Below are 72,089 nucleotides of genomic sequence, written 5' to 3'. Positions count from 1 at the left end.
TCATTTCTAATGGAGCAGTAATGAACTGAACCAGCTATACCCAGAAAAAGAACTCTGGGGGATGACTAAAAACCATTACATTGAATTCCCAATCCCTATATTTATGCACACCTGCATTTTTGATTTCCTTCACAAGCTAATTGTACAATAATTCAGAGTCTGATTCTTTTTGCACAGCAAAATAATGTTTTGGTCATGTATACTTATTATGTATCTAAGTTATATTTTAATATATTTAACATCTACTGGTCATCCTGCCATTTAGGGAGGGGTGAGGGTAAGAGGTGAAAAATTGGAACAAGAGGTTTGGCAATTGTTAATGCTGTAAAGTTACCCATGTATATATCCTGTAAATAAAAGGCTATTAAATTTAAAAAAAAAAAAAAAAAAAAAAAAAGGATTCTTATGCAATGCTGACCTTCAGAATTTTGGCCAAGGTGCGAGGAGAATTGGTAATTTTAAAGAGACAAAAAGATAGAGAGATTAATGGACAGACAGACAAACTAACAACTGTTAGGTGCTAGGGGGAAAAAAGTTTAGATAAGGCATACTTCCTGTTCTTATGTAGTAAACACCAAAGATGGATAAGACACAAATAATTATTATATCTCATAAGGGAATTGGAAGGAAATAAACATTTAGTAAGCACCTAATATGTGTGAGGCATGGTGCCAAGCACTTTAAAATATTGTTTTATTTGATTCTCACAATAACCCTGTGATTCAGGTGCTATTATTATTTTACTTTATAGTAGAGGAAACTGAGGCAGAAGATAAATGACTTGCTCAAGATCACATAGCTGTGTTAGAGGTTGTAAGTGAACTCAGGTCTTCCTGATACCAATCTAGTGTTTTGTCCATTGCACCTACAGCCCAGAAATATTCCCAAAGTTCCCAAACCATGGACACATATGAAGTGGGTTTAGTTCTGGAGACTGTTCACAAGAGAGTTCTTATCATTGACATTATTCTTTGCCTCTCATTATCTCCACCCAGAATCACTCTAAGAATATCTCCTTATATACATATCTGAGTATCCTCAAATATGAATAAAAAGCATTCCTAACTCCTATATGATTCTCAAAGTAGCACATGCATATTACATATGGTGTGCTTTTTATTTCATCTTGCAGAAGTTGTCAAAGACAAAAGAGAGTCACAAGAATTAATGAACAGACACAATCAAAACACAAAGTAGCCAGACAATCTATAGACCTCTAGATCTATAGGAAAGAAAATGAATTTAGGATTGCTGTCAGGATAACCCTCTGACAATTCAGTTGGTTTCATCTTTCCCACAGAATCTATAGAGAAAGTATAAAATAAAGGATAATATGCTAGATTCAGAATCAGGAAGACTTAGATTCAAATTTTCCTTCAGGCACTTACTAAATGTTAATCTGAACAAGACATTTGATGTCCCAGAGTTTCTCCTTCTATAAAATAATAATAATGATATTTGTTGTGTTTAGCAAATATATTTGAGAATCAAATGAGATAATTTAAGGAACTTTGTAAAACACAAGGTTTTGGAAATGCCACATATCTGTGTTGAATTTAAGTTAAAAATATTTCACTTTACTAATTTCCATTTTGCTAGAATTTGCCCAATCACTCTGTCTCTTTGAGAACTTTTGAATTCTGACTCTATCATTCGACATTCTAGTTATTTTTCACAACTTTGTGTTATTTCTTATAGTACCTCAGAATAGGATAATGGTGTTTATCTTTAAAATAAATTTGACAGTGTTTCTGAGTCTTTCTGAGACATCTTGAGTATTCCTCTAAAGGCCTGTAATAAATTTGACAGCAATATGATTCTACACAGTTGTTGCTTTGGTCCTTGTGAGAACTCTTCATAAAGATTTATTTGATTGAAGCTAGTGAAGTAGATAATGCAGCAATTATTATGATCATTTCAAAAAAGAGGATGCTAAAGTACAGAGAGATTATGGTGGAAAAAAATTGCTTCCAATTCTAATAATCTCTGTGAGTTCCTTGAGAATAGGGGACATCATTTACCTTTCTTTGTATTCTCAGCACTTAGCCCAGTGGCTGGCACATAGTAGGTGTTTAATACCTGAGTAACATTCAAAAATTGGAGGAAGTAGGTATAGAACTAAGATTAAAATCCAGTTCCTTAAATTTCTACTGAACATACTATGGTCGTGACTCCAATTGCATAACTGAATGTGTGTGTATGTGCGGGGAGGGTCATAAAAAATTTGGCAACAATAAAAGATATCAAATTTTCTGCCAAGATTTAATTCTTTATGTAAAAATAAATAAGCACATCTATCTCACTAGTATGAAGATTTGCTTTTGTCTTTAATAAATGATAAAATTATATGTATTATTTTAAAATAAATTTCTTTATAATTTATTATCAGCTAATGTTTGATTTATATATGTATTTTATATACCCATTTACCTGAGGTTGTGTAATAATTGCTTGGATGAAAAGGGGTTACTAGTGGAAAAATTAAGAAGCCCTGAGATAGAACACTTTTCAGAATCAGAAAGAACTGAATTTTCATCTCACCTGTAACACATACTGGGCAAGAGGGATGATTAAATATGTGCCCTCCTGGTCCTAAGAAGGAAACATGGATAAAAGCTCCATGAGAGAGGAGGAAATCAGAGCCCAAAGGACCTGGAATTCAAATCCCAGCTTTGCCACTCCCTCTTGCCATATCATGTGGCCTGTCTGGGAGTCGTTGTTCTTAAATGTAAAAGGAGGAGATTGGACTAAACATTTTTTAGCTAAATCTAAATGATTCTGTAATTCAATCCGAGTATTTTCCATTGGGAACAAAGACTGATCAAAGTTGTATGGAGTTTGCTGCCATCTAGAGGGGAAAGTGTCACCTCTTCTAGCTATTAACCAGTTTCTCACCTTAGCACACTCCTTCCTTCACTATGTAATACAGAAGTCTGATTCCTATAGGAATATTCATATAGGAATAGCAATATCCAATCTAGGAGATTTGATCCTTGAATATAATCTAGGAAAAAAGTTTCCATGTGAATCTTTATCCCTTAACTGTCATAAAGTTATCTGTAGTCCAGTGGCCAATCCTTTTCTCTTCTCTACCATTTGCCAGATATTTTGAGGAACTTAGGTGCATTCTCTCTGCGACTGTTATTCAGTCATGTCTGATTCTTCATGACCCCATTTGGAGTTTTCTTGGCAGAAATACTTGGATGGTTTGCCATTGCCATCTTCAGCTCATTTTACAGATGATGGACAATGAAGCAGACAGGATTAAGTGATTTTTGTCCAGCGTCATCAAGTTAGTAAGAACCTGAGGCTGGATTTCAATTTAAGAAGATGAATCTTCCAGACTCTAGTCCCACTACTCTATCCACTGTATCACCTTATTGTATTTTCTCTAGGGTTTAGTTAAAAGAAGGGCTAGAAGAAATTAAAGAAATATCACCATGGAGTTACAGCTAATCTAGAGAAATCTATTGGCACATTCCAACCTCATTACCTCTACCTATTACCTCTACCTATTTAAACCCTCTCAAATATATGTTGTGATCAGGTAGTCAGGTAGCAGCATGTAGTGAAAAGAGTATTGAGCAGAACACCCAGATTCATGTTTTGGTGGGCATTCATTACCTGTGCTACCTTGAATAAGTCCCTGAACCTTAGAAGAGATAATAATGCTTTTTATCAGTTACTTCATAATGTTTTTGGTGAGAAAAGTGTCTTGTAAGGTGCCATAACAAAGAAGCTAAGTGGCTGATAAAGTAGAGGCAAAGTGCTCTTATTATCTAAAACAGAATAATATATCCACCAAATTATTCCTTGTTCATTATGGGGAGCAAATCTCAGGATGGAGCATGCAGAAATCCAACTTGCCTCATTTTTTCTAGATAGTGTGATGTAATTAGTGTTACTATATTAAAAAAAATCAGTGCTCTATAATTTTCTTTAAAAATAACTATAGGTTTTCTTTTACCTTATTCCTTTTCCTGAATCCTGATAGCTATATAGCAATCTTTTACATATTTAAAATGGATCTAATCTTTCAGCACTTGCATCTCCTTTCACTAGTGAATTTCCTAAAGTCTAACCCATGTCTGAGGCATGTTGTGGGTCAGTGTCTGATGAAAATCAAAACTTAAGAACTCACACTGATGTATTTCTGTTACCCCTTCTCCTAAAAAGGGATCAAATTAAGTCAAAGAAGAAAACACTTAATTACAACATACAGTTTTAAAAAGTGATAAGAAAGGTTTCCTTCACACACCACTGAGAAAGAGAGAATACAGAGAGAAAAATAATAATACTTAATATTTATATAATATTTACTATGTGGAAAGCATTGTGTCAATCACTTTACAATTTTATTTCATTTGAAGATCATAACAACCCTGGGAGGTAAGTGCCCTTTTTACCCTCACTTCCCAGATTAGGAAATTGAGGTCAACAAAGAATAAATAACTTGCCTTAGGGTAATGCAACTAGAAAGGATTTGAGACCAAATTTAAATTCTGGTCTTTTATTTTATTTTATTCCAGATCCTATCCACCTAGCTGCCTCAATATGTATCACTATGGTAACTCATAATTTTGACACTGTTATTTATTTCACCACAAAGCTATCAGTTTCTTCTGATGATGGCATTGAATAACTATTGGGCTGAGGTCTTTTGTTCATTTTTGTTATACTGCTTTCTGCTAGTATTTATCCTAGGATATTTTATGTTGCTTACTTCTAGTCAACACAGCTGAAGTACTAATCTCTTGCAGTTATCTTCTGGTCTTTAGCTACAATGTGGCCTCTTCTTCTATGAGGATATAGATTTATCAGATCTTTTAGTTCATAGTCCCAGGGGTTATTTCAGTTTATTTAAGACAAAGATGTTACTCTGGACTTCTTTCATAAAAGGGGCATAATAATAGCCTCTGCTCTTAAAGGTTTCTTCTGGCCTCACAGGAGCCCTGAAATGACTTCTTTTAAATTTTTTTTTTTATTTTAAAGCTTTTTATTTTGAAAACATGCATAGTTTTCCACATTCACCCTTTTGTTCCAAAATTTTTTTCTCCCTCTCTTCCCGTCCCCAGATGGCAAGTAAGTTAATGTGTTAAATGTGAGATTCTTCTATACATATTTCCACAATTATCTTGCTGCACAAGAAAAACCAAGTCAAAAAGGAAAAAAGTGAGAAAGAAAATAAAATTCAAGCAAACAACAAAAGAAGTGAAAATGCTATGCTGTGAATCACATTCAGTTCTCACAGTCCTCTCCTTGGATACAGATGGCTCTCTTCATCACAAGTCCTTTGGAACTGGCCTGAATCACTTCACTATTCGAAAAGAGTCACTTCCATTAGAATTGATCATCGTATAATCTTGCTGTTGCTGTATACAATGATCTTCTGGTTCTGTTCATTTCACTCACCATCAGTTCATGTAAGTCTCTCCAGGCCTCTCTGAAATCATCCTGCTGATTGTTTCTTATAAAACTAATATTCCATAACATTCATATTTCATAACTTATTCAGCCATTCCCCAACTGATGGGCATGCACTCAGTTTCCAATTTCTTGCCACTACAAAAAGAGCTGTCACAAACATTTTTGCAGATGTGGGTCCCTTTCCCTCCTTTAAGATCTCTTTGGGATATAAGCCCATTACTTCCTATTATTTAATTGAAAGACTTTGTAATCTGTTGTAAAGAAAGATCATATCACCATAACCTCTCTTTTGATTTCTCTTAAATCTGGGCAAGTTGGGATATGTATAGGATATTAAAACAGTGAAGGATTATTTGGAATTATGGCAACCCAAGGCCAGTTTTTCCATAGGGAGAGAACAGGATAAAAAGTCAGGAGAAAGGAGGTTATTTCTATCATAGGTTGTAAGACAGTTAATGTTCAGGTCCCAATACATACAACTTAACTACACATTTCTTTCTCATGAAAGCAGATAAAAAATTAACAGTGAATAAGAGATTCAAAAATGGAGGATAAAAATTTACCACAACCCATTATGTGGTGAAACCTGTTGACAGGCAGTAGGAGCCAGGACCATTACTACACAAAACTCATCTCATGAGATTTCTTCTTAAGAGCGGAATAAACCTCCTAGCAGAACTGATAAGAAGAGATGTAATGTTAAAAGCATTAATGTCATTTAACCTTTCCAGATGCATTCTTTGTAAAGCTAAAATTCAATCCCTAACAGAAGAGTCTATTCCAGGTATTACCTTGTGGCAGACCATGCTGGTGTTTATTAATATTGACTTCTTTTTGTCCAATGGACAAATGGCTAAAAGATATAAACAAGCAGCTCTCAAAAGAGGAATGGAAAATTCTAAGGACTATATAAAATATAAAAGGCTTTAAATTACTACTAATAAGAGATATATAAACCAAAATAATATTCAAGTTTCATCTTGTGGCCAGGAAATTAGAAAAGGTGACAAAAGATAGAAATAGTTAATGTTGAAGGGATTGTAGAAAGACAGGAATGTTAACATATTATTGGTGGAACTGTGAATTGATTTAATAATTTTGAAAAGCAATTGGGAAAGTGGATAAAATATCCATGCCCTTTGACTCAGAAATCACACTGCTAAGCAAGAACACTAAGGCCAAAGATAGGGAAAAAAATTCCACGCAAGCTTTAAGATATTTATTGTTCTTTTTGTAGTAGCAAAGAATTGTAAACAGTAGATACCCATTGATTAAGGAATGGCTAAACAAATTGTAGTATTACTATGATGTAAGAAATGATGACTATGAAGAATATTGAGAAGCATGGGAAGACATATGCATTGTTGCTTATTTCATGGTTATGCTAATCTTGTTGTAAGGGAGGAATTTTATAAATTTTTTAAAATATAGAAATGGAAGTTGTTATTTTCATTTCATGGCTAACTGGGACTAACTTGTTTAGAAATACTGGATTTGTCTAACACTTATTGAAAGTCAAACCAATGTTTTCTTTGGCTCTGACAAGTTTCAGGCAAATCAAATTTATAGCGTTCTTTCCTCAAGCCTACCTGTCTTAAGAACTCACTAATAATGGGCCCCTGATGCTATTCATTACTCTCAACCTTTTTCTCATCTGAGTGTCCTCTCTTCTCCTGTCATGCTGATAGGTCTTCGTGTCTATCAATTACTACCCCAAAGTTCTCTCCCTATTCAATATGTCCCCCTACTATTCTGTTATCCCAAGTCAATAAAAATCTGGTTAAATGATTTCCCTTGCTGTGTTAAGAAACTGAATATGTGCTCTTTCTGGTGGTGTTTATATTATTGATGACCTTCTAGAGGGGTGTAACATTGACTTAATCATTTTACCTCTCTGGACCTCAATTGTAAAATAAACAGATTGGATTATACAGTTTCTGAGATCTACAATCCTATAATCTAAAGCGGAATTTTAGATTAGAGAGGTTTGGGGGCTAGCCTACCTAGTATTATTCAAATTATGCTGTTCCCAACCAACACGGTTACATCTCCAGGTCAAAGAAATGATCTTTCTTTGCTTCCCATGTTGGTCCACTGAAAATAACTAGATCTTTCTTCTTTGCTGAGGTAGGGAGCTATTAATATAAAACACTACATATGATATAAAGGTCAATCTATTCTTTTTGATATGTTAACTAGTTTTGCTCAACTGAGGACCCCTTCCCCCATTTTTATTCTTTGCTATGAGAGATACCTCTTAGGTATACACAGGTGAGGAATCAGCTGGGAACTGTAGGTGATATTTATAAACTTTGTTTACAAAAAGAAAAAGAAATAAAGAAAGTAACCAGGCCTTAAATGATTCCAACTACATTAAGTTTCAACTAAATTTGATCTTTCTAGTGGTATTACTTTAAGAAACTTTAATTTCCTCATTTGTAAAATTGGGATGATAACTGTGACCACTTCAAAGGGTTATCATGAAGATAAAATGAGAGAATATTTACTAAGTGCTTTGCAAATTCTAAAGCACTATATGTCAGTTATCATCATTATTTTTGAAGTAGGAGTTGCTTTGGGTGATATACTAGCCACCTCCTTATAGAGTTAATAGTCTGCTGGTTACCACAGAAAATTGATGATCAGAAGAGTAATGCTTGGTTTCCAAAGGAAGTCATTTCCTCCAGCTACCTTCCACCTCCGGCTCTACAGTTCTTCATTAAGAAGCCCCTTTTCTAGCCAATTAGGCAGCTCGTCCTATTGCTTAAGTTTCCGGGAGTCTAATTGGGGAGGATTCTAAAGGAAGAAGTGATAATTTGGTTAGCAGAAGTGCTTAATAAGCGGACATAAATCATCTGAGGGTCTGTTAGATGGTTATTTATTAAGACTTCTCTCTTTGAACTTGGCTAGAAGAGGGATAGAAAAATAATACACAGGGCTAAGGAGACTCTATAGGTTGAAGATGCTGTCTTGGCTGAATTTGAAGCAGAAGTAGGCTACTGCTTGAAGGATGATGATGAGCTGTCTTTCACTTCTACTAAGGACAGGATAAGGAGAAATATTTGCAACCAGACCAAATGCACCATCACCAGGAGACTTAATGAGATGACTAATGAGTTGTTTGGGCTCCTTGCTGGTGTGAACCCTGGGGAGTCCCAGTATACTTTAGTGGAAAGAATACTGGGTTTAGAATAGAACAAACAAACCCAAATCAACAAAAATTCAAGTGTCTATTTGACCTTATGGAAGCTTTTCAAATTCCCTGAATCTCACTTTCCTCATTGTACATAATAAGCAAATGCTCAGATCATCGAATATGGAAATACTCTTGTGGGAGACAGCAGGAATCTTCTACTGGGAGAAAACATTCTGCATTCCCCTAAGTGTGGGTGGGAACAGCTGCTTTCCATACAGTCACATTGGGCTGGATCTTTAAAACTACCAGATTGGGACAAATTTATCTTTTCTTTTCAAATGTTATCCTGGAGGAAAGGTCTTGTTCACCTCGGCATTGTCTCCATTCACTCAGCTGAATGGGAAAAAAGACTACTTTCTCTTTCTCCTAATACCTTGAGGCTCCAAGAAATGAGTTTGAGGTTTTGCTTTGCTTCTTTTGCCTTTTCAGTTCTAGACATGGGCAGTGAAATCCAGAGACCCAGGTGCTTGACCCATGATGACCTTGTAACTAGGATCCCAGGCTAGGTGCTGCTGCCAGCCCAGCAGGGAAATTCTGAGAAAGGGATGGGGGTGGAGGTGGGGGTGGAAACTAGACCCAGACTAGACTACATTAAAGTTCAGGAGGATGATTTTGACTTTAAAATTTGGTGAGAATATGCCATGTAGGACTTGAGTTAAATTGTGAGCATTTTCCCCTCTCAAGTAGATATTTAAGGGGTATAGGAGAAATGATGCCCTCCATATTGGAGAGGGAATATTCGTAGATTTGTACTTGGTATATATTTAAAGTAACTATTCCTTTGTAAAGTTTGTAAAAGATAACCTGACTTTCAAAAGGTTAAATAGTACTGGGGTACTGTGGACTCCTAAAATTTGGGAAACATAATAGGTAGAGACTTAAGTCAATGGAAGACCCCTGAAAGATATTAAAGAACCCTGAAAGAGAGAAAAATGTAAGAAGCAATCTTTAAAAAGTTCAGATCAGAGTATTATTATATGTAAAGATAAGCTGATTAGGCTGAAAGAAAGTAAGGTGTAGTAGAAAGCATGCTAAATTTTAAGTCAGAGGATTTATATTTGAATCCTAGTTCTATTATCTACTGCTAATTTGACTGAAGGTAAATTTTCTCATTTATGACCTGAGAGGGATTAAACTAGATCAGGAGAGAGCAAAAGATGACTTGAAATTCAAATCCTTTTTGCTCCCTGTTTTTGAACAGCCCTAAAATTAAAAAGTTTTTATATTTTAAAACACAATAAAGTTTTTCATTTGAAAAATGTAAAAAAAAATTCTTAGTTCCTAGGCTTTACCAAAGAAACCCATAGAACACATTTAACCCATCAGCTATATTGCTGACCTCTAAATTAGATGACCTCTGAAGCCTCTATGAGAACACCTGAATCCAAGGCTCTTGTTAGTATTATTTAGGAGGATGTCTTGAGTCTAACTCCTAACTTGCAAAAAAGTTAAAAAGTGTGTGTGTGAGGATGTGAGTGTGTGTAAGTGTATAAGTGTGAGTGTGTGACTGTGAGACTATGAGTGTGTAAGTGTGATGTGAGAGTGTGTGTGACTGTGTGAGAGTGAGTGTATATATGTAAGTGTGTGTGTGAGTGTGTGAGAGTGGGAATATGTATGAGTGTGTGTGTGAGTTTGTGTGTGTGTGTAAATGTGTGTGAGTGTGAGTGTGTGAGTATTAATGTGTGTATGTTTGAGTGTGTGTATACATGATTTTAAACTGCCATTCTTCACTGGCAACAACATTAGGCCTGGCATCCTTGTCCTGAGTCACCATGGTTTAAACTCCTGGGTCTGTGATCTTTACTGTACTGTGTCTACTGAAAAGGGCAAATGAATCAGATTAAAGCCTCCCATTTCTTGGAGATGCAAAGTCTAAGGGTGAGAGAAAGTAATTTCCCCTATTCCTAGTGCATGATGCCCATACTGTGAGTCAGTAAAATCTTCACCCTTAGAAGCTATTGGAAAGAGAGAGAAAATGAGACTGTTCCATTCTGATAATTTTTAAAGATACAGTCCAGTTTGGCTATGAGACCAATAGAAAGTAGTTGCTCCCATCTACATGGTAGGGTAATGCAAAATATCTTCTACTAGAAGCACTTATATGCTAGGTGATTCTGTTATGTGCTGAAGTTGGGTTACACAAAGGCAAAAATAAAACAAACCCTGGCTTTAAGCAGCTTACATTTTATGGAGAAAACTATGTCCACATATAAGGAAATACTAAAGCACAGGATTTGAGAGTTGGACAGGACTTCAGAGGCCATTTAATCCCACCCATACACAAAAGGAACCTCTCATATAAAAGACCAAATAAATGGTCACCTATGCTTTGTTTGAAGACCATCAATGAGGAGTAACACGTCTTATTTTTAGGAAATCATTCCTACCTCAATCATAATTTTTTAAAAAACTTCTATCCTTTTCTCCTGGTTTTATCTTTTAGGTCCAATCAAAACGAATCTAATCTTTCTTTCTCCTCATATCTTTCCAATTCCTAAACATAGCTATAGTGTCCTAAAATATCATTTTTTCTAACTAAAAAGTTTTTATGACCCCAACTTATCCTTATGCACTCAAGGCCTTTCATGATCTTAATTATCCTTATTTGAATAGTCATTAGTAGTGTGATGTTAGCTATATAGTAGATATCTCTTCCATGCTTGTGTCAGGTGAAAATTTGATGAATATAGGATCTATACCTTTATCTAAGCCATTGATAAAATATGTTATATAGCACAGGGCCAGGCCTGGCGTCCTCCATCAGACACTTCAGGCCACACTGATATTGAACCATTGATATCTACTTTGGCTCCTGCCATTCAACTAGTTCTGAGTCTGTATCTTTCCATCTTCTCTATAAGAGTAATTTAAGATATCTTAACAAAAAAGCTTTGCTAAAACAGTGATCCAAGATAATTCCAATAGACATGGGATGGAAAATGCCATCTGAAATGCTCAAAGTATATGAACAGACAATTCTCAGATGAAGAAATTGAAACTATTTCTAGCCATATGAAAAGATGCTTCAAGTCATTATTAATCAGAGAAATGCAAATTAAGACAACTCTGAGATACTACAACACACCTCTCAGATTGGCTAGAATGACAGGGAAAGGTAATGCTGAATGTTGGAGGAGATGTGGGAAAACAGGGACACTAATACATTGTTGGTGGAATTGTGAATACATCCAGCCATTCTGGAGAGCGATTTGGAACTATGCCCAAAAAGTTATCAAACTGTGCATACCCTTTGACCTAGCAGTGTTACTACTGGGCTTATATCCCAAAGATATTTTTAAACAGGGAAAGGGACCTGTATGTGCAAGAATGTTCTTGGCAGCCCTTTCTGTAGTGGCTAGAAATTGGAAACTGAGTGGATGCCCATCAGTTGGAGAATGGCTGAATAAATTGTGGTATATGAATGTTATGGAATATTATTGTTCTGTAAGAAATAACCAGCAGGAGGATTTCAGAAAGGCCTGGAGAGATTTATATGAACTGATGCTGAGTGAAATGAGCAGTACTAGAAGATCATTATATACGCCAATAACAATACTATATGATGATCAATTCTGATGGACGTGGCCCTCTTCACCAATGAGATGAACCAAATCAGTTCCAAAAGAGTAGTAATGAACTGAACCAGCTACACCCAGGGAAAGAACTCTGGGAGATGACTATGAACCACTACATAGAATTCCCAATCCCTCTATTTTTGTCCTGAATTTTTGATTTCCTTCACAGGCTAATTGTACATTATTTCAAAGTCCGACTCTTTATATAGCAAAATAATTGTTTAGACATGTATACATATATTGTATTTAACTTATACTTTATCATATTTAACATGTATTGGTCAACCTGCCATTTGGGGGAAGGGGTGCGGGGAAGGAGGGAAAAAGTTGGAACAAAAGGATTTGCAACTATCAATGCTAAAAAAATTACCTATACATACATTTGTAAATAAAAAGCTATATAAAAAAAAAAAAGAAAGAAAATGCCATCTATATCCAGAGAAAAAAACTGTGAAGACTGAATGTGAATCAAAGCATACTATTTTCATTTTTTTGGTTTGTTTTTTCTTTCTCATGATTTTTCCCTTTTATTCTGATTTTTCTTTCACAACATGACTAATATGAAAATATGTTTAAAATAATTATATGTATAATCAATAGCAGATTACTTGCTGTTTTAGGGAGGGAGAAGGTAAGGGAGGGAGAAGAATTTGGAACTCAAAATCTTAGAAAAATAAATGTTGAAAACTATCTTTACATGTAATTGGAAAAATGTAATGTTAGTAAGCAAAAAAAAAAAAAAAAAAAAAGGTTTGCTAAAATCTAGGTTAAGTGTGTTTGATGAGGTCCTGAATGGTGTTTTGGACAGGAACTGAAGAGTTGATCCCTGAGGCAACCAGGGAAAAGGCACTGATAGAGATCATAGAGATTAGTTTGCCTTCATGATCCCACCTTCTGGAGGACATCATCAAGTCTGAAAGCCAAGTTATGTCAAACCTCTGAGAACCACCCTCTATAGGGGTCTCGAACAGTCTCACCTTGCCATGTCCTATAAGAAATCCCAGTCAAGTCCCTGAGATTAAATTTTTCCTATAAAATCTACTTATGAACCATCCCAGGCCTGCTGCCTTTCTTTGGGTGAGTCCATCCTGGCATTCTGCCTCATGGTATCTTTCCCTTTTCCTTCCCCCTTACCAAGTGGTCTCTCTCCTAACTCCACTGTACTTCCCAATTCCACTTTTCCTCCTCATGGCTAACTAACTCTTTTAAAGTGCTAAGTCCCTTTCAGGATTTAGCCTGTCAGCTAAGGGCATACCCTAACTTTATGGGGTGCTCCCTTTCTATTGGGTAATTGGGAGTTCCACTGAGGAACTTGTCTTTCTATGCTCTCTCATTCTACTTTATATTTACCATTTCTGGTGTCTATTGTATCTCTTTATTTTTGTCTGTAACCTTTTTCCTAGATAAGTCTATCATTTGTCAAATAAAATAGACATTGTGAATTCTTCACATGACTGAATCCCAACTTTTGGTGCCTACCATCATCTGGTGTCTACACCACCCACATCATTTTGACAGCATTCTCTTCATCTACTTTAATAATCTTGTCCAAAAATGAAACAAGGTTAATCCAACATGTCTTATTTTTGAGGAACAACTATCTTTGTAGTGGCTATTACCCTTTCTAGATATTAACTATCTTTTTAAAGATTCTTTCTGGAGTTTTCTTAGGAATCTAAGTCAAGTGCAGCAAAATAACTATCAATATGTATACATATATTGTATTTAACATATACTTTAACATATTTAACATGCATTGGTCTACCTGCCATCTGAGGGAGCAGGTGAAGGGAAGGAGGGGAAAAATTGGAACAAAAGGTTTTGCAATTGTCAATGCTGAAAAATTACCCATGCATATATCTTGTAAATAAAAAGCTATATAATTAAAAAAAAAAAAAGAATCAAAGTCAAGCTCACTGACCTATAGTTTGCAGACTGTTATTTTCTCTTTTCTAAAATATGAGGAACTTGGTCCTCCTTCCATCTTATTGGCACCTTTCACATTTCCCATAATCTTTTAAATATCACTGACAATGGCTCTGCAATTACATTTGCCAATTCTTTTAGCATCCAAAGATGTAGTTTATTTGGTTCAAGCCAAAACTGTATGCCAAGTAAATACAAGATGATTTGGGGATAGTGGAAAACATTAGCACCGGAGTGGGGAGTGGGGGGGAGAAGGGATGGATTAGGAAAGACTTCATGTAGGTGGAAACAATTTAGTTGAATTTCCATAGAAACTAGGAATTCCAAGAGGTGACAGTGAGGAAGGCAAGCATTTCAGGCTTGGTGGATAGACTATCCCAATATAACAAAAAGCAGCAAGATGGGAGATGGAATTCCAAAAGTGAGTGACAAGAAGTAGATGAATTCCAGTTGCCCATCTTAGAATTTAGAGAGCATGACGGAAATTATTATAGAATAAAGGTAAGTCAGAGCTAGATTGTGAAGGATTTTAAATGTCATAAATAAAAGTCTGTATTTGATCCTAGAAGCAATAAAGAACAGCTGGACATTTTTGATGAGAGGAATGACTTTGTCAGACATTTGCTTTAGGAATGCCACTTTTGTAGTTGAGGAGGACATTCCAGGCATAGGGAACAGAGAAAATACTCAATCCTATTTCATGAATAGAAAAGAGAGCCATGTCCCTGGCTCATAGGGTGTTTGTTGGGGTGTGAGATATAAGAAAACTGGAAAAGTAGGAAGGGCCAGGTTATGAAGGGCTTTGATCATTAGCAAAACTGAAGGTTGGAAGGGATGAATAAGAAGGATCTTGAAATATAAAGAGGGAGAAGCCTCTTCTGGGTAAAGGAAGCATTTCACATCTTAGAGACTCAATCTTGAATGGTCAACGATTTAGATAAGGGCAAAAAAAAAAAAAAACCCAAACAAAAACAATGATTGCCTCAATACACAAATACACAATACACAAAAAGCTAGACTCCCTACCTTTGTCTTAGCCACTCATTTGCAGAAGATTCAACAGGAGTGTAGGAAGTATAATTATGTGTTTATGGTGACCACATCACTAGCAAAGGTGTATAGTTTCTCACTGAGAGAACCTTGATCTGAGACAGAAGGATTGAACAGGAGAGGCTAAACCATCTTCTGGTAGTAGCAAACCTCAGAATAGTCAGAGGAAAGCTTCTGCTAATAAGTATACTAATAAATGTTTAACAATTGGCTCTCCAGAAAAAAATAGTATTCTTGACATACTTTCAAATTTAATTTCCATTATTAAAATTTTTGCCATTACTTTCTTAAGTTTATATCAGTACCAGCAAAAATCAAGCTGTTCATAGCATCCACACTGAAAAAGCTGGCTCTTGTATATCCCTGCTTCTGTTGGCCCTGGGGTAAGAGTCAATGACATTGTCAGAAAGAGCTCTAAAACATCTAGCCAAATCAGAGGCTGGAGTGTTACATCAAAGCTACTCTTCAAAAAACAAGTCCAAGGAGTCTAATCAATGGATCTGTCTAAAAGAGATGCTGAGGACTGTGAAAAGCCCAGTGTCTGAGTGATCTTCCTGGTCCAGCTAAGAAAACCTCCGATCTATGATTGCATGATTTGTTCAGTTCAGTCCACTAACAGTTGCTCCATAGAACAACCTACCCAGCACAGGCCAGCAGCAGATTGCTTTGGCTAACTGAGATCCTCTGCCTACTAAGAGGCAAGCCTGTGCTAACAACAGAGTGTCATTTTTCACTCACACTGACACCTGATCTTTTATTGATCTTCATGAGGATAGATATGTGAGTTGCCTTGACATGTACCCTATACTTAGTGATGAGGTCTTGAATAATATTTTTATTTTTTTAATTAATTAATTTTTTTTTAGTTATGAAGGTCTTTTTTTTTTTTAAATTAAATAACTTTTTATTGCCAGAACCTATGCCAGGGTAATTTTTTACAACATGATCCCTTGCACTCACTTCTGTTCCGATTTTTCCCCTCCCTCCCTCCACCCTCTCCCCAAAGATGACAAGCAGTCCTATACATGTTAAATAGATTACAGTAGATCTTGGATACAATATATGTGTGCAGAACCGAACAGTTTTCTTGTTGCTCAGGGAGAATTGGATTTAGAAGGTATAAATAACCTGGGAAGAAGAACAAAAATGCAAGCAGTTTACACTCATTTCCTAGTGTTCTTTCTTTGGGTGTAGCTGCTTCTGTCCATCCTTGATCAATTGAAACTAAGTTAGATCTTGTCTTTGTTGAAGAAATCCACTTCCATCAGAATACATCCTCATACAGTATCGCTACTGAGGTATATAATGATTTCCTGGTTCTGCTCATTTCGCTCAGCATCAGTTCATGTAAGTCTCGCCAATCCTCTCTGTATTCGTCCTGCTAGTCATTTCTTACAGAACAAAAATATTCCATAACATTGAATAGTATTTTTAACAGGGAGAAAAGAATTGATCTCTGAAACAAACAGGGGGAAGAATCTGTTAGAGATCAGTGTAGCTCCATGGACCCTCACTCTGGGGAGGTCAACCAACCTGAAGTCCAAGTTATGTGAAACTCCTGAGACCCACTCTCTGTAGAAGTCTCCAGCAGTCTCACCTTGCCATGCCCTGTTAGAAATCCCAGTCATGTCTCTGAGGTTAAATTTTCCCTATAAATTCTACTTATGGGCCATCCCATGGCTGCTGCCTTCCTTTGGGTCAGCTGCTATGGCACTCTCCCTTGTGGTGTCTTTCCCCTTCCCTTTCCCCCATGCCATGTGATATCTCTCCTAACTCTACTATACTTCCCAACTCTATTTCTCCTCATAGCTAATTAACTCTTTTGGGATGCTATGTCTCTTTTAGGAACTTGTCTTTCATATGGCTCTCTCAACTATATTTCATATTTATTATAACTGGTGTCTATTGCATCCATTAATTTTGTCTGTAATCTATTCCTCTAAATAAATCTACCTTTTGTCAAAGAGAATGGCCATTGTGAATTCTTCACATGACCAAACCCCAGCTTTTGGTGCCTGCCATCATCTGATATCTATATCACCTACATCATTTTGGGCCTTGAACCACATCATTTGGTGCCAAATCCCACATCATAAACCACATCATTTAGGATTCATTTATAACTCCATTATATGGAGGGGCAGAGCCAAGATGGCAGAGAAGGCACACTCGACTTTCTAAGCTCCTCTCGTGCCCTCACAACCAACATTAAATTCAGTCTCAAAAATAGCACTTGACTGGTAAAACCCATGAAGATTAGAAGCATAACAACTCACCAGCCAAAGATAATCTGGAAGATCACCAGGAAAGGTTTATCCTGAGAGGCCAGGAACAGACCAGCATAGGCAGGGAGAGACTAGCTTCAGGGAGCAGACCAGGGGTGGGGCTGACTTCTGTGGTTAGAGAGGACTCTCCCATAGGCTAACTGCGCTGCCTTAATTATAAAGTAGTAAACCGGCTGAGAAATTAAAGCCAAAGACAGAGGGTACTCTCTAAAAAACGCCAGAAGCTAATAAGATCTGGCTATAACCACCTAAAACTGGAAGTGACTCAGGCAAACCCATAACACAGCCCTTCAGCCACATTCTACAGTTCGACTTCTGCGGGGCAGATACAAATCTGCACAGCAGGAGGGCACAGCCTGGGTCAGCCTCTAATCTGCACAGTGTGGGGCTCGGCCTGGGGCAATAGAACTTTCAAAGCCAATTGTGCTTCCCTGGGCAGGGACACTTTCGGTCCTGCAGGGCTATTCACTGCTCAGCTGCTAATACCCACAGCCCCAGGGCTGGCTTTGGCTTGGGGTAGTGAAACTTTCACTGCTCAGCGTCTAGCCCCAGGGCAGTTGTTAACTTGCACAGTGGGATTCTTTACAGGGCACTTCCACAGCTACGCAGTGCAGGCCTGAGTTACTCCCGGGGAACTCTTTCCCATACCTCGCTGCTCTTTGTAGCCATTTGGCAGGACAGCTACCCCTCCATACACCTACCAGAGGAAGCTGGTAATCTCCTGGCCCTGAAGGCTGACCCTACAGGCTTTAACAAAATGAGTTTAAAAATCAAAAGGAGGATGGATAGCTTCTATACAGAAAGAGAGAAGCTTTTCAACCCCGAGGAGACTAATAGCAGTCTCCAGACAATTGTTGATACCCAACACAAAAGGCTCTCCTAGAAGAGACTATTAAAAACCTTAAAAGAGAACTAAAAGAAAAATGGGGAAAGGAAAGAGAAGATTTGCAAGAGAGCAACAACTTCCTTAACTGTGAATTGAAAAAGGTAAAAAAACTCCCAAGAAATGCAGGGAAACAGAATTTATGAATTGGAAAAAGTTAAGAATTCCCAAGAAAGTAGGATTTGTGAAATGAAAAAAGAAAATAACTCCCTAAAAAAAATTAGTGAAATGGAAAAAAATTCCATAGAGCAAAACAACTCATTTAAAAACTCAATTGGATATAGAAAAAGAAGTAAAAAAAGCTAATGAAGAAAATAACTCACTAAAATCAGAACTGAACAAATAGAAATCTCTGATTCATTGAGACATCAAGAATCAGTCAAGCAAAACCAAAAAAATGAGAGATTAGAAAAAAAAGTCAAATATTTACTTGGAAAAACAACAGACCTGGAAAATAGATCTAGGAGAGATAACCTGAGGATCATTGGACTACCTGAAAATTATGATCAAAAAAGAGCCTTGATACTATTTTACAGGAAATCATCAAAGAGAACTGCCCAGAAGTTATAGAACCAGAAGGTAAAATAGGTGTTGAAAGAATTCGTCGAACACCTTCTAAAAAAGACCTTAAAATAAAAACTCCAAGGAATATTGTGGCCAAATTTCAAAACTATCAGACTAAAGAAAAAATATTATAAGTAGCCAGGAAAAAACAATTCAAATACCGAGGTGCCATAGTAAGATCACTCAAGATCTGGCTGCCTCAACATTAAAGGATTGAAGGGCCTGTAATCTGATATTCCGAAAGGCAAAAGAACTTGGAATGCAGCTAAGAATAAACTACCCAGCTAAGCTGAGCATTTTTTTCCAGAGAAGAAGATGGACATTTAATGAAACCGAGGAATTCCATTTGTTTCTAAGGAAAAAGCCAGAGTTAAACAAAAAATTTGATCTCCAACAAGAGGACTCAAAAGAAGCAGAAAAAGGCAAAAGAACTCTTGAGAACTGTATTTCTGTTGTGGATGTACAAAAAACCACATGTATAATTTGATTTTACTAATATAACATAATAAAAAGGAAATAGAAAGGAAAGGTGATAGTGTCGGAAAAAGGGAAAAGAAGAGATAAAGAGAGAGAAACTACATCCCACGATGAAGCAAAGAAAACCTATCATATCTGAAGGAACTTAGAGAGGGGGAGGAACGTTGTGTGAATCTTACTCTCATCAAAGAGAAAATAATTGACATATTTATTTTACAGAGAATCTTCTCTCACCTCATTAAAAAGTGGGAGAGGAAAAGGCAAAAGGAAAAAGAATAATAAGGGAAGGGTACAAGAAAGGGGAAGGGATTCAAAGGGAGGAGGGAAGGATCCTAAAGAGGGAGAGCTGTGTGACACAAGTGGGACCCATAAGTTTAATACTAGGGAAGGGAGTGAGGGGGGAAGGAAAAAAGAAAAGCACAATCCAGGGATATTATGATGGCAGGAAATACAGAATTAGCAATTTTAACCATAAATGTGAATGGGATGAACTTTCCCATAAAGTGGAGGCGGATAGCAGACTGGATCGAAAGTCAGAACCCTATAATATGTTGTTTACAGGAAACACAATTAAAACAGGGAGATACATACCGAGTAAAGATAAAAGGCTGCAGCAGAATCTATTATGCTTCAAGTGAAGTAAAAAAAGCAGAGGTAGCCATCCTTCTCAGATCAAGCAAAAGCAAAAATTGATCTAATTAAAAGAGATAAGAAAGGAAACTATATCTTGCTAAAGGGTACTATAGACAATGAAGGAATATCAATATTAAACATATATGCACCAAGTGATATAGCATCTAACTTCCTAAAGGAGAAGTTAAGAGAGTTGCAAGAAGAAATAGAGAGCAAAACCATAATACTGGGAGATCTCAATCTTGCACTCTCAGAATTAGATAAATCAAACCACAAAATAAATAAGAAAGAAGTCAAAGAGGTAAATAGAATACTAGAAAAATTAGGTATGATACATCTTTGGAGAAAACTGAATGGTGTTAGAAAGGAGTATACTTTCTTCTCAGGAGTTCATGGAACCTACACAAAAATTGGCCATATATTAGGGCATAAAGACCTCGAAATTAAATGCAGGAAGGCGGAAATAGTAAATGTTTTCTTTTCAGATCACTATGCAATAAAAACTACATTCAACAAAAAGTTAGGGGTAAATAGACCAAAAAGTAACTGAAATCTAAATAATCTCATCTTTTTTTTTTAAAATTTATTTTTTTTTTATTTAATAGCCTTTTATTTACAGGTTACATGCATGGGTAACTTTACAGCATTAACAATTGCCAAACCTCTTGTTCCAATTTTTCACCTCTTACCCCCCACCCCCTCCCCCAGATGGCAGGATGACCAGTAGATGAATAATCTCATCTTAAAAATGATTGGGTGAAACAGCAAATTATAGACACAATTAATAATTTCACTCAAGATAATGACAACGGTGAGACATCATACAAAAATTTGTGGGATGCAGCCAAAGCGGTAATAAGGGGAAATATTTTATATCCTTAGAGGCTTACTTGAATAAAATAGAGAAAGAGAAGATCAATGAATTGGTTTTGCAACTAATAGTAATTGCAGGCTTGCAACTACTTGCAGGCTAATAGTACACTATTTTAAACTCCGATTCTTTGTGTACAGCAAAATAACTGTTAGGAAATGTGTGCTTATATTATATTTAATTTGTACTTTAACATACTTAACATGTATTGGTCAACCTGCCATCAGGGGAAGGGAATGGGGGGAAGGAAGGGAAAAATTGGAACAAAAAGTTTGGCAAATGTCAATGCTGCAAAATTACCCATGCATATAACTTGTAAATAAAAAGCTATAATAATAATAAAAAAATAACTCATTATATGTAATGGAGAAAAGTTAATTTTTTTCAATAGAATCAGAAAAAAGCAAATATACAAATATTCTCTTAATAGTCAACTAAAAATTAATTGGAACTACAAATTTGTCCAAGTTACAGGATATAAAATAAAACCACATAAATCATCAGCATGCCAGGATGTTAGCAATAAAACTAGACAGAAAATCTAGAATAAGAATTTCCATTAAAAATAACTGTAACAGATATAAAATGTTTGAGAATCTACCTTCTAAAATATATTCATAAGTTAAGAGTCCAACCAAGAAAATCAGGAATCAGAAAGATTCCTCTTCCTGGGTTCAAATGCAGCCTCAGATGCTTACTAGTGATTCTGGGCAAGTCACTTAATCCTGTTTGCCTCAATTTTTCATCTGTAAAATGAACTAAAGAAAGAAATACAAAAACTACTCTAATAGAAAATCCCAAATGAAGTTATGAAGAGTTGGACATAACTCAAAAACTATAATAACCCCAAAGTCATTAACCTGTGCATACTCTTTTTACCCAGAGATACCAATACCATTACTATATCTACACTCAAGAGATCAAAGAAGAAAAGTACCTATGTATACAATACTTATACCAATTTCTTTTCATGTCAACCCCAAACTGGAAACTCCTCTACATATTTTAGGATGTCTAAACAAATTATGATATATGAATGTAATGTAAAATTATTGTACTATAATATAATGAACAGTTTCAAAAGACACTAGGAAACATCCTATTAAATGATGCTGAATGAACCTTGCAGAACTAGGAGAAGAATTCATACAATGATGACAACATTATAATGAAAAATAACTATGAAATACTTTAGAATTTTGTCAATAAAATAGTAATTTTGTTCTGTAAGAAATGACCAACAGGATGATTTCAGAAAGGCCTGGAGAGACTTACACGAACTGATGCTGAGTGAAATGAGCAGGACCAGGAGATCATTATATACTTCAACAACAATACTAGATGATGACCAGTTCTGATGGATCAGGCCATCCTCAGCAACAAGATCAACCAAATCATTTCTAATGGAGCAGTAATGAACTGAACTAGCTATATACCCAGAAAAAGAACTCTGGGAGATGACTAAAAACCATTACATTGAATTCCCAATCCCTATATTTATGCACACCTGCATTTTTGATTTCCTTCACAAACTAATTGTACAATAATTCAGAGTCTGATTCTTTTTGTACAGCAAAATAATGTTTTGGTCATGTATACTTATTGTGTATCTAAGTTATATTTTAATATATTTAACATCTACTGGTCATCCTGCCATTTAGGGGAGGGGGTGGGGGGGGTAAGAGGTGAAAAATTGGAACAAGAGGTTTGGCAATTGTTAATGCTGTAAAGTTACCCATGTATATATCCTGTAAATAAAAGGCTATTAAATTAAAAAAAAAAAAAAAAAGAACAAAGGAGAAACAACAACAACAACAACAAAAAATAAATAAAATAAAATAGTAATTTACAATTCCAGAGGACTGAAGATGAAATATGATACCTTCTTCCAAAGATGTGATGGATTATGCATATTTATTATGAAAGTATGCTTTTTCTTTTCTTTTTCTTTTGTTGTTGAATTTAGGGAACAGTAGGAGGAATAAAATCAATTTTTTTAAAAGAAAAAAAATTAGGCCAGGTTTTCTAGTTAATCAGGACATGGCTTTTTATTTCTTAGTGTTTTTTTTTCAGTTGTAGCTAATGATGGTCATTTTCTTCTCTGAGAAGTAGCATGCCTGTAGAATGCACGTTTCTTTAGGGCTTCAATACTGACCTAGTTACTCAGGAATTTCTTGAACTCATGAAATGGTCACCAAAGCTTGAAACATTCACCTCTGAGGATCAGTGTTCATTCACATACTCAGAGTAAGAAACCAAAACAGAAGTGACCATCAGGGACTTGAGATCCCATTTTAGATTCTCCTAGGCAAGCCCATGCTGTTGCTTCATATACTGAAATTCTAGCCATCTCTGATATCAGGAGGTAGAGGAATGGAAGAAAAATCCCTTTTCTTTTTTTTTAATTATTATTTAATAGCCTTTTATTTACAGGTTATATGTATGGGTAACTTTACAGCATTGACAATTGCCAAACCTCTTGTTCCAATTTTTCCCCTCTTTCCCCCACCCCTCCCCCAGATGGCAAGATGACTAGTAGATGTTAAATATATTAAAATATAAATTAGATACACAATAAGTATACATGACCAAACCGTTATTTTGCTGTACAAAAAGAATCAGACTCTGAAATATTGTACAATTAGCCTGTGAAGGAAATCAAAAATGCAGGTGGGCAAAAATATGGGGATTGGGAATTCAATGTAATGGTTCTTAGTCATCTCCCAGAGTTCTTTTGCTGGATGTAGCTGGTTCAGTTCATTACTGCTCCATTGGAAATGATTTGGTTGATCACATTGTTGAGGATGGCCAAGTCCATCAGAATTGGTCATCATATAGTATTGTTGTTGAAGTATATAATGATCTCTTGGCCCTGCTTGTTTCACTCAGCATCAGTTCATGTAAGTCTCTCCAGGCCTTTCTGAAATCTTCCTGTTGGTCATTTCTTACAGAACAATATTATTCCATAATATTCATATACCACAATTTATTCAGCCATTCTCCAACTGATGGGCATCCACTCAAGAAACTTTGCTGAAAGTCGAAGAGAGACTTTTTGAGACCCAAGTATACACTCAAAAGACAGAAGAGCTTTTCTCCTGTACCCTTTATATAATTTGCAGATTGGATGGCTTTTCTTGTTAAAGTCAATAATCATTTTCAATGTAACATCCCAGCCATATGGACCAAAGAACTAATCAAGAATCACTGGTTTTCCCCCATGAGCAAAGGGCTAGATCATATATAGCAAGGAGTCAGAATACAAGCCCAATTCTGTGGAAGTGTTCCATTTCAACATCTCTATTGAGAAAAAATGGAAGGCTATTGCAATATATGACAAGGACCTGAACTAGAACTAGAGTGGCAGCTGAAATTTTAAGAAGTTTTAAGAAGAGGAAAGGGATAAGATTTTGTGGTGATGTAGAGAACAAGACTTGGATATGTAGGGTGAGAGAGAGTATGAAAGCAAGGAAAATTTCAAGGAATTGATAGACAGGATGCAGCCTGTTCAGTTGTGTCTGATTCTTCATGATTCCATTTAGGGTTTTCTTGGCAGAAATACTGGAATAATTTTCCATTTCTTTCTCCAGCTCATTTTAAAAGATGAGGAAACTGAGGCAAGCAAGATTAACTGACTTTTTCAGAATCATACAGTTAGTAAATGTCTGAGGCTGGATTTGAACTCATGAAAATGAGCCTTCCTGACTTCAGGTCCAGCACTCCACCTACTGAGTTATCCAGCTGTCCTTCAATGTAGCCTATCTGTTTGTTATTTGAGTATTTTCTCATTTTCAGGGCTTGTCACCTGTATCTTTCTCTTGTCATATTTGCTTTCTTATCCCTTAGTATCCCTGAGGAATTGATAAAGGTGTGGTCAGTCCACTGCATACTTAACCTTAATCCATTCTCCTTTACAGGCCTAGAAAACCTTTCCATTTGGGGAGTCTGTGTTCTCTGAGGACCTCTAGGTCCTCCCTTAGCTCAGAAGGTGATAATTACACAGATGCTATTTTGTTCCTCTGAGGCAGAGAATCAAAAGTCCTATTTTTAGAGACTGTGAAAACTCTTTCTCACTGTTTCCTGAAGTATCATGATGCAGGTGAACAGACCTGCTTTTCAAGGGTCTGGAATCTCTGGAGTGAATTAGGAGACGTTAGTCACAGTGGGAAACAGGAGGTTAGGATGCTGGGTTGGTGCTCGATGCCTTCAGGCCTCACCATGGCAACTGGCTTTAGACTTTTAGTGAAGTGGAGCTCTAGTAGTGAGATTTTTCCTAGAGAAAAATTTCCCTTAGGTTAACCCAATGGTTAAGAATAGTTAATGGGATTGGTGCTTATGAAGGCTTTTAGGTGCATTTGCTACTCAATTGCTTGTCTATAACCATAGCTGAGATTTTTTTCTTTTCTTTTCTTTTCTTTTTTTTTTTTTTTTGTTTGGGCACTGAGCCTGCATCTACACAGGCCAATTGCAATAGAGAGTCAAGTTATGATCTGTGTATTGTAGTTATAGACAAAAGTAAACTATAAAAATTCAGACCTCCAAATCCATTGTTCTCCTTCACAACTGTAAATGATTGAGGTCTTGTGATAGCTAGGTAGTATAATGTAGAGTGCTAAACTTGGAGTTTAAAATAAATCTGATTTTAAATTTTAAAAAGTGATTTTTAATTCTTTCTCAGATATTTACTAGCTGTGTGAGTGGGCAAAACTCTCAGCCTTAGATTCATTCTATGTAATATGGTATTTTTCTCACAATTTTTTTTCTGAGCAGCAAATGAGATAATAAATGAAAAGTACTTTGCCAGTCTTAAAGTACTATACAAATATTAGCTATTATAAATTTCATAATCCCTAGTAATAAAATTATCTCATATTTCAGTCAGATTTGGAACTAGAAGGAAATGGGAATATTTCATACTTCTAGAGAAGTTAACTTGGCATTAATTTGTTAATAGCAGAATAAAGAATATAGCAAAATAAATTCATCTGTATCATAGTAATTATGCAACCTTTGTTTGTTCTGATTAAGCATGCCATGTAGGAATCCAAGCAGGAATGAGCCAGTTCTGTTGGGATCATAGACTGACCCAAATGATCATTGAACATTGGAATTTACACGGTTTTATACACAGAAATAAACAAAGATAATCAGTATCCTGTACCATGAAGTCCATCCCAGGTAGCTTTGAACTGACCAATCAGAAAGAAGCTAGACAAGGGTGTTCACATGAATTGGCACAGTCCCTTTGAGAATAGTTACACCTAGGAATTGATCAGCTCTAGCTATTTTTGTCTATAAATCCTCCTCTCTTCCCCTTTTTCCCTTTGGGGAGAAGGGTCTGGTCTGAGCTATTGCATCACCCCTCATCTCTTTGCTTCATTTCACATATACAGTCATACTTCAAAATATTGGAAAAAGAAGAAAAGAGGTTTCCCTCATCAACTTCCCTGGCCTTTGGTTGTTTACAGATACCTAAAAATATCCATTAGGGAAATTATTTAGAAGGGTACAATGGAACAAAATTATTGACTATTCCAATAGACCTTGTAGTTCAGATTTTCATATTTAAGAAGGGGTAAAAGGAATGGAAAGAGGAAGTTAGATGGCTTAGTGGATAGAATATTGCTTGGTATCAGGAGGACCTGAGTTCAAATCTATCCAAAATACTTATAATTGTGTGACCCTGGACAAGTCATCTAACTTGTTTGTTTAATCCACTGAAGAAAGAAATGGAAAACTACTTGTGTGTCCTTGCCGAGAAAACCCCATGAACCATGTTTGCATGCTCCATGGGATCACAAAGAGTTAGAAGTGACTGAACAACAATAATGACAAAGAGAATGTAAGAGGCAGCATGTTATAATGTAGGGGTTCTCAAATTACTATTTAGAGACTTTGGAAATCCTTGAGATCCTTTCAAATAATCCAGGAGGTCAAAACTATTTTCATAATAATACTAAAGATATTATTTATATATTAAAATATTTCTTCTTTTTTCCAACTATATGTCTGTTTGAGGTTAGATCTTTATATACATCTGCTAAAACATGTCCTAACAATTTGAATGCAGAAGCAGATATAAGAATTTAGCTGCCTTCTATTGAACTAGACATTAATTTTCAAAAAAATATAAAACAAATACTACTTTTCTTACTATTTTTTGCTTTAGAAAATGTAGTTTTTTCATGCTTTTTTAAATGATATATACAAGTTTAGTAATGTTATTTAAATGAATAAATCCATATTTTGAAAAATTATCATTTTTATTTCTTATATGGCAAATATTGATAAATATAGCATGGATCTAAGCTTTAATGTCTGTCCAAAAAGCTCTGGCATTCTTAATAATTGTCAAAACTCTAAAGTGGTTCTGAGATTAAAAAAAAAAATTGATAACACTTCCTAGCTGTGTGAGCCTGATCAAGTAACTTAACTCCAATTGCCTTGCCAAAAAAAAAAAAAAAATTGAGAACCATTGGTGTAATAGAGAGCCAGTTGGCTTTGAAGTCTGGAAAATCTAGGTTCAAGTCTCCTCCTGGCTGCATACTGACTGAATGACTTTGGACAAGTCATTTAACTTTTTATTGTTCATTTTATAGGTGATGCTTATTTGCATTGCTCATCTGTAGAAACTTTCTTAACCAAAAATTCACAGATCTGATTTAAAAAAAGGAAGGAAGAAAATTGTGTTGGAGCTGTGGGGGAAATTAATAGGGTCTTCAAATATAACTTGGGGTGGGGAGGATGTGGTTCCTAAGTATTTCTTGAGAGACTAAACAGGATTCTGCACAAGGACAGAGTCAATTCAAATTCAAGGAGCTAAGCAGAGGGCAAGAAAGACATTTACAGCAATGGTGTCAGAATTGGTCCATAAGCATTTATTAAGTGCCTACTCTATGCCTGATAATGTACTAAGTGCTGAGAATATAAAAAAAGGGCAAAAGACAGGCATTGCCCTTATGGAACTCACAGTCTAAGGTGGGGAGACAACATTCTAACAACTATGTAATTGGTGATAAATTTCAAGTGATAATCACTGAGGGGGATGAGGAAAGACTTCTTTCTTGTAAAAGGTGGGAAGTTAATACAGACAACATAATTTGAAGAGAGATATTGGCATAGTGTCAGGTAATAGCAATCAACTTCTCTCTGTAAATTAGCAATGATAACAACAACTAACATTTATAGAACATCTAATTTGCATTAGATCAGCAATCTGTAATATATAATGGTTGGGAATAAAACTTCATTTTCCCTAGAGAAGTCACTAATCTCAGCCCTTTGTCATACCATGTTCTGAAGAGATAAGGAGGAAATCAGATGTGTTTTCCATCTGTGAGGAGTTTGTAATCTAAAAGGAGAGACAAGACAACACAGAGATACTTGGTGGGTGGGTAGGTACTCTGTAGATAAGAAAGAATTGCAAGGATTAGCAATCACATAGATCACATATATCATATAAAGATATATTTTAAGGTTATTTCCCAGACAGGAAACAATCCCATAGTCCTTCAGGCCTTGGATATTTCCATATCTGTGGGCCAAGTATGAAGAGGCCATCTTCCCAATGAACTAACTAATGAAGCTCTGTTGTTCTCCATGTCTTTTCTGCGGCTTCCTCAGGACTCTCTTTGGATCCAAGATCTGATATATGTCTCAATAATCCTCAACCTCTGGCAACAGGGTAAATAATTGCATTTGGGTCCCAGGTCCTCACCCTTTATTTTTAACCAAGAGGTCAAGCATCAGCTCCTAAGATAACCTGTCCCAGATCACTGATAAAAAAATGAGAGGCACAGCTGATGAGAAGGTTGACATTAATACATTTTCTGGTTCTTACCACTAGAGAGATGACATCATTGGCAACCAATGGGAGGCTGTGTTTATTTCCAGGCTTGGCAGATATTGCTTGATTACATTTAATTTTAGTTGGATCTTCCTATAGACACAATAACACCAGCCCAGATGAAGAGGAAGCTGTCTGGACTTTTGTTTTCTTCCTCTGAGAAGGGTTGAGTTTCTAATTCTCCAAAGTTGCCTAGGCTTGCAGAAAGAGTATTTAGGAGTCAAAGAATTCTGTTTGCCAACCTAGATTTGCAATGTTTTGATGTGTCTGTAATGACTGGTTAATAGAGCAGTGGGACCTGGATGATAATGTAAATGGTAGGAAACTGAGATATTACCTGATTAATTCTGTGGGTCCATCTAAAAAAATGGCTTCATTTATTTATTCTTTTACCTCCAAAACATTTATTAAGTATATGCAAAGCCTTGTGCTAGCATTTAAGGATAGAAATAGAAAAAACAATACAACTACTTGGGAATGCAACTTGAAAGAGGAGAAGACATAGAATAAAAACTGGCATTGTGGTATATGGAAAGAGAGCTGGTTCTGAAATGAAAGGATAAAATATCAGATATTGCCTCTGATATTTATTAATTTGTGATTTTGGATCAATTACTTAGTGTTTTTGTTTTTGTTGTTGTTGAGCCATGTTAATAAGTGGTTTAGTTATGCCTGACTCTCCTTGACCCCATGGACCAGAGCATACCAGGTCCTTCTCTCTACCTCTGTCTCTTGAGTTTAAATAAGCTCATATTCATTATTTCCATAGCATTATGTATCCATCTTATCCTCTGTCATCCCTCTTTACTTTTGTCTTCCATCTTTCCCAATATCAGGTTCTTTTCTAGTGAATTTCATCTTCTCATTATGTGACCAAAATATTTAAGCTTTGACTTCAGTATTTGATCTTAATTAATTAATTAATGACCTCAACCTATTTATTTATAAATCTACCTTTAAATGACCTCAATATCTTTATCTATAATAGGCTGGATTGTGTCTCTGAGTTCCTTTTTAGCTCTAGTTCTATAATCTTAAGTATGATATAAGGGTGGAGGTGGCAGCTTAAAGGAGAGAGCCACTAGTGCCCTGGGAAAATTTTAGGAGAGAGATCAAGGAAGACTTCTTGGAGGATGTGGTACCTGAGTTAGGATTGGAAGAAAGAGGATTTCAATGGGTACAAGTAAAGAGGGAGTATATGCCAGGCCAGTGTTTATGTACACCACTATTAGAAAATAGCTGGCAGTACAGTTTGTCTGGAATATAGAATACAAAAGGAATTATCAAATGAAACAAGGATAGAAAGGTAGATTGGGATCTGATCATGGGAGATCTTGAACGCTAGGCTGTTTTTTTTTTAGGCAATAGAAAGTCATTGAAGATCTAAAGATAGGGGAGTAAAATTTAGTTTAATACAATAAACATTTATTAAAGCAACTATTATGAGCTAGAAACTGTGTCAACTGCAGGATACAAAGACCATTTCCCTTGTATTTTTACTTAGGAATGAGAGAGAATAACATGTAACAAAATAATGTAACAATAAAATACACACTGTACCATGTAAATACAGAGCAGTTAGATGGTATGAGGATTAAAATTACTCCAAATACATCAAAACAGACAGATGCAGAGCTCTGAGCCAATGGCACTTTATTAAAACGTCCATGGTCTCCTTTAATGAAATAGACCTCAGATCTTTCTCATGATCTGAGATGTCTCCTCCTTCCAGGGCTCTATTTTTATAGGGCTAGATGTCTTAAAACTTTGTGATATTATAGACAGTGAGACTAGCTAAAGGGGTTTTTTACAGTGTTTCAGGCAAAAAATGATGAAGACTTTGACTAGATAGAGCAGAGAGAAGGGGACAGATGGGAGAAATTTTGGCGAGATAGACTTGGCAAATAAATGAAGGTGGGGGAGGGATAAACAGGAATGAAAAGACAGAGATACTGAGGTTTCAAGCCCGGAGGTTGGACAATGGTGCCATCAAAAATGAGAACAATAGGAAGTGGGGCAGGTTTCAGTTCTCTGACTAGTATTGCCAGCAGGAAGGACTATGGTTAGGGATATTAAGGGAGGGTTCACTGTGCAGTCAGAACACTATACAGTCACTTACAGATTATGTCTACAGAATGTCTACAAGAACACTGGATGGGTCACCTGCTTCCAAGTAGCCTTCTTATTGGCCAGTCAGGATGCCTTGAAATTTTACCAACTGTAATGGACTCTTTTTTAAAGCAGTATCTCTGTGGAATCGAATCTATCTGGAAGAACTGAGATATGTAACCCTTAGTGTGCTACAATGGAGCAGATCCAATTGTTTTGTCACACTTGGCTGTAGGATTAAATGTATTGACTGGGGGAGTGGGGAGGAGGAACAAGGAAAATGCCTAAGAATCTAACTGAGCTAGATGGGAGAGGGGCCTTTAGTTAGAGGGGAGAACAGAATGAGTTTCCAAGGTACTCAGTGAGGAGGGTAGAAGTCAATTAAAAAAAGGTGGGGTCAAAGGGCACTTGGACAAAATAAGCTTTCTTATTGTGCATCGAGCCCAAATCTCTTCAATCCCTGCCTATGTTTCCAGTAACAGCTTTCCTGGCTCTATGAAAATCCCAGCCTAATTGTAAGGGGAGTAGAGATATTAAATTTCAGGCTCAGCCAGCTGCCTGGTGGGGAATTTTTTGGAAGCTGTTTTCACACTAGGCATTTATTTTTAATCCCTGGCTGCAGTGTGATCCTATCAACTATGCTCTGTGATTTCAGCTACCTCCTATCCTCCCTTACTTCTCCAGTGATTGTATCCCTTAGCTGGTATGCTAATTTGGGACACTATTTGAAGATCTGATCTTAGGTATTCAAATCAGGGAGATAGTAGGACCCTCAGATGTGACAAACTACATAGAGGGGAATGCAGGGAACTTGGGGGACCAATCACAACTCCAAGGAAACTTCTTTACCACCCATTCTCCATCCCAAAAGACCTATTTAATCTTTGAGCAATGCTTTAACTATGCATCTTTCCCTTTGCCTTGCAAACAGCCTGTAGGAGCTTCTTGGCAGTAGCTATACTCATAATCTTTCCATGAAATTTTTAGGCTTCTGATCTCTCTATTATATGGCCCAGAGCTAGATCAGTATTAACTAGTAAACAAAGCCTTCTGGGCAGCTTGATCTGGTAAAAAAAATCATGGGATATGGGATTAGAAAATCTCAATTGAAATCTTGACTTTAATACTCTCTAGCTGTCTGACCACAGACATTTCATCTTTATAAACCTCAGTTTTGTTTTTTGTAAAATGGGGTTACTATTAGTATTAGAATTTAATAGGTGAAAGGGACCTTAGAAATCATCTTGTTCAACCCTCTCATTTTTCAGATACAGAAACTGAGTCTTAGACAGATGAAATTACTTGCTCAAGATACTACAAGTGGAAAACAAGATAGCTGAAATTTGAACCCAGGTCCTTTGACTTCACATCTTCGTTTTTCCACTTCACCATAATAGTACTTTTATTTTCTCTAGAGGATGGTTGTCATAGTAAATTAAAATGTATGTGAAGTTACGTAAATATCAGCAATTATTTATTTCTAGTTTCTTGAATATAATGAGTGCTGAATAAATACTTGTTAAATTGATTTTGAAGCTGCTGCCCACCCCTTTTTTGTCCCCTTTGAAGATTTTCACTCTTTGAAGTTTTTTCCCTAGAGTTATCCTTGAAATGATTTTCATAGGAAAAGAGCCCTGAAACACATATAGAGTAGTTTTGTCAAAGGAGTTTAGGAGTTCTTTTTTTTTTTTTTTTTTTTTTTTTTTTTTAAGAGTTAAGCGACATGCCGAAGGTCACATAGCTAGTAATTGTCAAGTGTCTGAGGTAAGTCATTTTGATTTAGGGGATATAACCCTGGTCAGAAAAACTTAGGTTCAAACTTTTAGATACTTACTAACTATGTTTTTGGGCAAATTATTTAACTATTTGTTGCCTCACTTTCCTTATCTGTAAAATGAGGGGCTGAATTCAATGATCTCCCACATCTCTTCCATCTCTAAATCTCTGCTTTTATGAAATCTCCTGCCTTGGATGACTCTAGATAAATCTTCATGTTATTTTGCCTTGATCCAGATCTCTCCAAGCCATTTTCCAACCAAATCCACATCACACACTGAAATGGTACCATCTACCCCCTTTTCTTGCACTCCTTTATGCATTGTTCTCTGGCATTAGAATATAAGCTTCCTGAGTTCAAGTACTTTTTAAAAAAATTATTATTATTCCTAATACAGTGCCTGGCATATAGTAAGCTCTTAATAAATGTTGTTATTTATAAATGTATTTCCCTCTTTGTCTCTGTCTTTCTCTTTTTGTCTCTGTTTCTCTCAATTGAACACAAATGCTATCATCTCTGACTGTTTCTACAACTGCCTCTCCTTTTCTTTCTGTCAATATTTGTCTCCAGCCTTGCTTCCAATTCTTCTGCAATTCTGGTGGTCCTTGCAAACATCACCTTGACAAGAATCTGTGGGGATTGATATTGTTTTCATACTGCAGCCTGAGACCACTGTGCCTATGTACAGATGTATGAAAACTAGGGCAAACATCCCAAAGCAGGCCTTTCTGTGATCAGCGGAGTATATGACAAGGCATAGAGAAAATAGTATTAAAATCCATGTCAGAAGACCTACCTTCCAATCTTTGTCCTGTTGCTTGGTGTCTGTGTTACTATGAGCAATTGATTTTTTTCTTCTCTGTGTCCCAACTTCCATCTGGAAAATGGACAGACTGAACTAGATGTTTTCCAAGATTTCTTCTAGCTCAAACATAATATGATTAATTGGTATCTATGAAATGTTGGCAGAAATGACAAGGGAAAACTGATAGATACAGTAAAAGGAAACTAAAGAAAAGAGTAGATTTGAAGCTCAATCTTGAGCCAATGTTTCACAATTAAACACTTTATGGAGAAAATCAGTGTCTGGGCAATAAAATCCTTTATTGCTTCTGGAGAAATATTTTGTCTTCTGTACCTTTTCCCAACATGCAAACATATATATATATATATATATATATATATATATATATATACACACACATACATACTAACACTTGTCTCAGGACAGTTGAAGATAATCTCATTTGACATTGATTAGTTGTACAAACATGGGCAAGTCACTTACCCTCTTTGACCTTAGTATTCTCCTCTGTAAAATGGGGATGATTCTACCTTCAATATCTACCTCACAGGGTTATTATAAGGCTCAGATCAAATGTCTCTCACAAATAAGAGATGCCTAAGAGAAGGCATTTATCCTCATAGCTCAGAAAGGGAGGTCATCATAAAACTGTCATCTCTATATTTCATCATTAGTGTGTCAATCAGTTAACAATAGAATTTTGATGAGATCCTGAAATAGTGATAAGAGAAACTAAAGAACTTATCCCTGAGCAGGTAGAAGATTCTGATATAGACAGTTTAACTCTATGGTCTCATCCTTTGGGGAGGTCTTACCCCCTGGAACTGAAATTCAAGTTATGTCAAATTCCTGAGACCCACCCTCTAAAGAGGTCTTGAGCAGTCTCACCTTGTCATGTTCTGTCAGAAATACCAGTCATGTCTCTGAGATTAAATCAATCCATATAAAATATACCAATGGGCCATCCCATGGCTGTTGCCTTCCTTTGGGTTGGCTCACCATGACACTCTGCCTGGTTTCTTTCCCCTTCTCCTTACCCCATGCCAAGTGGTCTCTTTCCTAACTCCATTATGCTTCCCAACACCACTTCTCTTCCTTATAGCTAACTAACTCTTTTAGGGAGCTAAGTTCCTTTCAGGATTTTGCCTGCCAGCTAAGGGCATGACCCAACCACATGGGTGTTTCCTTTCTATGGGGTAATTCTGAGTTCCACTGAGGAACTGGTCTTTCATATGCTCTCCCACTCTATTTTATATTTACCATTCCTGGTGTTTATTGTATCCCTTCATTTTGTTTGCAACCTCTTCCCTAAATAAATTTTCTTTTTGCCAAAGAGAATGGCCAGTGAGAATTTTTCACATGACTGAACCCCAACTTTAGGTGCCAAACCCCACATCACCCCCCACATACAGTGCTGACCAGGCACTGTGCTAAGCATTTGGAATAAAAAAGAGGTAAAAGACAGTTTCTACTTTCAAGGAGCTCACAGAAGAGACAATAAGGTATATGCAGGACATATAGGAAATAGAAGATACACATACATATATATATACATATAGAGGATAAATATATATGAGATACATATATAGGATAAATATATAAGCAGGAAAAAAAGAGAGGAGGCATTAGAGTTAAGAGATTGGAAAAAGTTTCCCATAGGAAATGGGGTTTTAATTGGGATTTAAAAGAAGCCAAAGGGCAGAGATGAGGAAAGAGGACATTATAGGGGCACAGCTAGAGAAAATGCCCTGGGCAGAGAAAAGGAATGTCTTGTTGAAAGAACAGCCAGGAGCCACCAGATCAAAGGATATGTAGTGGGGAGTGAAGTGTGAGAAAACTGGAAAAGGACGAGGGGGTGAAGTTATGAAAGATTTTGAATACCCAGTAAAGGATTTTGTATTTGATCTTGGAGGCAATAGAAGGCCACTGGGAGGCTCTTGGGCATCTGGGAGGCCAGCAATGTCAAAGACTGGGCTTATAGAATTCCTACTCTTGAGATTATATATGCATGTCCAAGAGTACATATGTGTGGGGAAGTCTGAAACTTTCATGATATCTGACTCCATGAGGTTTTGAGAAAACAAATAAGGGAGTTCTATTAGAAAAAGGAGAGTTTTACTGCTCAATTTGGAAGAGCAGAATGATTTGAGACTACCAAAAAGGATGGGACTTAAGAGAAGCATCAATCACAATCTAAGATGAAGCTGTCTGGCTTCCCCATGCTTACAGAACAACTTTGTTATAGTTATCCTGTATGCATGAGGGGGCTGGACAGGATACAGAATTGTTCAGAACATGCATGCTGTCTTGAAAACCTAGATGTGGAGATTAGAAGAGAAATCTTAGGAATCCCTGTAGTATCTGTCTAGTTTTCATGTGTTGAGGCAACACTGAAGTATAATATGACAAAAGCTATCTCTGACCTCAAAGACTTAAGTTCATATACTGCCTTTGATATTCCTTGCTCACATGTTTCTCTCTCGACATATTACTTAGCTTCCTAGGACCTCAATTTCTTCATTTATAAAATGAGGCAGCTGAAGTAGATGGCTTCTGGGTCCTTTCTTGTAGGACTAAATCGATTACAGTTACTACCTTTCTTAAATAAAGATATCTGCCTTTGATGGACACAACTTGGAGGGACCAAGGGCCTATAATAATAGTTGGCATTTACATAGTATTTTATGGTTAGCAAAGTGCTTTGCATGGATTATCTCATCTTATTATCTCAATTTTATAGGCAAGAAAGCTGAAGCAAAAGGGAAATAACTTGTAGAGTCCCACAGCTAATAAATGTTGGATGCAGGATTATGAAGTCAGGCCTTCCTGACTCCAGGTCCACTGTTCTATCCATAGCTCCATCTAGTGGCTTTTTCCTGGGAAGCCTTTGCCCCAGTTTTGTTTTTAGTTTTAAAATTCAGCATTCAAAATCCCAGAGCTTTCCATTAGGTCAGAAAATTGCCCTAGCTGCAGCAGAGATGTCCTGCTTCTTTCCAGATGTACCTTGAGATGTAACTTAGCTGGACTTGAAAAAAAGATTCTCTCATTTGACATTGCCTAGCTATAAACATGGGCAAGTCTGACTCTCAATTTTCTCATCTGTAAAATGGGGGTGTTTCTACCTCTCAGTATCTATCTCATAGGGTTGTTGAGAAGCTGAGATGAGACATTGTACATAATGAATGCATTTTGCTAGCCTTGAGTGTTGTAAGAGATATTGTTGTGCCACAGTTCCCTTTAATTGTCCTGCCTCAGTTTCCCTAAATTGTTCTGCCTCAGTTTCCTTGAATTATTCTGTCTCAATTCCTTGAATTGTTCCACCTTAATCCCCCTGGTTGCAAGCCCTCCCTCCCCCCTTCCTGACCATTAGGATTGAGATAATTGGGGCTGTGGAGATCTGACATTCCAAAAGATAATACTCTTGGTGTCTTATCTCAGACACCTAATTGGTATCCTCTATATCTCTAAGTTTCAGACTTCCTGGCTTTAGTTGGATATCTCCTAAGTCCTCTCAATTTGTAAGAATTTATGGTCCTACCCCCAACCTATCCTAACCAGATTGATGATCCCTTCTTGGAGAGTCCCAATCACCAGTTTGGACTCCACCTTTCTCCCTCCCCCCACCCCCCACCTTTGTCTACCCCAACTTAGAGCCAGGTGTTTATAGATTTCATGGAACTTCATATTTCAGGCTAGATTCTTTGAGACAAAAGTCTGATTCAACCTTGAGACCAAAAATGGATCCTTTTGGTCCCAGAAAATTTCTCCCTCTCAGAAACCCAAATAAAATACTAAAAACTCTCTAAACTCTATCTTGCCTCAGTTTCTCTGGCATTACAATATGACTGGAGACTTTGTTACAAAGAAAGGGAACTGTGCCATTATGATGGAGCTGGGGGTTTTGAGGAGTTTGGGGAAAGTTCTCCCTTCTAGGCTTGCAAGTTCTCTTGCAAAGAACCAGTCCAGCCTCAAGAAAGCCAGCTTCCCATTAGCCTAATTTTAGGGTCCCAATCTCTAATGTGTTTTCAAATGAAGTCTCATTTCTCCTCAGAGACAGAGAACAGCTCCAAGGACTTTAACTCTCTTCTGACCTTTTGAATGCAAATGAGACAATAATAATAGCTCACATTTATACATAGCCTGAAGGTGTGAAAAACACATTATATCTCTTATCTCATTTGATTTTCACAACATTTTTGGAAAGTCTGTAGGGTAGTCATGATTATATTGCCTTTTGACATAGGGGGAAACTGAGTCTTGAGTCTCACCAAATTAGTATGTTTCAGGGCTAGAACTTGATCCCAGTCCATAGTATCATAGGATTTTGAAGTTAAAAGTGACCTTGTGGAGCATCTAGGTGGCAAAGTGGATAGAACAACAGCCCTGAAGTCAGGAGGACCTGAGTTCAAATCTGATCTTAGACATTTAATATTTCCTAGCTGTGTGACCCTGGGCAAGTCACTTAACCCCAATTCCCTCAGCCAAAAAAAAAAAAAAAGTGATCTTGCTGTTGATGTTCAGTTGTTTCAGTCATATCGAGCTTTTGGGACCCCATTTAGGATTTTCTTGGCAAAGATAGTGGAGTGATTTGTCATTTTCTTCTCCAACTCATTTTACAGATGAGGAAACTAAAGCAAACAGGATGAAATGACTTACCTAGGGTCACAGGGCTAGGAACTGCCTGAAGTCACATTTGAACTCAGGTCTTCCTGACTCCAACTCTGGTACTCTATCCATTGTGCCATTTAGCTGTCCATAGATGACCTTAGTAATGATCTAATATTTATTTTATTGAAAGGGAAATCAATGCAGAAAAAAGGGGATTGATTTAGCCAATGTCAGACATGGAGTAAATGACAAAGACAGAATTTGAACCCAGGTTTTTTGACTTCAAATCCATCATTCTTTTCACTATGTAATGTCATAGTCAGAAGAGATGATTTATTAAGTAATGTGGGGGATCAGTGAGCATGGTCCAGGAATGTTGCTATAGCTGGCCTTTTTGAATCATTTATTTGTGGTATTGTCTCAATTGAAATGAGCATTGGACTTAAAAGTCAGGAGACTTGCCTTTAAATCTCCCCAGAAAGGGAAAAAAAAAACAAAACCAACATAATCATGCCCAGGGGCATGGGCATTAAATCTTTAAATCTCATTTTATTAGTTAGGCAAATCATTTTGTCTTTCAGAGACTATTTCTCATTTGCAAAATGGAGTAATACCTATCTACAAAACTGTGATGAGAAAACCACTTTGTAAACCGTAAGCTACATAAATGTGAATAAACCAAATTTACTGTCCTTTCCCTACCCCACAGTCCCATCAAGTCATTTATGAAAACCACTTTGATTATTTCATGATAGGCTCAGAGTCTGACTCCTAGAGCTCAACACCTTGAATCCAATTCACCCTCCAATTCTTCTTTCTGAATTGTGAGCCCACCTCCCAGAAAAAGTCTGACCCTAAACAACTCCAGAGTCCCAAAGTCTAAAGTAGCCCCGCCTATTGTCCAGAGACCAGATTGTAGTCTAATTCCCAGATCCCTGACTTTTGAGTCCCAAACCCAAAAAGTAGAGTAAAAAACTAAAAGGTCAGAACCTTTAACCCTGAATCTTGAACCAGCACAGAACCTGGAACCTAGACTCCCACATCCCAGAACCCAGCCAAATTCAGAACCCTGAGCTTTCCCTTATTTTTTCTAGAACTTGCATTTCTTCCACAGAACTAAATTAATAATAGTGTAATTCTCTTTTGGCCCAGCAATGACTGCTGACTGTACAGACCAAAATGAGTTTAACCTGTTCTGACTGCTCTTGCCAGAGAATGCACTCATAAAGGAACCAATGGGCCTTCATTATTGCTGATGTTAGCTGGGTGCTATCCATCTCATCTAAGTCCAGAGATAGCATTTTCCTCATTTAGCCTGACTTGGATTGTGTTCTCCAGGAGCATTTTAGATCAGCAATACCCAGTGTGTTGCCTGAAGGAATAGTAGTAGAAGTAGTGGGAAGGACTCAGGGTCCCCAGCCCATTTACTAAATTGACCCATTCTAGTGCCAGAAGGAGGACTTTCCTTAAGATTTTCAAGGTCTCTCCAGGGTCTGAATGGAAGCTTGAGCCACAATAAAGTTCCTTTGAAGGTGCTGATGCCAAAGACAGTTAGTGCTTCATTTCTAGCTTTTGCTTTGGAGCGTAGCCACTTTAATTAAATCCCACATCCTTTGCTTCCTCTCTGAGCCTTACCTCCCATTGTGGTGACATGGCATGTCATAGAGAACCAGACTTTATAGAGGTGAGGTCACCCTTCTGTTAGATGGAAGCAAGCCAGTCATTAAAACACACACATATACACACACACACACACACACATACACATACACACACACACACACACACACACACACACAAACACAAACACAAACCCACAAAACAATTGGGTAGCTTGATCTCAAACTAAATGATCTGAAGTTCTTGGATGGAAGGCATTTAAAAATGCCAATTATCCCAATAATAATAGTTCCTATTTTGTTTATTGCTGGAAGAATAATAAAACATTTCCCTCACTATATTCTTGAGAATACAGTACAATCAATCAATTGGCAAGCACTTATTACATGGCTTCTGAGTGCCAAACAATGTGCCAAGCACTGAGTATAAAAATATAATGAAACTATCTCTACTCACAAGGAGTACTATTACCTTCACTTATGGGTGAAAAAATTGGGATTAAGAGAAGTGAAGAGGCATATCAATTTATAGGATTAGAAACTGGAATAGAATTTAGAGATTAGAAAGTCTAATCCTTTTATTTACAAAGGAGGATGTGGAGGATCAGAGAGCACCAGTGGTTTACTCACAATTAATAATAGAAGAGCCAACATCAAAACTAGCCAAATGTTCTGACACCATATCTATTGTTCTTGCTATGTTATGAACCCATAGCCACAGTGGTAATATATATATATTTTATGTGCCTAGATCTGACCATTGGCCTTTTGACTCCAAGGACCAGGCTCTTCCCATTATACTTCCTTTGCTGTAGTGGACCCTAGGTTTTCTTTTTTGTAATTTTTGGTTGGGCCATAATCTGCTGAGAGGGACTTTAAGAGGATATTTGGTCTATCTTACTACCCCTGGGAATAATTTTTTTTCTTTCAATAGTATTTTATTTTTCCAAATACATGTACAGATAGTTTTCAACATTCATTTTTCTAAAACTTTATGTTCCAAATTTTTCTCCTCCTCTTCTTTACTTCCCTCCCTTTCCAAGACAGCAAGAAATCTGATATAGGTTAAATATATGTAATCCTTTTAAATATATTTCCATATTTGTTATGTTGTACAAGAAAAATCAGAACAAAAGAGAGAAAACATGAGAAAGAAAAACAAACAAAAGGTGAAAATATTATGCTTTGATTGACATTCAGTCTTCATAGTTTTTTTCTCAGGATGTGAATGGTATTTTCTATCCCAAGTCTACTGGAATTATCTTGCACATGATTATGTTCTTTTTAAAATTTTAACTTAATTTTTAAATAGTATTTTAGTTTTCCAACTACATGCAAAGATAGTTTTTAACATTCACTTTTGCAAAACCTTATGTTTTAATTTTTTTCCTTTTCTCCCCTCCTCCGCCTCCCTAATACAGCAAGCAATCCGATATAAGTTAAACAAGTGCAATTTTTAAAAACATATTTCCATATTTTTCGTCATGTTGTGCAAGAAAACGGGAAAAAAACCCAAGAAAACAAACAACAAAAAAGAAAAATACTATGCTTTGATCCACATTCAGTCTCCATAATTCTTTCTCTGGATTCAGATAGTACTTTCAGTTAGAAGTCTATTGAAATTTCCTTGAAACACCTTATTGTACGATTATGTTCTTAAGCATCACAGAAACAGAAACCTAAAAGTCATCACAGAAAAGGTCTCCCAGAATGGAGGATGAATTTAGAGGTCACACTTGCACATTCTTTGCGTTGTTAACTCTTGCTAAACACAATTATTCTTCTTCCTGTATATTGGTCATACAGCACATTTTTGTTGTTGTTGTTGTTTTTTCCTGCAGTACTTACATATGTTCCTTATTCTGCTAATAAAAGTATGAACTCTTTGAGGTCAGGGACCAGGTCTTATCCATTTTAGCACTATGCACATAGTAGGTCTTCGATAAGTACCAGTTGGAATAATAATAAAAAAAGGCCTGAGTGCTGAGATGGATATAAGGATAGTACTATGTTCCATAGCCGGAAAGCTTCAAGATTGTATGTTTTGGATTTTAGGCAAAAATGTATTATTAGGGCAGCCAGATGGCACAGTAGATAAAGCACAGGCCCTGGAGTCAGGAGGATGGGAGTTCAAATCTGGCCTCAAATACTTACTAGCTGTGTATTAATACTTCCAAATGCAAGATGTGACAACAACAACAAAATCATATTGAATTTGAAGTCAGAGGACATGGATTCAAATCCCAGATTTATAACTTATTACCTGGTCAAGTAATTTCATCTATAAATGAGGGGGGTAGACTAGATAATCTCTAATGTTCTTTTCATTTCTAAATCTCGGGTCCTATTCTGCAATTAAAGCAATGCTACCCATCTGTTTCTTCAAACACACTTCTCTTTCCATCTCCCTTTTCTATATGTGATAAGTGGGCTGGTAAATTTTTTGGGATATACATTCAACTCTCAATTGAAGTAACAGAGGGAACTCTATTGTAGATAATCCAATAATTGTTTCCTTAGCCTTTGCAAACCATTCTGTTTTTTGTTTTTCCTTTTAGTAACAGCAGGCTCTCCTTTCCTCATTATAATTTTACTGGGGTTGATCATTCAAGGAGCCTGCCTTTCTTGAGCTTGAACATTGACTGATTGGGGGAAGCTGGCATAAGTTGTTGCTATGTTGGAGGGCAGACAGAAGAAGGCATCCTGGGATAAAAAACTCAGTCTCAGAAAACCACCAAGTGGCTGAAGGATGTTCTCACAGACAATTCCAAGTTAACTGAATTCACCAGGTGGAACGTCACACGGGGCTTTGCACAAAGTAGGGGGTCAGTAAATATTTGTTAAACGAGTGAATGAAGGAATCCAGTAGGGGAGCCTTTTTTTGCAGGAGGGAATGGCACCTATGGAACACCGTGGCCATTCCTCAAGGCTGGCCTCACTCAACCTCAATTCTAAGACTTAGAATCATGCACATTAAGTAGGCCCACAGCTTCTTGTCAGCCTGAATCTCCCCTGGGTTCTTTCTGTTCTTGTTAGGGTTCTTCCTTTCCCTCCATCAATATCTTCCTCCGAAGCCCCACTGCCTTCTAGCGGAGCATTGTGTCATCATCTTTGTCCTCAGGGTCCTTTTGGCCTCTTTTTTTAACTTGCCAGTTCTCTCTCTCTTACCCTCCCCTGCATCTTCTCTCGCCTACTCCTTTCTTTGCCTCCTCTTCACTACTAACCTCTGCCTCCACCTCTGTCTCTGTTTCTATCTCTTTAGTGTCCCTGTTTCTATCCGTCAAAGGGAATCTAATTTCATTCTCTCTCCCTTCTCTGTTTTCTTGTCTCTCTAATTCTCTCTCGCTCTCTCCTTGTTTCTCTTTTTTTCTTTCTCGGTTTCTCTCTGTCCTACCGATCCTGTCTTTCTGTCTCTCCATCCAGCCTGTCTCTCCTCCCTCCTTCTTTTACCCCCCCCCCCCCCCCCCCCCCCCCCCCCCCCCCCCCCCCCCCCCCCCCCCCCCCCCCCCCCCCCCCAGCCGCCGCCTCCGCCGCCGCCTCCGTCTCCTCCTCCTCCTCCTATCTCTCCAGCCCTGTACCGCATTGCTGTAGTACAGGGGGTCACTGCATTGCGCCGTCACCGTCAATAGGTGGACCCCCTCCTAGGAAGATAAAACCGCCAGAGCCGGCGCTGCCAGTCCCTCTGGCTGAGACCTCAGCTCCGGGTAAGATCGCTTGTGCCCCCCTCCGTTCCCCTCGGGAGGCCTCTGGGCAATGAGGGCAGCCCCTTGCCTCTGCTCCAGATCCCCGGGGACTGGGAGGGGTAGGAGCCCGGGATGGGAGAAATCGGGGATGGACTAGGGAGAAGGTGAAGACGTAGAAGTAAATTGTCTTGGGAGTGGGGGGTGGGCTGGGGTTACCCACATCGAATCCGCACATTGAATCCCCTGTCCCAAGGATTGCGGAAAAGGGTTGGGAGTGTAGGTGTTGGGAAAGGACACCTGCAAGATCTGAGAGGTGGGGGCAGCAGCCGCAGCTCGAGATGGGTCGTGCTGCGTCGTAGCTTGTTTATCTCGTTCTTAAAGCGAGGTGCGTCCTTGTGGGGTCTCCGGGGAACCGGAACCCGGGCGAGAGCATAGAGCACAAGCAGAGGCAGCCTTGACCTTGCGGCTTTCAGAGGGCGGTCCCTTTGGCTGCCCCTGAGGAGGGGTCTGGGACCAGGGCCGCTCCAGGGTCACCTCTGCTTTCCCGGTAAGACAATTGCTCGTCAGCCTCGGGGGATTCTCAGAATGGTAGGCTGAAGTGAGATGGGGAGTGGGATGAGGAGGTGGTGAGGATTAGGAGGTGGGAGTTGAGGGGGTGCTGCTAGGTTGATTTGATCTGGGATCTTAAAATACCCCTGCCAATCCCCCCTATCTTTCAGGGTGCCCACTTCCTCCTCCCCAATATCTTAGGCTTCTCTGGATCCTAAATATCTGAGGTGTGTGTGTGTGTGTTTGTGTGTTCATTTGTGTCTGAATTTCTGTGCGTAGATCTCTCTCAGTGTCTGTCTGTCTCTGTCTTTGTCTCTGTCTCTCTGTGTTTCTTTGTCTCTCTGTCTCTCCCTTTCTCCTCTTCCTAAAAAGATGGGTATCTACCATTAGAAAAGAGGGTGAGACAAGTGGGAGGAGATTTTTTTATAGGACCTTAGGGAACTGTCATCCTTTGGCATCTTGGATTTGGGAACAAAGTCTGCCCTCCTAGAACCTTGGCACCTTTTGGATCTTATCAAACCCCAACTCTCCATCACTAGGATAGTTTATACTGTGGAGCATCTCTAGATTTCCTCTCTCCCCAACCAGGAGCCCACAAGACCATAGCCAAGAAGGCTTGGGTGATTTCATTTTTTGGCTCCTCTGGCTAGCATTGACCCTTCAGCTCAGACTCAAGGAGAAAGGGCTGGAGTTGAAGCTATTTTGAGTTGTGTCCTTATCTGGACAACATATTGTCACTCAGGTCATGAGCTCCCAATATTGCTTGGGGGGGGGGGTCTGGAGAAGAAAAAAAATGGCTCCCTTTCCATAAAGCCTTGATTTAAAGAGGAGAGAGAGAGAGAGAGAGAGAGAGAGAGAGAGAGAGAGAGAGAGAGAGAGAAAGAGAGAGAGAGAGAGAGAAAGAGAGAGAGAGATTGAGAGAGACAGAGACAGACAGAGACAGAGACACACAGAGAGAGACAGAGACAGAGACAGACAGAGACCGACACAGAGAGACAGAGAGTGTTTGGAGTTGCTGGAGAGGAGAGCAGTCCTGAATAAATCCTATCTCATCAGGGAAGATGTTTGTATGTCAGATGGAAGTAAAATCTATTTTAGAAGAAGGCAGAACTTAATCTTGCCCTTGGAACTATTAGTCTGTCCTCCCTTGAGCTCCATCTCTCCTTACCCAAGCAATGTGTATATGTGGGGTTGGGGGGGGGGGGGAAGGTAGGGATGGAAAGTTGTTGAGTAGGTAGAGATTCCTGGATCTGGAGTCTGGGAGGATCGATCAGTAATTACCACAAGGAGACAGAGCAAAGCTGTTTTCTGGCTCCTTGAAATGGCTGGGTCCAGGAAGACTGTGTGGCTCACTCTTGGGGTGGGGGTGGGGGTTGCAGTTCTTATTCTGCTTTTTCCAAATGGGTTTAAACATAGTCACAATAAGGTCAAGTCTCAATGGTCTCTATTGCCCAGTCTTCTTGGACCCAACCTAGTAAGTCTGTCAGAATAGAGTAGAAATGACTGATTTGCTGGTTTGGGTTCCTAGACTATTCATCTGAATCATTTTGGCCAGGAAGAGCTGAATTGCCCACAGGGCTCTATAAAGCTCCCTTACTGCCTTCAGAGAGACATAGACAGAGACAGAAACAGAGATCGAGTGAGTGAGAGACACATAGACAGAGAGAAAAAAAAAAACAGACAAAGAGAGAAACAGATTGAGAGAAGGAGAAAGAGAAAGGAGTGGAGGAGAGACAAAGACAGAGATAAAGGGAAAGAGAGAACAAAGAAGATGGGTGGGGGAGAAAGGGGAGAGATAGAGAGACAAAGACAGAGAGATAAAAGGAGAGAAAAGAAGATGGAGTGGGGAGAGGGGGAGAGAGAGAAAAAGTGAGAGAAAGAGATGAGATAAAGAGACACAGAGACAGAGACAAAGAGAGACACAGAGAGACAGAGACAGAGACAAAGAGAGACACAGAGAGACAGAGACAGAGACAAAGAGAGAAAGAGACAGGGAGACAGATACAAATAGAAGAGATTCATTGATTGAGAGGTCCTTAGCCTGTGCCAGCACTAGAGCGGCTGACAAGGGCTTCCTGCTTTGGATGGAGCTTTTGTTGGATACTCTTTTGAGTACCTGTTACCTATTTTCTCTTCCAGCCTACAGAGAAACTCAGCTCAGTTTCTACTGCCTGAAGTGCCCCTGCCTGACCCAGTACCCTAACCTTTTAGGTTGAGTTGGCCCCCTTCCCTGTCCCCAACACACATCCTCCAAGATGGGTAAGGAGAAGACCCACATCAATATCGTTGTCATTGGCCATGTAGATTCAGGCAAGTCCACTACCACAGGGCACCTCATATACAAGTGTGGGGGCATTGACAAGCGGACCATTGAAAAGTTTGAGAAGGAAGCTGCAGAGGTGAGTGAAACTATATCCATTTGTTTCTGCCTCCATTATTCATTACCTTCTTTCCTTCCTCTTCCCCTTTCTTTTCCCCCAATCCCTTTCTCTTCTTTTCCTTCTATTGCCGTTCCCTTCTTCCTTTAGATTCCTTCCCCTCCCAGTCACCCCTCTCCTTCCTTTTCCCTCTCATTATCTCTATTCCCTCCCCTCCCTTTCCCTTTAACTTTTTCCTTCCTGTCTCCCTACTTATATATTTTTCTCCTTCTTCCCCTTTTTTGTTCCTTTCCCTTCTTCTTCCTTTTCCTCTTTCCTTCTACCCATTCCCATACTCTCTCTTCTTTTTCTCTTCTCCCTTCTTCTCCATTACTTCTTCGTTCCCCTCTGCTTCCCACATATCCACTTATATTTTTCTCCCCTCCTTTCCCTATTATCTTCCCTATTTCTATACCTTTTTCTTCCTCTTCTTTCTTGTCCCCCTCCTCTTACATCTTTTCTCTGTCCTCTATCCTCCCTTTCCCTTCTTATTACTATATTTTTTCTTCTCTTTTTCCCTTCTTACCCTTTTCCTTGCTCCCTTTTCATCTCCTCCCTTCTTCTTTTCTTTCCTTTTGCTTCTCTTCCCCCTCATTTTACTTCTCTCTTTCACCCTCTCCTTTTCTCTTTTCTCTCCCCTTCCTCTCTCCCCTCTCCCCTCTTTTTCTCTTCCTTTCCTTATCCCTTCCTTCTCTCCTTCCCTACCTCCCCCCCAGTGAGTGGTTTTCTCGCTGACAAAACAGATCAGTGGGCTTGATCCCACTCTATTCTAGGGCTCATTTTACCTCTTTTGAAGGTAGGACAAGTGTATGGCTTTGTATGTTAAGTACACAATGCATGAAACCTGGCATCTGTGAGTCTATGATATTATCTCCTGATTCTGCCTGGGAAAAACAAAACAACAAAATAGCAGTGGAAGGAGAGCAGGGCCCCAAAGCTCTGAATCTCCAGCCTGTACCAAAGGATTATGCTTAAGATTTAGGAACTCTCCCCCCTTACTGTGCCCCTAGGAGCCAGACCTAGCTGTTTGTTACATTGTAGCTGAGTTTTTCAGGCCGCAAATGAATTGGGAGCTTTCAGCCATCAGTGTTGTTGGGCTCTTCCGAGAAACCCAAATAGTCTTCCCCGATAACTACATCTGACTTGATTACTAACCAATTTAGTAAAGCAGAGTGGTTACAATTTGTGGTGTTCAGAACAAACCTTGTAAGTTATAGGTATTTGATAAATATTTGGTGATTTTATTTAATTTAGATTAGATCAGAATATTCTTTATTATGCTTATAAAGACAAAATCCCTGAGGTCCCCAACTGTTTAACCATCCTCAGACAACTCTTCCTATCTGGCAAATGAAAGCAGAGCCTGATGTACCCAAAAAGCTGATGGGCTGGGCAGCTTTTCACCTCTCCCAGGGACCAGGCAGAATATGCAGGACTCAGAGTTACTATTAATAGCTGATTGACTGAGCTTCCTGACTCCATTTTCTGATGCTGAGCTGGGAAGGCTTTTCTTTCACAAGGTTACATTACTAGGAAATGGAGGCCTCCAGTGCATGTAAAAAGCCAGACTGCAACTTTGCCCTTTGCCAGTTCTGGGGAAGCTGCCCTGGCTAGGGAGCCCTGAAGCAGCTGCTGGGTGGGGGTGGGGAGATGGAGGAAAACTGGGTGGCTCTGAATCTTGCTGTTCTTGTTCCATGGGACCTTAAGAATACTACAATCCACTGCTTACTTTAGCTAAGCTGAAAACCCTGGGTCTTTCTGGGCAGAAAATGGTGGCCTCCTTGAAAGGAATAGCTAAGGAGCAGGTATAGCTGAGTCTAAGATTGTTATTGAGAACATGGTAGCTGGCTTGGGTTTGGGGTAGCTGACTTCTGAGCACTCAACTAGAGGGAACTCCTTTCCGGGGCAGAGATGAGATTTACTGGGTCAGGCAGTTGAGGGTAAGGAGATTGCAAATGTCTCCAGAGGTCTCTGTGGGTAGGAATGGGTGTGCCGGAGTTGGTCAGATGGACCCAAGGGAAGAAGTTTTCAAGATACCAAGTTGCATTTAATGACATAGGTGGGTCTCGAAGGACCTGTGCTGAGGGAGATGACAGTCACCTGACTGTGACAAGCTGCCTCATGATCTTTTTGGTCAATTCCCTACAGCAAACCTGGCACCCAGATGTTCTCAGCTGTTTGTCAGTAATTAGAGCATTAAAAGTGGCTCTATCTCTTCCTTCGAGGCTACGGCGTTAGGAAAACTCAAAGGCATTTGCACTGGTCTTTTGGCTGTGGGCCTCAGAACCTTCAAATCCTGGGTCATAAGTCTTTTTAATCCTGCTGTGTCATCTGAACTGTGTGGTTCCCCTTTTTCCTTACCTTGTTTCCTGTATAGGCCAAAGAAGGATGGAAGTTATAGCATAAAAGAGAAGGCATGTAGCTCACTTTAAAAGTTGAGACTTGCCTTTTTGGCAGGAAGGCTTTGCATTCTAAGGAGGGCAAATCCCACAGTGGGGTCCTAATCCCAACCACCTGTCCCTTGAAACATACACTCATCTTGTCCATTATTACTGGATGCTCTAGAATAGCTGGTTATGGGCTGCTGATCCTTCTCCATCCATTTGAGGTTCTGCCTTCCTCTGGCACTCCAGGATTCACTGCTAACCTAATGCTGGGTTTTACTCAGAAAAGGCAAGCTTCTTGATCAAGCAGCTGAAGTTAGTGAGGGAGCCATGCTTACTGCTTCGTGAAACAGATTGGGCTTGAAAGAGGGGCAGAGAAAGGAAGTCACAGATCCTAACTAAAGATCCTTGCCAGGAAAATGGTGGCAGCAGGTTGTAGTGGGATTAATTATGGACCTGGCAACAGGAGAGTTGGGGACAAGACTTCACTTTGTGCTCACTGTGTAATCTTGAATGAGTTATTTTTACTTCTCAACCCTTGTTTCTCTCCTCTTCAAGTGTATGAGAATGGATGATCTTTAAGAATTCTTCAAGATATAACATACTAGGACTTTAGAAAAAAACTGAAAAACTAGTTGATGTTGCATTAATTCATAACATTTTAACAGATGTCTAATAGGCAGAAAGAAATACTTAGATGTATCATCATTCTTGGATTGATGCAATGTAACCCCTTACTTCTGTTTTTTTTTTTTTTTTTCCTTTTTAAATTTAATTTTTGTATGCTCCAATTTGCTCCCCCTACTGGAATGTTTTTGAATGAACTCTAGTTCCAGAAATATGCTGAAACTAGTTGTGTTTTGGCAATTGTATGAAGGAGGGAGTGGAGGAGGAGAGGAACACAGTATTTCATGTTTTCCTAGATCTAGAACTAGAAAAGGCCTTGGAGGCCATCTAGTTTATAGGATCCTCAGTTTATATATATGAAGAAACTTGTCTTGCCTAAGGCCATGCAAATAAGAAGCATTAGATCATGGGATTTGAACCCAAGCCTCTGACTCCAAAGCCAATTATCTTTCCAGTATTCCATGTTACTTTGCCAGAGGGAGAGAGGTGAGCCTTAGGAATCACATGGTTCAAACCCCTCACTTGAAAAAAGGTCTGGAGAAGGAAAGTAGATTATACAAAATTACACAGCTAACCATAACTGGGATTAGAATTTAGACTTTCTGATTCTTAGATTAGTGCTCTTTCCCTTGAAAACAAATTGCTCTCATTTCCAAACATATGGTTTTTGGTTATTAGCATTTATTATCAATGAAACAATGTAGGATCCAGTGCCTCTTGATGTACCAGGATTGAATCTGCCACAGTTTGTTTCTTTCCAAGGTTAACTTATCTCTCTTTCTCGTTACTTCATCTTCTTTTGACCAATATTTAGATGGGGAAAGGCTCCTTTAAGTATGCTTGGGTCCTGGATAAGCTCAAGGCTGAGCGTGAGCGGGGGATCACCATTGATATCTCTCTCTGGAAGTTTGAGACGACCAAATATTACATCACCATCATTGATGCACCAGGACACAGAGATTTTATCAAGAACATGATCACAGGAACTTCTCAGGTGGGCCCTGGAAGGGGAGGTACAGGTCAGGGATGGTAGGGGAGGGAGTAAGAAATAGGGAATGAGCTGGAGAAAGTAGAAGCTGCATGAAGCATACTTCATGAATAATGATTACCATAATAACTAAAATAATAACACCTAGCATTTCTATTGTATCTACTAAATACCAGGCACTATACTAAAGAACTTTACAAATGTTATCACATTTGATTCTTGTAACAGCCCTGAAAGATAGGTACAATTATTTTCATTTTACATATAAGGAAACAGGCAACCAGAGGTTGATTGACTTTTCCAAAGTCATGAAGCAAATAAGTGAATGCAGCTGAATTTGAATTCAGGTGTTCCTGACTCTAGGTCCCACACTTTATCTATTGTATACCTAGCTGGCCTTAATATAATCACTTTACTATCTATGACATACTTTTCAGTTATGGGGAGATTATTCTCGCCATAAGTGAGCAGCCTGCAGTTCTCACATCTTTTGACACTGCTTACCACCATCACTACCACCATCTTTTAAAGGACCACATTGTGCTAGAAGGGAGAAAATTAAGAGAACTTCATAGGATTCATCCAGGGGTTTATAGTTAAAGAAAAGTTAACATGGCACATATAAACAGAAGGATTAAGATACTGGTGGTGGTGTTTTTGTATATATTATCTTCCTCAGTGATAGAGGCAGGGTAGTATTTATGAGCTTCATTTAATAGATAAGGAAACTGAACGTGGAATCAGAGGAACTTGACCATTTACTGATTGCATGGTGCTGGGCCTGGAGTTGGGAAGACCTCAATTAAAATCTCACCTCAGATACTTTCAAACTGTGTGATCCTGGGCAAGCCATTTAACCCTGTTTGCCCCAGTTGCCTCATCTATAAAATAAGCTGGAGAAGGTACACTCTGTGTCTTTGCCAAGAAAACCCAAATGAGGTCATGAAGACTTGAACATGACTGAAAAGACTGAACAACAACATTTGACATATACAGGCCTGTTTCTTCATCTAAGGGGAGTGAGTGAATTAGAGGGCTGCTGAAGTCCCTTCCAGGTCTAAAATTGATGATCCTTTCACCCTTGCAACCACTGCAAGGAATTACTGGAGTCCTAATTAGTGTATAAGCTAACACTAGGGTGTTGTTCTTCATTGTCTCAGGATACAACTCTGCATTATACCCTGTTGCTTCCCAAATATAGGTAGATGCCAATAAATCCTTCATGTTGGGATCTAGGGTCAGGGTATTTGGGACTGTGAGCCAGGGACATTTATTCTAGATGGGGAGAATCCAAGAAGAGCTGTCTCTCCTGTTTATTCGAGAAAGGCCATTTTGGAGGATGTGAGAATTCAGGAATTATTTGGAAGGAGGGGAGCTTTCTGCTCAGGAGAAGGCACAGATGTAGAAATGGGAAAAGGGAATGGACTAAAACATTATGCAGACTTTGAATGCAGATCTTGGCTGAGCAAATAGTATTTTTCAGGAGCCTGAGGACAGTTCCCCAATTCTGTTCCGTCTTCTTTTGTACCAACTATTTATGGAAGCTTTGTTTAGGCCCTAGAGATACATAACTAGTGTTGAATTACAAAGTGACTAGTGATAGAGACCTGCATGTACTTCAGCACTCATTCACCACTGTGATTTAGTTTGGAGCTGCTTTTGAGAAGTCATTGCTCTGGGAAAGTGCTGATGGCTCAAGTTGTTTGAAAACAGTGGTAGAGCAGGTAGTTTAATTGCTCCCAGGGAAGGAGGCCGCGGAAATTAACTGGAGAAAAATTATTGTTTGCTGCCTCTTCTGTTTTTCAGTGAGTGGTTTTTGCCAATGGGCACTAGAGGATTAGGGAAGTCTGGTGAGTACCTAGCCCAGTGAGGGCCCCTTCAGTGAGCAGCACATGGGAGAAGGAGTATGTTTGGGAGGTCATGCCCATTTGTTAATGTTTTATGAGAACAGCTCTTAACTCTGCTGCCCATGGGTATTTAGATGGGATCTCAATCAGCAGGAGGACAGAGTAAATCAACTTTTTTTTTTCTAAATAGAAGATATAGAAGAGAAGTATCCTTTGGCGTCCTTGATTTATAGATAAGAGAAAAAATATGATATGCTTTGGAGGATAGGGTAGGAAGTTAGAGAGCAATTGTGAGGAAGAAGAATAGGTACAATGAATACAGCACTGTTCCCAGAGAAGACCTGAGTTCAAATCTAATCTCTGACCCTAAGCAAGTCACATAATAAGAGTTAGCATTTATAGTGTTTTGAGGTTTACAGAAGAAACTGAGGCAGATAGGGTTGACTAGGAAAACAATAAATATTGAATTTAGTCAACTCTTTTTGACACTAAAATCAGTGTTCTGTCTAATTTGCCATTTCTCTGTGCCTCAGTTTCTTTATTTGTCAAATGAGAAGGTTGGATAAGATGGCCTCTGAGGTTGTTTTAATTTTTCAGCTTTACATCTATGTTCCTATGAGTTAAAATGAGATTGAGTCAGTTTATCTCTGCCTTCTAGGTGGCCAAGTGATACAGTGGATAAAGCATTGGGCTGAGCTTTAGGAATACCTGAATTCAAATCCAGACCTAGTTACTTATCATCTGCATAAACTGGGCAAGTCACTTATCTTTAGTTTCCTCAACTGTAAATTGGATATAAGAATAGCATTGCCTTCCAAGGGTTGATGTGCAGATCAAATGAGATATTTATAAAGTGCATGGTACAGAACAGGAATTTAATAAATGTTTGTTTTTTTCCTTCTTTTCCCTCCTTGCCTTTCTCTGGCAGGCTGATTGCGCAGTGCTGATTGTGGCTGCAGGGGTGGGAGAGTTTGAAGCTGGCATCTCCAAAAATGGGCAGACCCGGGAGCATGCCTTGCTGGCTTACACTCTGGGTGTGAAACAGCTTATTGTGGGGATCAACAAGATGGACTCCACAGAGCCCCCCTACAGCGAAAAGCGCTATGATGAAATCGTCAAGGAGGTCAGCGCCTACATCAAGAAGATTGGCTACAACCCTGCCACAGTCCCCTTTGTGCCCATTTCAGGTTGGCATGGTGACAACATGTTGGAGCCATCCCCAAATGTAAGTATTTTCTCCAGGAACCCCCTAGTTGTCTTGCCCTTATTTTTTAGGGAAGGCCAAAGGAGGTTTTTCTTGACTTTTTTTTTTTGGGGGGGGGGGGCTTTTTCTTTGATTTTTTTTTGACTTTTGAAGCCTGTTTGGAAAGGGAGAAAACTTTACCACCAGATGTGACCTTTCATGGAGTAGTGCTCCTATCCACAGCAGGGAAGGACCGTGCTGATATCAGAGCAATTATAGCGGTCCTTGCCCAGGGGTTGGTCTGCTCTGTTTACCATGATTCTGATTCAGAGTATATGAGACATGGCAGAGAAACTTTGGTTTAGAGACATGCAGATGAGAAGCCAGTCTATTTGGAAGTTACATAGGTTAGAGGGGATAGGTCATGATCTGGACCAGAAATGCTCAACCTCTTCATTCTATCTATGAAGCCTTAGTGGAGAGAGAGAAGGGAATAAGTCAGGAATCATGTGAATCTGGGGACAAGTCCCTCGGTCTGCTGGCTGGATGTCATGCTGAGAGAGTCATGGACAGCAATACAAATGTGGAATGTGATTTCCATGATTTCAATGGTGTGGATGCTCCTTTTATTGACTATGTATGGCCATTGGGTCTTTCTGAGCTTAACTAGGCTGGCTCTCAGACACACAGTTCATTATTGGAACTGTGCTTGAAACTTTGCCAGCTAGACAGAGCCCACTAGAACTTGTTAATTGACATCTTGGCATCATAGGTCTAGATCAGGTGTGGATCATAAGTTTAGTGTTGGCTTAGATACCAATTAGCCCAACTCCTTTATCGTATAGATGTACATACCGAATCTCAGAGATACTAGGTAACTTGCCTTGTGTCATAAAGGTAGGAATTTTGGGAGGTGGGATTTTACTTGAATTGAGGTCTTCTGGCTAAAATGATCTCTTCAATATGTCATTTTGTCTCCTTTGGGTTCCATTGACCAAGCCTTTGAGAATCCAGGTTACCTCCCTTTCCCCTTCCCCACTTTATCAACTGTAAGAAAGAGAATTAAACCTTATATTTGTGCTGTTAGACATTTTCCAAAATACTTTCATATCTGTTCTTTATTTAATCTTCAAGGCTGCCCTGTGAGGAAGCAGATTTTATAGATGAGAAAGTAGGACAAGTTAAATGAGCTAAGATTAGATAGTATAGTTCTGGGTTAGACTTCAGGACCTTCCTGTTAATCCAGAGCTCTGTGTATTATATCTTACTGTCTTGGACCACTTGAACTGCTTTTTCATCTTATGCTTGCTTGTCCTCTGGTTGATGGTACCTGGGCTATAATGCTCTAGGTTGCTTAGTGGTTTCGCTTTGCCATTATTTTCTTTTGTCTTTTTCTTTTTTTTGTCTGTTTTCTTTTTTGCCTCTTATATTAAATCAGCGTGTGAATATGTAACCAGAACAGGCCAAACTTTTTGCCTTGGTATACAGGGACTTAAGAGAACTGCTATTATGTTTCTTCTAGGAGGTTAGACTATATGGTTACTAAAGTTTGTCCATTGCTAATGTTCTATGCCTTTATCCTCCTTCTTTCCCAGGAAAGGGACAACAGGGCAGGATTCCTCCCAGGACACATGCCCTGTGTCCTGAGCAAGCAGTAGCAGCAGCAGCAGCTCCTCCCTCTGCTTTGCTCCAGGAGGGTAGCCTGCCAAAGGTCTCTAGTTGCTGGACTGGAAGATGATCCTGAACATTCCTTCCGAGAATAGCTCATGGGTGGAAATGATACCTGAGCCTGGAGAATGATTTGAATTTTGTTCTCCAGGAAGGTCCTGGTCAGGGGTCTGGGGATTTTCTTTTATTTTCCCTTTCAATTCATAGTATTATAGATCTAAGAATGGGAAGGACATTTTGTCCAAACTTCTCATTTTACAGATTAAGAAACTGAGGCCCAGAGGGGTTAAGATGACATGCCCCAAACAATAAAGATCTAAGTGGCAGATCCAAGATCTTACCCCAGCACCCCTGATTTCAGATTCATTGGCAGGTAGGAGAAAGGTTCCTTAAAGCAAGTTCATTACTTCTCTCCAATGATGTGGATACTGAAGATAAGCCTGTCAATTAGAGATGAAAGGTTATAGTGTCTTGTGGGTGTCTAAGAAAGTTAGGAAAGATGCAGGATAGGGTGTTAGGCCGGGAGTCAGGAAATAATATTTGGTGAGTTCAAATCCAGCTTAAGACACTAAGTGTGTAATTTTGAGTAAGTCACTTAACCCTATTTGCCTCAGTTTCCTCATTTGTAAAATGAGCTGGGGAAGGAAATGGCAAACCACTTCACTGTCTTTGCCAAGAAAATCCAAAATGGGTTCACAAAAAGTTGGATATGACTGAAAAATGAAAAATTTAGAGAGAGTGGATTAATTTCATTAACATAAGCTACTCTAGGCTGAGGAACTCTATCTGCTAATTTAGGCTGGCACTCTCTCTGTAAACTTATATCTTAGAACATTGCCTGCAAACCGAGTTGCCTAGGATCACACAATCCCCACTGTGTATCAGAATGAGAACTTGAAGCCAGATCTTCCTGGATTTGAGCTGTCTATCCACTAAATCACATTGTCTCATGAACCCTATTATATATAATATATTTATGTACATTTAATATCTGTATACATGCATACATATATGGATATGTATGTGTATGTACATATGCTCCTCATGTCAATACAGTAGGATCCCTTCCTGCCCTCTCTTCTCTCTCTTTTGTGACCTAAATTCAGGTCCTGGGTAGCCTTCTTTTCCTTTTGTCCTATCTCCCTAAGATTAGGCTCTTAGATAATTTAGATATGTGCTGGAAGTCAGGCAGGGAGACTCCCTGGGTAGCTTGGGCTCTCAGTCTGGTTCTGCTGCTCAGTTTGTCCTTTCACAGTATCAAAGAAGGTACAGTATCTGTAAGCATAATCCAGCAAAGGAAGCCTGTTTTGTTGGAGTAATTATGGCTCTAAGTGGTCACCATGCTAAGGGGCTTACAGTTAATAGCAGCTTTGGAATTGTCATTTTCTGGTGGCTAGAAGCAAGGAAGCCCAGCCCTCAGTGTCTGTTGGTCAGACATTGGACTGAATCAGAAAAACATGAATGGCAGTTTTTAGGAAATCAAGAGGTGGGGGGGAATGTGATTCTTTAAGTCTCGTGGATCTGGGACAAGGAAAGAATTGTATATGAGGGGCTGCAACTTCTGAATTCAAGAAGGCCTCACAGAAGTAATGGAGGCTCATGAGAATGGGCTAGATTGTGGGGAAAGGCCATCTAGTCATAATCCTTTGACTAAACCCACCTTATAGGATAGAATTGGGCCTTTTTTGATTTCAAAATCCTTACTGAATCCCTAATGGATTAATTTGAGTCAAGAAGTTCCAGAACAGTTCTCCTGTGAAGGGCTTCCTGGAGACAAAATAATATTTGGTGGTTAACCTCCTATACCCCTCCCTCCTGACACCCAGCTTATTTTTACCATGCTTTCCATAATGAAGTTCTTTTGCTTTATTTTGGGAGTTCTCCCAAGAAGTCAGATAACCTGGGTTTAAACCCTGTCTTTATCACTTACTATCTGCATGACATTGGACAAATCACAAACTTCCTGCTCCTCAGTTATCTCGCCTGTAAAATGAAGGGATTGCCTAAAGTATCTTCTAGCTCTAAATTTATGATTCTACGATGTGTACATTTTGTTCAGCTGGGGCCTTTGGGAAACAATGTACCTAACTGTTGTTTAACTGCTAAGGATTTCAGGTCAGGAATGCAGGGAGGATTGATGCTAAGTCATGTCAGGTCAAGGAGGGGAGATATTCGAGGTAGTTCAAGGTCTTTTACTTGTTCCCTCAATCATAGTCAACTTCCAATTTGGGTGATACATAGGGGACAATTCTTCATTCATTAATTCATCTATTTGATCCAAGCAAGTCAAATAATTACAAATACTAGTTCCTTTTCAACTCTCCTGCTTTTTCTCTCTGCTAGTGTCTCTCTTCTGGCTGGGTAAATAGGTCCAGGTTCATCAATCCAAGTGTTAAAATGAGTCCGTGTATCTGTCTCTGTTTTCTCTCTTCATCTCCTCCTCCAGCTGATTTGCATTGTTTAGGTTCTTCCTTAGCTTTGTGTCTTCATCCTTTCTAGAGCTCTGATGAGTTCTGGGTTTTTGAAACTGCAATTCAGTGGAAATGCATGTATTTGTTTCTTTTGTTCCTTCATTGTCAGCCATGATTTCTTTGAAGAAAGGCCTCCCTTTTAGTTTGATCATCTTGTAGAAGGGTAGATAGGGTTAATGGGTAGGAGGCGTTACCATTGCTTTGTCACTTAGGAAAACTTAATTTCTCATTCTCTTTCCTCCAAGCTGGCCTTCATCAATGTCCTCTTCTCACTTGAAGGAGGTCTGACCTTCTCTTCTCAGAGAGGTCTGACAGGAATCTTTCATTTCAGCCATTCTGAGCTGTCCCTTTGGTTTCTAACTGCAGTGAATCCTGGGGGTGAGGGAGTTGCTTCTGAATTGATAGCTAAAAGAATCTGAGGTCAAATCTTGATCATATCCTAAAAATAAAATTGGCTCACTATTAGTTATAATTATTAAGAACTTCAGATTAATATTAATTATTAATAATACTTAATTAAAATTCAGATTGAAAAGATTTCCAGGAGCACAGACTTTGGAAACTATCTAGTCCAATTCATACCAGAGAAAGAATCCCTTTTATGAAGCACTTGACAAATAGTCATCCAGCCATGGATTGAAGACCTGAAAGGAGCCTTTCTGCAAGGAGCCTGTTCCTCTTTTGGACAGCTCTATTTAAGTTTTCCCTTCACACTAAATCCAAATTTGCATCTGTTCAATTGCCAGTAATTGCTTCTGGTTTTCCTTTTTTGACTAAACAGACAGTTCATATGACAGTCCTTCAACTATTTGTAGACAGAAATCATGTTTATTTAGGTTTGCTAAAAGATCATCACCCTAAGTGGGAGTGGGAAGGGTAAAATGGAGTCAGATGATCAGGAACAGCTTTGAAATTTCCTTATGCTTTTCACTTTAGAATAGTGTATATTTAATAGTGAATTTCAGATTCCCCTCCTCTTCCTCCCATTCCTCTTGTTTGTTCTCCTTCTCTTTCCCCCCTCCTCCTCTTTCTCCTTCTGTTTCTCCTTCTATTCCTTCTCCTCTTCTTCTTCCTCCTCCGCTTTTTCCTCCTTTTCCCCTTCCTCCCCTTCTCTTCTTTCTTCTCCTTTTCTTCCTCTTCCTCCTCTTCCTCCTTCTCCCCCTTTTTTCTCTTCCTCTTGTTCCTCCTCCTCCTCTTATTGTTCCTTCTGTTCCTCCTCCTCCTCTTCCTCCTCCTCCTTTTTTTTGTTCCTTTTCTTCCTGCTTCTTCTCCTTCTGTTGCTCCTCTTTTTCTTCCTCCTCTTCCTCCTGCTTCTGCTCCTTCTGTTCCTCCTCTTTTCTTCCTCCTCCTCCTTCTATTTTTCTTCCTTCTGTTCCTTTTCTTCTTCCTTCTCCTCTTCCTTTTCCTCCTGTTCCTTCTCTTCTTCCCCCTCCTCTTGGTTTTCTTCCTCTTCCTCCTCCTCCTGTTCTTCTTCCTTCTCCTCCTGTTTTTCCTCCTCCTCCTCTTTTTCCTCTTCCTCTTCTTTTTCCTCTTCCTGGTTTTCCTCCTCCTCCTCTCCCTCCTTCTGGTCTTCTTCCTCCTCCTCTTCCTCCTTCTGTTCCTCTTCCTCTTGTTCTTCCTTCTCCTCCTCTTCCTCTTTCTCCCCTTCCTCCTCCTCCCCCTCTTCCTCCTTTTTCTCCCCTTCTTCTTCTTCTTCCGCCTCCTTCCTCTTCCTCCTCCTCCTCCTTCTCCTCCTCCTTCTCTTCCTCCTTCTGTTCCTCTTCCTCCTTTTGTTCTTCTTCCTCCTCCTCTTTCTCTTCCTCTTTCTCTTTCTCCTTCTGTTCCTCCTCCTCCTCCTTCTGTTCCTCTTCCTCCTGTTCTTCCTTCTCCTCCTCTTCCTCTTTCTCCTCCTGTTCTTCCTCCCCCTTTTCCTATTCCTCTTCTTCTTCCTCCTCCTCCTCTTTCTCCTCTTCTTTCTTCTCTTGTTCCTCTTCTTCCTCCTTCTCCTGTTCCTTCTCTTCCTCTTCCTTCCTCTTCTTCTTCCTTCTCATTCTCCTCCTGTCCCTCCTCCTTTTCCTCTTCCTTCTCTTCTTCTTCTTCCTCCTCCTCCTATTCCTCCTTTTCTTTCTTCTCTTGTTCCTCCTTCTCCTGTTCCTTCTCTTCTTCTTTCTCCCCCTTCTCCTCCTCCTCTTTCTTCTCATCCCCTTCCTGTCCCTCCTCCTCCTCCTTTTTCTTGTTCTTATTCTTTTTTCTCACCTCTTCCTCTTCCCTTTCCTTTTCCTTCTTCTCTTCTTCTCCTTCTCTACTACCTTCTTTTTTCCCTCTTCCTTCTCCTCCTCTTGTTCATGTTCCTCTTCCTTTCTCCCTTTTCTCCTCCTCCTTTTCCTCTTCTTCTCTTCTTCCTTCTTTTCTTCCTCCATTTCTTCTCCTTTCTCTTTTTTCTCTTCCTTCTCCTTCATTTTAATTGATTTTATTGTTCTGACTCCACCCCAATGTATCTCTCTTTTCTTCCTCTCCCAGGAGGAATTATATCAAAAAATTAAAAAGAGGACAAAAAATCATAAAAATTTAGCAACATATTGTAAAAGTGGGACATTATCTGTATGGTCCCATCCCTGTAAGCTGCCTACTTCTGCCAAGAAGAGAAAGAAGTGCTTCCCATATTTCTTCTGTGATCTTATGGAATTGTGAGAGCTCTGCCCCATCCTTACCTTCTCATCCTGTGTGATTCTTCCTTCCATGTTGCCTCCATAGCAAATCTATCTGCCCTTAGTGCTGGAGACCTTTTTCTGGCATCTAATTATCATACTCAGTCTCAGTGCAGTATTATGGCTGTATGTCAGCGAAGGATAGCAGTTCTTCCTCATCAAAGGTTTTCTTGTTTAGATTTTGGGGAACTTTCTTTCCCACCTTTGAAAACACACTTCTGGTATAACGGAAGGTTGTGGGTCTCACTTTACAGAAAATAATTTTAGCTGGGTTTGTTGGAACTGGTCCATACTGTGAAACCAGGGAGCCTTATGGATTAAGTTGTGCTTGCTTATGTGCTGTTTTATATGTATTCCTAAATCCTCACTCTGTATTTATACTGCTTCCTCCTTCAGATACAGGCTTCCTAAGGGCCAGAGCCATTCTCCCTCTTTCCCCTGTACCGGTTTGTTAATGTTCTACTCACAGGGACTCAGAATCGGAGCTGGGACCACCAGCCTATGAAGTGATGGACTCCCAACTTCCATTACTGTCCTTCCCTTCACTGGGGGGAAGGGAATCATTTCAGAGGGGGCCCTTCTTGCTCCAAGTGTCTATGATTAGCCGTTGAAGGAAGGGAGATGTGACTCTGAGTCATCCTAAGGGAGAGAAAGAGGACACCTCCTTCATGGTGCAGTTTGGTTTATCTTGGGAAGAAGTGACGTTGGAGGCATTTTGGGAACATTTTCCTTATCCAAGTCTCCACCCTCCCTCATCTGTGTTGCAATTCTACCCTGTTCTGATGAGGAAGGAAAGGAAATAAATCTGGAATAAAGGACAATCCATATCCAAGGAACTCAGAGAAGTCTTCTCAATTTACATCTTTATAACCCCCCTTTTTTTCCTAACCTCCCTTCTCCTCACTAGATAAGGAATACTCCAGTTTTTGTGGCAATTACAGAGAGCTTCCTTTTCTTACTCTTGGTGAGGCAGGCAGCACCTCCATCCCTGCTCTGCCTCCTGCCCAACTGAGCTATCTGTCCTTAGGAGGGGGGAGTCTTTCCATAGGATAGGGAAGCCATAGGTCAATCAAGGTGAAGGGCATCTCAGGGATCTACTCCAGCTCATCTCTGGCTGAGATCCCAGCCAGCAGTCTGGGCTGCTCAAAGAACACTAGGATAGGAGGAGATATCTGAGCATAACTTGGGGGTGGGAGGAGTAGAGCCTGGCAGAAATTCAGCTTGCTGCAGTATGAAGTGATTATGAGGAGCTCTTGAGTACATCTGTTGCCCAAGGCCCTAGAAACTGCTGGACTCATCAGGAAAGACAGAGACATCATTGTGGTGTATGTATGTGCACATGTATATGTGTCTAAGTGTGAACATGTGGGATGGAGTGAGGGAGGATGCACTTCCAAGATCACAAGAATAAGCATACACATGCAGCTATTTGGGTGTTTCTGGGTCTGATCTTGCTTTTTTGACCAGAGCATCACTTCTTCAAGATTTCCAGAGACATTTAGATAATGTATCTTGGGGGCTAATGTTGAAAATATGGATGAATAATAACTAGAAGGAAAGAATATTAGAAATAGAAGAAAAAGACCTTAGAGATCATATGGCTCCAAAGTTATTTTATACACACATACATAGTATATATAGACATATGTATATATTAAATATGTGTATATTTCTCCTCCTTTTCCTCCTTCTCTTCTTTCTTTCTCTCCCTTTATATCTCCCTTTCTTTCCTTCTTTCTCTCTCCTTCCTTCCCTTAATCACTCTTTTTCTCTTTCCCTCCTTTTTCTGTCATTTTACTCCCTCTTCTCTTCCTCTTTCTTTTTTCTCTATCTCTCCCATCTTCTCCCTTTTCTCTTTCCTTTTTCCTCTGTAATCTTCTCTTATCTTTCTTCTTCTTTCCATCCCTATCTCTCTTCTCCTTCTCTTTCTCTCCCTTGCTCTTGCTTTCTTTCTCTCTATCCCTTTCCTCCTCTCTCCCTTGTTCCCTTTTCCTCATTCCCTCTATCCCTCCTGTCAATTCTCCATTCTCCCTTCATCTCTCTTTCTGTTTCTGTCTCTCATATCCCTTTGTCTCTCTCTCTCTTTCTCTCTGCTTCTCTTTGTCTCTATCTCTCTGTCTCTGTCTTTCTGTCTCCCTCTCCCTTCCTCTCTCCTCTCTCTGTTTCTCTTTGTCTCTGCCCCTTTCTGTCTCCCTGTCTTCTCTGTTTTTAACATATATATTATAATAATATAACAACAAAACTAATAAAAGCTAACATTTGTACACCAGGCACTGTATTTTACAAATAGCATATCATTTGATCCTAACAACAACTCTGCAAAGTGGTTGCTGTTATTATCTCTGTTTTACAGGTAAGGAAATTGAAGCAAATAGAGATTAAGCTTCTGGCCCAAAGTCACACAATATTTGAGATTAGATTTGGACTCAGGCCTTCCTGACTCCAGAACCAGCACTCTCCCCACTTAACCTTCTATCAGTGGATTTATTCATCTGTGTTCCTCCTTAATTGAGTAAATCCCTGGGGAGTGGAGGAGGTTGTGGGGATGGGGAAGGGAAATGTTGGGGACTAATAAATAAGCTATCCTGCGGTCTTTGAACTTTATATCTTCTCATCAGCACTCCAGGGCACAGGCCAGGTATATAATATTCTGGGCCAGTGGAATACTTTCCTTAAAGAGTGTCTGCACATCAGTTCCAAGCTCTCTGAGTGCTTGTAATCAGCTGAGTATAAAGGATGGAAAGGCTCATAGCTTCTTGCTGTCCCTATTTTTCCAGGCCAGCAAGGTATTGTGAAGGTCTTGAAAGGCTGGAAAGCAAAGGTTTCCTTCATAGTTATTCACTGAGAAGATGGGAAGAGGAGGGACAATTAAGAAAGGGAAGGATACAGGAAAGTATAGGAGAGGGAGGATGTATTAAGGCTCAGGCTGTCCTCATATTTGTCCCTTATATATGTATGTATGTATGTGCATATGTATATGTGTCTATGTGTGAACATGTGGGATGGACTGGGGGAGGACTTGCTTCCAAGATCACAAGAATAAACAAACACATGCACCTACCTGGGTGCTTCTGGGTCTTCTTCAAGATTAGGTAGGAAGAGGGAAGGGAGAAGGGGATAGCGTAGTTAAGACTTTCACAGGAAATGCAAATACTTAAATGATGGAACATTTTTGAGTATTCAGTGTCTTCAAGAAATGGAAATGAAGCAAATTAAAACAAATATTTCAGCAATTAGCCATCTGCCATTGGGCTCAGCCTAAGAGGAGAAAAAAGAGATGAAAGAGAAAAAGATGGAAAAGCAGGAAGTAGAGTCCATTGATCACTAGCATTTTGTTGGGCTTCTAAGCTTGAAGGGACTAAGATGCTCAAGCTGTTTTTCACTCCAACTACTTCCTTATTCTATTTTTACCACCTAGTCTTCCATATATATATATATATATATATTTTTTTTTTTTTTTAAATTTCTTCTGTCTCTTGTATTCTTCTCCCTGTGAACACATTATACATATGGAAAGAGTCCTGGGTGTGGAGTCAAATGTTCAGGCTTCAAATTCCAATCATGTCATGGTAAACAAATGGATAAATGGATGTGTGACCTTGAGAAAAGTTCTTTACATTTCAGTTTCCTTGTCTGCAAAATATGGGGATGTGAGCTTAACCACTTCTAAGGTACTTTTCAACTGAACTATAAGCCTGTGATTTTTTCTTCTATTTTATCTCAATTGTATTTGAATTCTGACTTTTCTACTTCCTAGTAGTGTCTTGGGCAAAGCACTTCACCTTTACTTTCCTTGTGTATAAAATGGATTTGACTAGCTGGTCTCTGACCAGCTCTAAATCTTATAAAGTCTGTATCTATGTTTCCTCATTTTAGCTGGAGGACAGAGCTAGGATGTCTCGAGATAAGAGAATTCTTTATGCTTTTGGGGAGTAAGAAAAGCTGGTTGGTGAAGGAGCCATTAGAAGCTGACCATAACATCCATGATTGAAGAGTAGGCTTTCCCAGGGATCCATAGCAAATGGATTCTGACTGATTGGCCCACCCTGCGCTTAGCAATGACTAGCTCAGCTTTTTCTTCATTTAGTTCAGTTGGGCTCTTGCCTTGGCTCTCATTGCTGTCTTTTTCCCTCCAGATGCCTTGGTTTAAGGGTTGGAAGGTGGAGCGTAAGGAAGGAAATGCCAGTGGTGTATCCCTGCTGGAAGCCTTGGATACTATCCTGCCCCCCACCCGCCCAACAGACAAACCCTTGCGCCTCCCACTTCAGGATGTCTACAAGATTGGAGGTAAGAATTCCAATCTCTTCTTTGTTGTTCCCTTTCCCTACTTAAACCTCATAGAGTACACTGTAAGATCTATGAGACAGGGAATGGGTTTATTGTACCCCTCTGCCTCCCAACCACCATAGAGTCTTATATACAATAGGCATTCATTAATTATATAAATTATTAATGGATTAATGACATAGATTTAAGGAAAGCCTAAAAAAGGGCTAGAAGTGTAAGGATGAAAGTGCTCTGGACGTGGAATTCTGGTCTTCTCTTGACCACAATGAACATATAGTTAGTTCTCAGTATGTTTTTCTGTTTCCATTTGCCTGGCTATTTATTTTTCTCTTTTTTTGTCCAGTTTCTGGTTTCTTCTACTACTTCTTATTATTTTATATATATTATATTACATATATGTTATATATACTTATATATTATATATACATTAACATATTACATATTTTTATATTTATATATGTTGAAATGTAGTAATTTCAGTTCATTATTACCATCTCCAACATTGTATAATGTATAGGGAAGACTTGGAATTAGGAAGATATGAATTTAAATATTCTTCAGACATTTCATAGATGTATGATCCTGAGTAAGTCACTTAATCTTTATGTGCCTAGTTTCCTCATCTGAAAAATAAGAGGGTTGGACTTGACCTTTAAGGTTCTTTCCTATTCTCCCCTGATTTAGAAGCCCCATGGGGGACAAGAGCAAAAAATGGAAGAGGAGGTGAGAGCTTTTGGCTGAAATGAAACCTTTGGATTATTGGTGGACTTCAATTATCCATGTCCCCACTGTTGTCTTTGGCCCTGGATCTTCCTTCAGAGTCATTGGGAACTTCTCCTTTTTCTAGATTATTTGTGTCATGATTTCCCCCACCTTTACTTCTTATTGTTTCCTCTCAGGTATTGGAACAGTGCCTGTGGGCCGAGTGGAGACAGGGATCCTTCGGCCAGGAATGGTGGTAACCTTTGCTCCTGTAAACATCACCACTGAGGTGAAGTCAGTGGAGATGCACCATGAGGCCCTGAGTGAGGCCCTTCCTGGAGACAACGTAGGATTCAATGTGAAAAACGTGTCTGTCAAGGACATCCGCCGTGGCAATGTCTGTGGTGACAGCAAGTCAGACCCTCCCCAGGAGGCTGCTCAATTCACCTCCCAGGTAAGTATAGCCTTCTTGCTCTGCGTTAGGGTAGTAGGATATTATGGGGGAAGTGGGGAAGGAGGGTGGATGTTGGAAAATAAGGTTGAGGAGACAGGAAGAGGGCAATTGGTGTTAGGAATGGAGTTAGGGGGCTGGGCTTATGGCCTTTGGGAATGTTGGAGGGTGGTCTCTCACCATTTACAAGTTGATTTTCTATTACCCTTTCCTCACTGATAGAATTTGTGACATACCTTAGCCTTAGTAAGTTCTCAGAAGTCTAACTTAAAGAATAAATGACCCAGTTTGGGGTTTAGGGTGGGATACTGGAGAGTGGGGTATAGGCTGGTGACTCAACTAGGTAAACTAATCTTCAGGTAGATCTATGGTCCAGAAAGCTGGAAATCTGGAGCCTTTTGTCTTTTGTGATCAATACATGAGCTTCTTAGTGTCATATAATTTTAGCACTAGAGGAAGAAGGAATACCAGCAGTTCTGGGGACACCAAGATACAAAATAACACTGTCCTTACTCTTTGGGAGCTTACATTCTCTTAGAGGGTATGTGGTATATATTCAGATAAATACAATATAAGGGAAGATGTGGTTCAGTGAAAGAAGCTATTTTCTTTCTAATAATAGCTCTTTATTTTTTCAAAATACATATAAAGATGGTTTTCAAAACTCACCCCTGCAAAGCCTTGTGCTCTAAATTTTTCTCCCCAACTTCCTCCTCCTCTAGACAGCAAGCAATTCAATATAGGTTAAACATGTGCAATTCTTCTAAACATATTTCCACATTTATCTTGCTGCCCAAGAAAAAATCAGATCAAAAAGAAAAAAAATGAGAGGAAAAAAAATAAGCAAACAACAACAAAAAAGGCGAAAATAGTATGTTGTGATCCATATTTAGTCCCCATAGTCTTCTCTCTGGATACAGATGGCTCCCTCTGTCAATTGGCCTGAATCATTTCATTGTTGAAAAAAGCCATGTCTATCACAACTGATCATCATATAACCTTGTTGTTGCCCTATACAATGTTCTTTTGGTCCTACTCATTTCACTTAACATCACTTCACTTCACTTAACATCAGGTCATGTAAGACTCTCCAGGCCTCTCTAAAATCATCCTGCTGATCATTTTTTATAGAACAATAATATTCCATAACATTCATATACCATAACTTATTCAGCCATTCCCCAACTGATGGGTATTCACTCAGTTTCCAGATCCTTGCCACTATAAAGAGGGCTGCTAGTGAGATCAAGGAAGGATTCACAGAAAAGCTACTATTTGAACTGAACCTAGAAATGAGAAAGAGGTACATTTAAGGCACCTGGGATTGCACAGGTTAATTCACAGAAGCAGGAGATGGCATATGGAGTTCAGGGAGGGCCAATAGTCCAGCTTGACTGTAATCTAGAGCATATGAAGGAGTGTAATATGAATAAAACTGAAAAGCTAAGTTGGAATCAATTTATGGAGAACTTTAAATACCAGAATGAGAATTTATATTTTATATTGCTGAGGCAATAAGGGGTTACTGAAGATAGATGATAGATAGATTAATATGTAGATACATAGACAGCTGGATGGATGGATTCTTTAGTTAATAGTTTTAGTGCTGAGCCTAAAGAGGGCCTTAGGAACATCTTGTGATTATAGAAGAGAAGCACTCAGCCAGGATCCTACATTCCCTTCAAAATAACTAACGCTAAATATTTGTGGTGCTGGAGTCCTGGGCTGGGGACTGCCTGTTTTACTCTGCAGGAGCAGACACAGCTAGAATTACTAGGCTACAGCTGGAAATGGTCTCATTAAATTTCCTGAGGATAATTGGAATGACCATAATAACTTAATACATTGTACCTAACTTTGATATAGGCAGGGCTTTCAGATTCCCATAAATTATCCCTCTGGCCTATAGTGGGACTCATCATTGATGAGTGACGTAAGTCCTTGACTCTGTTCTTCCATCTTCTCTAGTTAGTTAGAGACTTCTTTCTCTCACTATTCAAGCCAGTAGTGGCTTCCTGTGGCCTGGCAGTGGAGGGAGCTAGCATTAAGCCACAGCTATATCTGGGAAGGGGACTGAATATAGTTGATTTAAGAAATGAAAGGTAAAAACACCCTCAGTTTGCCCACCTGTTTGTCTGTCAGTGATGGAGCCCTTGTTGTGGGCTAGTGAAAGTGTGGTCCCTTCTAACAGGAAGCTACAGGTTGGAGCAGGGTTGAGATCAGTTCGAGAACTGGTGATGTTGTTAGGAACTTTGTGCTCTTTCAGAGATGAACACAGCCAAGTTCTTTCAGAAGGCAGTGAGCAGTGTGCTTAAGGTCTGGAACTTTCTTATCATACCCAAGATTCTTTGAGGGCAAGTCTAAGCTTCCTCCATCAGGTTTAAGCTTTCCTAAGGGCTGGACTATGTTTTCCCATAGACTAAGAATTCTCTGAGGCGGTGCTATGTGACCAATGTTTCAATTAATCAATCTACAAGCATTTATTAAGCACCTACCACATGCTAGGCACTAGAGATACAATCTAATCAAAGGAGATACATCACAACTTCTCTGGGGTAGCTTGGTGGCACAATGGTTAGAGTATTGGACTTGGAGTCATTAAGGCTTGAATTCAAATCCAGTTTCCAATATTTATTGACTTTGTGACCCTGGGAAAATCAATTAACCTTCTCTGCCTTCCTTTCCCCATATGTAAATGGGAATAATAATAGCACTTATATCCCTGGTTATTATAAAGATCAAATAAGACAATATTAGTAGAACATTTTATAAACCTTAAAATGCTATATAACATTATTCTAATGGGGACACAACAAGTAAATATATACAGAATAAATTTAAAGACAATAACTATTAACTAGTTAAATCTAAGGTAGCTTAGAGAAAAGGCACTAACAATTGTGGGGAGCAGGAAACATTTTCTGTGGAACATGGTGCATGTTGAAGGAAGAGAGGGACCCTAGGAGGTAGATTTGGGGGATACTTGGTCAGAGGCTAATCTCAGCCTCTTCTTATTTTTCTTTAGGTCATCATCCTGAACCACCCAGGGCAGATCAGTGCCGGCTACTCGCCTGTCATTGATTGCCACACTGCCCACATTGCCTGCAAGTTTGCTGAGCTGAAAGAGAAAATTGATCGGCGCTCTGGCAAGAAGCTGGAAGATAACCCCAAATCCCTGAAATCTGGAGATGCTGCCATTGTGGAAATGATCCCTGGGAAGCCCATGTGTGTGGAGAGCTTCTCCCAGTATCCACCCCTTGGTGAGAGACTGCTTGGCTTCTCTCTTCCATTCAGCAGACATTGTATTAGGACATCTTGTCAGGAGTGACAGAAACAGGGACCAACTCTCTATTATCAATATCAATATTATAGATAATTGTAAACAAGTAATTTCAAATAGCACATAATCCCAATGTTAATTATAGTAGTTTAGGAGCATGTTGAAAGGTTTTCTTGCAGCATATATTTGCATCTTTATTTATCTCTGTGTGTGTGTGTGTACACATATGTATATAGATATAGAAATATATATACATACAAATATATAGGTACAGATATGTCGATATATGTGTATGTATATATGTGTATATTTTTTTACATACATTTGTTTTTTTTTGTGTGTGTAACTCATGTTTTTTTATTTAATAGCCTTTTATTTACAGGTTATATTTTACATACATCTGTGTGTGTGTGTATGTGTGTGTATGTGTGTGTATGTGTGTGTTTATGTGTTTCTAATTAGCTTGGACTCAGTTCATTTCAGTTGAACTTTTCTTGGAGCATAACACTTGGAATGTAGGGGCCTGTTAGGACTTGGAGCATCCTGATGGTTGGGGAAATTGACCAAAAACTAAAGATTTTCTGTGAATAATCCACAAAGTTACTAATTTATGCACTGAGAAATGACTATATTTGGTAAGAGCCTTATTTTTGCCTATAGTCAAAACAGACTATTTAAATAGTAATTAAGACAAAGGATGTCTGTGTGTGCTGAAGGTCAGTACTCTGAATTCTGCACACTGAGTTCTCTGCTTTAGCAGTTGAAAGCATTTTAGAATGCTCTTGGACTTGAAAATAGAGGGCTTATCCCTTGGGGGTGAAGGAGATCTCTTGGAAATCACATTCCTTCTGGAATTTAGGACCTCTTGGCTGGACTCAAGGTCCTGAAAGTGATCCTGAAAAGGGAGGAGGGAGATCAGTGACCAAAGTGAGCAGAAATGAGGCTAGTTTCCACAAAGATTGGATAGTTCCTGTACTTCTCCTGACCCCTAGTTTCTGGTTCTCTAGTCATTTTAATGCTACTTACTAGGACTGATCCCATCCTACTGCAGATGTATAGATGATTGTAATTTGAAGGACATCATGTCCAACTCAAGGGTAGGACTCCTTGAAAGCACAATGAGACATATTCTTTAGGAAAGTAAGTCTAGTAAAGAACTTGAAGGAGATTCTAGCCCAGAAGCCCATGATATTCAATTGACAATTGAACAGAAAGACATAGTGGATAGAGGGCTGCCCTTAGAGGAAGGAAAACGTAAGATTAAGCCTTGCCTTTGTCATATACTGAGTGTGGTGTCATGAACAAATCACTTAACTTCTCATTTCTCCAGAAATTCTGACAGTATAAATTAACAGATAAGTTGCCAGTTTGTATTAGTGAATTTCCACAAGAGGTGTCAACTAAATATTGAAATATCACCAATTTTTTTGGGGGTACTATGGTTAGGGCTGGGTAGTCCAAAGACCAATCCTTTCTCCCAAAACAAACAAAAAAGATAAAAACAAAACAGCTCTTTATTTCAAGAAGCTTATGTTCTATCAGAGGAATACAACATGTAAGCTAGAATATTTCAAGCTCATATTGGTCTGATGAACCACAGATAGACACACTGTACTTGATTCCAGTAGAGATATTATTTTGGTTAGGGCTGGGTAGTCCAAAGAGCAATCCTCTCCCCCAAAACAAACAAAAAAAGATAAAAACAAAATAGCTCTTTACTTCAAGAAGCTTATGTTCTATGAGGGAAGTCCAACATGTAAGGCAGAATATTGCAAGCTCATATTGGTCTGATGATGGACATACTTTACTTGATTCCACCCGAGATATTATTTTGGTTTTTTCTGGGATCAAAGGACAGCAATCAGAACCTGTTCAAACCATGACGAGGACTAGATAAAGAGTGGCAAAATCACTATATTAAATTTGAGGTGGAAGAACATCTTGACAACAAGGGGATCAGAAAAGGTGACAGAGGGGACAAGGCTTTGAAAAAAGGGTCTAAAATGAGGCAGCATGCTACAGTGGAGCAAGCACTGATCCTGGAGTTGTTATGTGTAGGAAATAGGGAACCACTGATGATTTTTTTAGCAAGGGAATGGTATAATCAGACTGGGTCTTAAGAAGATTTTTTGAGCAACTACCTGGAGAGTGGAATCAGAGGGCAGAGATGGGAATAACACTTAGGAGGACATTAGACAAAAGAACAGGGCTTAGACCTGTGAGTTTAATAACGTAGGGAATGTCCAGGAGAGAAAAATGCCTCTGCTAATATAGGTCAGCATCTTGTAATTTAGATTGCCTAGAACACTAAAGAAATTAATGCCCAGGGTCACTAGGTTTTCCTGCCTTCCAAGTCAGTTCTCTATTTCTAGGCTGCTTCTCAGGAAGCTGTTACAGTCTATAAAAACCAGATTCTATAAGTTTGGACAAGAAGTAGGAGATGAGAGCAGGGGCCCGGCCTCTCAGGGATGGACCTGCTGGCTCACCTGGGGATGCAGATGCGGATGGGACCTGCTCTGGCCTTTCTCCCTCATTCCCTTGCTTTTTCCCGGCTCCACAGGTCGCTTCGCTGTGCGGGACATGAGGCAGACTGTGGCTGTCGGCGTCATCAAGAACGTCGAGAAGAAGAGTGGAGGGGCAGGCAAAGTGACCAAGTCTGCACAGAAGGCCCAGAAAGCTGGGAAATGAATTGTGGGCTCCCTGTGCATGGTGCAGAAGCCCTCCCCAGCTCCTAGAAGCTGCCATCTTCTCCCCCCCGAGGCGCATGTGTGCACATCCGCTTGTAAGAGTTTATATGTCAACGACTGGATGCTCATTATCAAGGTCCAGTGGAAATTCTTTAAAAGGAAAAGCACATCCCAGCGTTCGTGAAGCTTTACCGTCCCAGCGTTTGTGAAGCTTAATGTTAATTTTACCAATAAACTGGTCTGACATCCACAACCGTGGCAGGCGTGAGTGTATGTGTGTGTATGCGAGTGTCGGGTGCTTGTATGTATGTGCAGAACACGTGTGCATGGGTCTGGGGTCTGGGAGTGAGGCTCATTGGTTCAGGGTTGGGGTCGCTGGGGAAATAGGTGGGATCACACTCTCTTTGTGGTTAGTTCAGCCTGTAGCTGGAGGTCATGTTTTGGGATTTTTCTTTCTCCTGGGTGCTTCCCTGGTACCTTCTGGGGAAGGAGAATTCCACCCTAGTTGTGAGGATAAACTACAAAAA

At 39.1% G+C, this 72,089-nt stretch overlaps 1 protein-coding gene across 2 annotated transcripts; it reads left to right on the top strand.

Annotated features, from left to right (window-relative positions):
• The first annotated feature begins 43,147 nt into the window (after window positions 1–43,147).
• EEF1A2 (eukaryotic translation elongation factor 1 alpha 2) lies at window positions 43,148–71,820 on the top strand. Of its 2 annotated transcripts, none has more exons than XM_031951783.1 (8): window positions 43,148–43,355; window positions 46,023–46,282; window positions 50,126–50,305; window positions 53,075–53,371; window positions 64,292–64,442; window positions 65,342–65,598; window positions 68,621–68,855; window positions 71,436–71,820. In XM_031951783.1, exons 2-8 carry the CDS (start codon window positions 46,139–46,141, stop codon window positions 71,561–71,563), a joined length of 1,392 nt encoding a protein of 463 aa, XP_031807643.1. In that variant the 5' UTR covers window positions 43,148–43,355; window positions 46,023–46,138; the 3' UTR covers window positions 71,564–71,820. The 2 variants fall into 2 exon arrangements, with proteins under 2 accessions (XP_031807643.1, XP_031807644.1); XM_031951784.1 differs by lacking the exon at window positions 43,148–43,355 and adding an exon at window positions 43,463–43,881.
• Window positions 71,821–72,089: the final 269 nt, after the last annotated feature.

Source organism: Sarcophilus harrisii, chromosome 2, assembly GCF_902635505.1.
Source record: "Sarcophilus harrisii chromosome 2, mSarHar1.11, whole genome shotgun sequence".
In the NCBI taxonomy this organism is placed as follows: Eukaryota; Metazoa; Chordata; class Mammalia; order Dasyuromorphia; family Dasyuridae; genus Sarcophilus; species Sarcophilus harrisii.
This window is presented reverse-complemented; position numbering and strand designations above follow the sequence as displayed.

Coding starts and splice junctions, on each gene's coding strand:
- EEF1A2 (XM_031951783.1), top strand. CDS start 46,139: ATGGGTAAGGAGAAGACCCACATCAATATCGTTGTCATTGGCCATGTA. Junction 53,372..64,291: donor TGTTGGAGCCATCCCCAAAT/GTAAGTATTTTC, acceptor TTTTCCCTCCAG/ATGCCTTGGTTTAAGGGTTG. Junction 65,599..68,620: donor CTGCTCAATTCACCTCCCAG/GTAAGTATAGCC, acceptor ATTTTTCTTTAG/GTCATCATCCTGAACCACCC.